The sequence below is a fragment of the Gallinula chloropus genome (genome assembly GCF_964237585.1).
Source record: "Gallinula chloropus genome assembly, chromosome: 12".
Taxonomy (NCBI): Eukaryota; Metazoa; Chordata; class Aves; order Gruiformes; family Rallidae; genus Gallinula; species Gallinula chloropus.
Window position 1 is genome coordinate 9,487,980 of NC_140097.1, and position 72,089 is coordinate 9,560,068.

Below are 72,089 nucleotides of genomic sequence, written 5' to 3' on the forward strand. Positions count from 1 at the left end.
AACCCCTGAAAGCATAGCAGGATCCTGTAATCCCCCCGCAGACCAGAGCCATCCTCCCCCGCTGCCTTTGATGCTCAGACCTGGGGCGCTGCGCTCTGCCGCCCAAGACCTTTTCGCAAACCTCTTTTTTCTGTGACCCCGTTGGGTGCAGCAGTGCTAAGGGCAAAGCACTGGGGACCCCGGGGCAGGAGACTGCGGGGTGGGAGTCAGGAGGGCTGCGTGCCATGGCACAGCACTGGGATCTGCCCAGGGCAGCCACCAGCCCGCAGAGCCCTGACAGCTCCTCACCTCCCACTTCTCCATATCCATTTCTTTCAGGTCCACATCCAACTTCCTCACTCCCTGCCTTCCTCCTGCTCTTTGAATATACCAAATCAGGCAAAACATCCTATTGCACAGGAAATTGCAGGGTCTTTTTGTTTCTTTAAAGTGTGCTTTTGTGTTAAGAGAGGAAAGGTTTTAAAGTTGATATTTTAACCTCTGAGCATTCTTCTCCAAGTGACACAGGCTTCATTTTTTTAAATCTATTTGGAGTCTTTTAACACTTGGAACTAGTTTTCATTAATAATAACAAGTCTCAGCTAATCTTCTAATGATCACTTTCTTCAAGGCAGTTTTAGCTCGGTTAAAAGTCAAGTTTGCCTGTGCTGCCTGATACCCAGCTCTGAGATCCACTTTTTGCATTTATAAATTAAATTCATTATTTCTTTTCCATGGTAGTAAAACAGCTGGGTGGCATTAGACAGACAGGCTTCATTGTGTTATTATTTCAGTGGAAATCTATTCATTTTTCTGAACATGAAATTTCCAAAGGACCAAAATGACTTGTAATGAGTTGTTTCTGTCACTCCCTTCCCTGGCCTCTAGTCCCCAAAAAGGAAACAAACTGTCAACGTCATTCATTTTTAAAAAGCCATTTTGAAATTAAATATTGAGCTAGGTTTTTAAAAGACAGGACAGTTTTAAAAATTAAAGAACTGAGAACCAATCTAAGTACTTTTTCAGAGTACAGAGTATTTCTTTTTGGCCACTAAACCACGACTGCTCATTCCACCTAGCCAATTTTTCACTTTTACTACTAATCCAAAATACCCAGGATTTACTCAGCTCCAGCTTCACCTAAGCAGCAAAGCAGAAGTTTTAATAATCTGAAGAGGAATCTATTTAACGTAAGGTCCTTAGGGAAGGACTTGCCATTAGTCACCTGTTTGTTCAGCGTAAAGTTCCAATCTTAGTTCACCGTGAGACCATATTGCAACCCGTGTAACGAGAGCGCCTTATGGCCGCCGCACTCATTAGGTGGCCCCACAGGTAGGCAGCAGAGCAGAAATGCTAATGTAGGTACCCTGGGCCAAATTTAGATACGGGGAATGACGCCAAGAAAGTTCATTTGCAGGCACAGGGACTCTCTCAAAGCTGCATTAGTGCTGTCATAAAGTCCTGCCAAGGAGCAGCTGACATCCTGCATCCAGCAGGATGGGGGAAAGCTGCAGCTGCCTACATGTGTCCTGAGGCAGGTCTCACTCACCCTCCACCTGCCCCAAGAAACAGCTCCAGCCTCTCCAGCTACAGGCTTTTCCTACCTCCTCATGAAAGTACTATAGCTGAGGAGCATCCTGTCCTTAGGTTGCACTACCCCCCACCGTCTCAAGGAGCACTTTGCTGTTCAGGCAGTCCCACTGAGACAGATAAAAGCCTCAGGAAGTATTAGATATGCAGGGGGGAGCAGCCTAGCCAGAAGTAAACACCACTGTCATACAGGGGTCTTTTGAACGTGGAAACTCTATTATTGGACCCGAGAGAGTAACTCCGTTAGCTGGCATCAGTCTGGCCTGTATCAGCCTGCTGCCAGCAAGGCAAATCTTTGCCAGGGCACACCGATGCCAGCACCAAACAGATGACGGAGCAGTGCCATCTTCACATAGTCTGGGGGAGCAAGGACATGCTCTCCATGGACCTGGTGCTACCCCCCCAAGGCTTTGGTAGACCACAGACTTGCTTGCTCAGCCAGCAAGACCCACACCATCAATAGCAGTGGGCTCTGGCAGTTAGTCCTCTGGCTGTTGTCTGTGCTACTCCAGCTAGAAACCTTTGTGACTCCCCTCCTCAATCAGTTTTAGGAGTCAGCAAAGGAGGGAGGACACATGGCTCTGGCCTCCCTGGACAGGTACAACCATCACACTGGTCCCTCAGTACACACACAGGGCACTGTCACGGTCCCCAGCTTGGGGCCAGGAGCAGCACACCTGCCTACCAGCCTCCTGCTATCCCCACGGACCGCTGATTTAGATGTCACCACCACTGCCCTCCCACTTCTGCTTTAATGTCTGTTCCCTGCCGTTCGCAGAAGTGAACAATGATGCATTACAATTTCCAGGTGCCTAAGGCTCAGAGAGCTTTCCTAGATATAATCAGCAGAAAAGAAGGATTTTGCATTGAAAGCCAGTGCCAACATCCCCGCAGTGATAACCATCCCTGTATAATTAAAACGAACATTTCATAAAATGTCATCTCCAAGCAGCATATTTTAGATAAAAAAAATAAAAAAAAAAAACATTTCCAAGATCAAAAGAAGAGAATTATAATTGGGAAAGGGTGGAGGTGGAGGAGGACAGTGTGACAGCCCCAAGAAGTATTACTATTATTATGAGGCAAAGTTTGCTAAAATGCCAACTGCTCGCCCACAGTGAAAGGAAGCACCAGTTTACTTGTTAATCGCCTTAATTAATTAACTGGCATTGTCCTAGATTTCCTGAAGCTGGGTTTACTGTGGGAATCAATTTTAAAGAGCTTCCAGAAAGAAAATTTAAATTTCTGCTTAAAGACTTTACAGATTAGTAAACAAGAGCCTGCTTCCAAACCATTTGGACAAAGCCACGGCTGTGATTTATGGAAACACAGTCCTTTTTCCCCCCATAGAGCCTGTCGTGATCAGCTATATTGACCTACTGCACAGCACAAACTTCCCTGAATTAATCCCTCTTTGAACTACAGCAGCTCTGTTAGAAAAACACCCCATCCTGATTATAGAATTGGCAGCGAAGCAGAAGCCGGCGTCACGGCGGAGTGCTGTACCAGGGGACGGCTCCCACTGAAGCTCTTGCTTCCTTCCATGACCGATTTGTTCAGTTCCACACTCCCCCCACTGCTGGCCTTCCCTTCTGCTAGGATGAAGGGCAATTTGGCAAGCCCTTGCTCCCTGTACAGGCACTTACAGATGGTGGCTGAGTTTTCATTATCAGGACTGTGATCTTCCAGACTTTCTCAATTAAATGGGTATGAAACAGGCCCTGAGCTTTCTCATGGTCTTTCTGAGGCTCTTTCAAGCTCAGCACATAGTGCCAGATATTAGAGCAGCAGCATCTTCCTAAGGGTCATGTTAATGCACAGTCACATGCTTTGTACCTTCCGACCACAACATCAGGTTAAACGTTCTCCCATCCCACAGAGCCACCTGACCTGTGCTCCAAGGCTTACTTTAATCACTGTTTCCAGGGTTAGTGATTCCCACTCTGTAAACTTGACTACTGATTTCTGTTTGGCTGTAGTGAAAGTGATCCTAAAGTTACCTGTTACATGATGTGGTAACTATGACAGCACATGCACAAAGGTTTTCATATCTTGGACTTAAGCATTCTCTTCCCACGTCCATCAGGGCTGTTTCTTCCCTGGAGGTCAGCAGAAGACTTCAGTATCGGATGGTACTCACAATACTGCAGACTTGACCCATCAAGGCCTGTTTTGCATAACATCCTTTGTGATCAGTGGGGAGAAACTGAACTTTAGGGTTCATTTCATCTCACTCATCTATATTTGGACTATGAGTAACACCTGCAAAGTACCAGTTTCCTTCCACTGACTGTGCGAGAAGCTGCACGTATCCATTTAAGATGAACACACCTACGTTAGGTTAGGTGAATCTCAGCCTTTGAGTCTAAATAACACACTGAAGATAAATATAGCATTACATGCATGACCTTACTAAAGTGCTCCAGAAGTAAAGCACCCATCACATAAATATGGAAGCATGTACCTGTTTAAATAATGGATTTTAAGTGCTAATTTTGATGTCAGATTCTGCTCTTACATGTGTGTAACAAGACAAGAGGGAGTAGGGGGTTCTCCCAGCTCAGCCCTTGTAAAGGATCGCTGGGAGTGGAGAATGCATCCCTTTCACCTGCATATTAACTTCTAAATTCCTTTCTGTCTAGGTGGGCAGGATAATGTCACAGCCAAGCAAGGTTTTCTCTCCCTCGTTTCACAAAATAGCTCATTTGGCAATAGCAAAGTTTTCCTCAAGAAAACTGTGTTCTGTGGAGGAAGGGCTCAACAAATCCTTGAAGAAGTCTGAGAGAAAGCTGAATGGAAAGCACACAGAGCCATTTTTCATCAACTTCTTCTAATATGCAAACTCAACAGCTCCCCACTCCTCCTGGCAGGAGCAGAAGAGCAACTAATGAAGCAATGCTGATCTCTCAAAACCAGAGTTTCTCAGAAAAAAATCAAATGGAAAAGCTGCTGCAGCCTGCCTGCCATGCTTCCAGCTCATGCCAGGTAACTGGTGTCTTACCCTGCCAGGCATGCTAGAGAGGCTGCAAGGACACTGGTAGGAGCTGCTGTGGGGAAGGGGAAGACTTTGCAGAAACCCTTGCACACAGCCCCTGAACAAGCACTTCCACATAGGATTGAATGTGAGAGAGTCCCCTGTGCACTGGTGCCAGGTTTGGTATGAAATGGGTTATCTGGTGCTGAAATGTGGGCATTCAGTAGGGATGCAAAATCCTGGACATCACAACAAGCTCCATCACCTGCAAAGAAATTTTACAAGACCTGAGGGGGCACAAACAGCAGTGTGGAGACAATAGGGAAGAGAGGGAGAGAAGGGAATTAAAACATGGACTCTAGAGGGATGACCTACATTTAATATTGGCTTGTCATCCTGCCGCTCCACTTGCCTTAGAAAGGACTCCTTCCTCAGCACAGCTTTTTTTCTACTCATCTGACTGAAAACCTCTCGAGAATCTCCCTAAATTGACTCAGGGTGGGGAGAACAAGGAGCACAGTGGTATGGATTCAGGGCCAGGGAGATGGATGCTGCCAGGGGTTGTCCGGGCACTGGCAATGGGACAAGTCTGGGGTCTTTGGCCCATCTGGAGCTGCCACAGTCCCAGCACAGCTGGGTGGGCTTCATCTGGGCAAACTGTGATATACCTGCCATGGCCACTTCTCAGACTGCCCAGGTGTTGGTCCAGAAGAACCTTGCATTAACTTCTGGCAAGAATCACATATTACAGAAGACAGTTGGTAATCTTAGTACTAGCAATTGAGTCCTTGTCACACAGACAGGTGACTGATGAAGGGCAGGAGAAGCCCTTAAGAGGCAAAAGGGAAAACCTAAAGGCTACGGGATAAAATGGACTGAGAGGTATTAGTTAAATGTTGGGGTCCCAGGTGGAGACATCAAAGAAGCCCTCACTCAGACTGTGCTTCAAAGGGACAAGTCCACATAGACTGAAACAGGAAAGTTTTGGTTTTTTTATGTAAGAAATCTAGTTGCAATGGTAAGTGCTGGGTAACCTGTCCCCACAGTCAAGGTGCAACCATACACCCTGAGCAGTTCCTGCCCTGAGACAGGTCCATCTTTCACAGGACAGGGACGGCATCTAAAGTCTTTCACCATTCAAAGCCCTTCTCTCATAAGTGAGCTATCAGGCCAGATGATACCTGAATAATCCTTCAGAGCAGAGGAAACTGCTACTGGACTGTTAGCAGAACTGTCCAGCATTACAGGACTTTGCCTAACTCCGTCTCTAGCAATATAAGTCTCACCTGACAGTCTAGTCTGTTCTCTGCAAAAATACTCAAGTACCAACACGGAGCCATGGATAAGTCATGCACTGGCCCACTGCCCAGCTCAGTGTTTGGTTTGGCTTCAGTAGTTCAGCTGACACACACATCTTTCTTCGATTTCCTTTCCTCAGTCTTTCATTTCCTTAGTGGCCCTTCTCCTCCTGCCCTACCACTTTCCATCACCAGTCAGCCCACTGCCCATGCCCTCGACTCACTGGCAGGTGATGCCCTATGCAGGTCACAGCCCCCTGGTCAGGCTGCGTTGAGCCTTACTGTGCAAGTTATCACACCAAAAAAACCAAACCAAAACAAAAATCAATAAGGTTATTGAGTAGGATACACTAGACCTGACTGGAAAGGGCAAAACAGCCCCGAGAAGAAAGTGGGAGATGATGTAGTCACGTCACATCCAGCTTTTTTACATCGCCTTGTTCTGCCTCCTGTAGCAATGACCCAGCCCATTAGACCCACTCAGCCTTTCTTTCACCTTTTTAGCCACCAGTCATTGATAATCTGTGCCATTAATCGTGCCTGTCACTAAAGCTACAGCATACCTACACGTTGCGGTGCTGTACAGCAGCTGAATATACTACATAAGAGCAAGAATCTTCTTAATGGACTTCTGCAGCGAGAGTGGTAAATGGGGGTGTTCCCAGCTACATATATCCTAGTGAGAGGTAATGAACAGCACTCCCATAGCATTTTGCTAATAACCTCAGACAGACTGAAGAGTTCAGCTGGGAGGGGTGATTTTTATTTCTTTTTTTTTTTTTTTTTGGTAAAAGTTTGATGAGCTTTCAGAATCCAATATTTCAGGAGTTGCTCGTTGCTAATTAAGGGTTAGTATACTAAATTAGCAGTAAATTAACATTCATTTCTCTGCTAGTACACTAGAGCTGCAGGAAATTACCCAAATTATTCAGGTAGTGACATTCATCACTGGGTGGAATGACTGTAGCTTAAACAAGATTTAGTGCTACTCTGTAGCTAATATTCACAGCTGCAGTAGCAGAGAGGCAGGCTCCCTCATTCACAGTAATTTTGACAGCATAGGTGCCAAGATCGGGTAAAATATTCATCTGAGCTGTTGATTATTGAGGCAACAGGACATGACAGGCCATGCATTGCTGAGAGCTCACTGCATGCTTGGGGTGCAAATGGAAAGCCACCTGGCTGGTGGCTGCGAGTGACCAAATGCTGCTGTAAAATGAAAATATCACCCCAAAAATATCTCTGTGCAGTTGCTGGGGATAATTGATGCTGGTGCAGCATTACTTCAAACCAGTCGTAAAGCTCCATCTGTAGCTGCAGCTCTATAGACATTTCATAATTATGTTTAATATTGCAATCCCCTATTTCTAGGGAGGATTTGAGGATCTCTGTACATTTGTCTAAGTGATGAGCATTTTATCTAGGGCTTAGGAGCTTACCTTTCTCCTCAGGGAAACAGAAGTTGCTGTCTGGCTTGAGGACCACCCCATCCCCCCACCCCCTCTTTTTAGGTCAAACTCATCTCAACCATAGCAGCATAAAGAACCTCCCACCAGACAAGCTTTTGATCATCTAGGAGAGAAGTAGTGGGCATCCTACTGCAGCCATGTTCACACACCCCAGTAGGGACCCTTCCCAGCCCACCCATCTTCAAGGAAAAGGGTACACTGAAGTGCCGAGACCTGGAGTTTGCCACATTCCTAGGCCAGGTACCCAGCTGACGTGGCACTGGGGAAGATCTGTACCACCATTATACACCCTGCCCTACTGCAAACAGCCTTCTGCTTCTTTCACCAGCTAACCACTTGTTAGTACATTCCTCAAACATTTGCTAGCATGTTCCTCCTTCATTGCAAGGACCCCAAGCCAGCACACAGCGTTTCTGAAGAACATAAAACTTGCACATTTGGGCTTTCCTAGACACAATGCTTTTGATTGGGCTGCAAGGAAAGTGTCCAGGGGTGGAAGTTCCCTGCAGGAAGAACAAGGACTATCTGTACCCTACTGCAAATCAACAACAAAGGAGCCAGCGGGAGGGAAGCAAAGAACCTGTGCAAGGAGGAAGGTGGCAAAGGAGGAGATGGAGACACTGGAGAATAAAGTGCTGCTGCTTTCTTATTTACTAGAACTATGTGTCATGGACCAAAAGCCCTTAATCCTTGAGAAACTTTTCAGGATACCATTTTACTCTTGACTACTAAGAAGAGAGCTGCTGTGTAAAACGCATGCTTGAACAGACACAGTTACATCAACAACAGGACATAGCCCATTTGATCACAAAGAAGTCCACGTGCTGTCTGAAGCCTTGTGCAGAATGGCAGCAGGGGTCTTTACACTCTATTTTTTAATTCTCCAGCACTCAGACTGGGGGAATGAGCTGTTCCCCCCTGCAAATAAAATCCCAGTCTAAAGCAGGCATGTTTTTAAGCTCACGGATGGGGATTTCAGATGCCACCACTATTAATTTTCACTTTTCTGGCTCTGTTCCTTGTCTGCTGCTGGCAATCACAGTGGGATCAAGAATGAGGAGGAAAAGACAGTTGTCTAGTTGTGCTTTTTACATTCTCTCACAAGCAGCCGAAAGCAGGGATGATAATGCATATCTTAATTAACTAAGGCCCTCCACAAACTGCCTGGGGCAGGTTTTTATAGATACTGGCTTCTGGCTGGACAACTGGCAAGCAGACTTTTACTGCCTGGAAACAAAGGCATTGCAAAAAACCAGTAAGTTAAATCAATGTTCTATTAATTCATTTTTAAAGTCTCACAGGAACATAGTACTCTTTGTCCAAAAATGTTCCAGAGCTTTAACAGCTGCACTGCTAGCACAGGAAGCAGAAGAACAGGCTTCTCAGATGTCAATGCGTGCAGGGACATCGTTCTCTCCGGTTTAAAATCCACTAAGCTTCAGACAAACCTGGTATCAGCCTACTGTTGTTGCCCAGCTTGCCCTCAAGATAATCACCAGATTCTTGTGTTGGGAAGAGCTATTAACACCAAAGCAGCAGATCTCTAGTTTCCAAGGTGGCGGGAACCCCCCCAAAAAACCCCACAGCTTGTGTGTCTCTCTTATCCCCCATGGCACAGCCCCCCCTCCTCCCCATACATGCCTTGACACTGAGCAGCAGCAGGAACAAATCCCTCGCCACCACTTTGCAGCCATTTCTGTGAGGGGAATAAGAGAAGAATCTATTTACTTGCTCCTTCACGACCTGCAACAAAGAATGAATTTCACACAGTGCTCTCAGGAGGAGCAGTTGCTGCCTCTCCTCCCAGAGGGATGAAGTTGCCCTCCCTCAGCCTTGCTCTGCCAGCCAACACGGAGAGGACAGCAAGGGAACAGAAGTCCCCAAGATCTTTTTTAGCGCTATTCATCCTTCAGGAGGTGGAAGGGGCAAGACTGCTTCTCTCATTAGCCATGGCCTCATCTGAGCCTCTCTGCCCTTCAGAGCTCTTCCTGCAGGACCCAGCTACCAAGAGCCTCAGTGGAAAATAGCACTTCCAAACATCAGTGACCGTTGAGGGCAACACAGACTAAAACAGTTGAGCAGAGAAACCCAGAGGTATTATTTGGTACTGAACCTGTGTTTGGGTGCCATGTGGGGCAGGGAATCTGGCAGCCTGCAGCACTGGGGCACTCTGCTGCACAGTGACTGCACCCCGAGCTGGCCCTGTGCCCAGCCACATCTCAAGAGCAGCAGTAACCACTTCACCCCCCTCAATACCGCCCTTACCCAGTACCTCATAGAGTCTGTACATGGGACCAGAGGTTCACAATCCCCATTTTGCAGAGGGCTGAGGTTGTTGCAGTGACTTCCCTAAGCTCACCCAGGAGGTCTGTGCACAGCCAAGAACAGACCGCAGGTTTCCTGCATGCCAAGTTACCAGCTCTACATTAGGCTAAACTGTCCTACAAGCATAAAGCGCCTCAGAGCACAATTTTTGGGCACTGAGTAGGAACTGCACAGAGCAGAGCATCTGTGCCGGCGCTGTACCCCAGGCTCAGCCTGCTCTGACTTTGCCTGTCCATCTGTATCCTGCCCTTTTCCCAAAGGGCTCTCCCCAAGCAAACACCACTGTACGTTTTGGAAAGGTCTCCATCTCACTGATATTATATACACACACTTTTAACTTTCCCCATTTTCAAAAGGAAAAAAAAAGACAATGCAATGAATGTCTTACAATGACAAATAACGTATGCTGTGACATTGGAAAACATGCAGCATCTTATTAACAAAAGCTGTAGAACTAGTCTGTTACAGGGACTAAGTCAAAGTGCCAATATTTTAATGCTGTTTACCAACTCAAACAGGCATTCTGCAGTCCACCTGTTCCTGGTGGCGTTGACTTCGCGATAGCCATTTTCTGAAGCCAGAGAAATAATTACTAGACTGGTTTATTGATGGCAGCTGGTTTGGAGTGAAAAAGTCCAAAATGTGCAATAATTAAAGACTGTAAAGGATGCAAGCTATTAAAAGGACAAAGAAAATAAAACAAGCCAATCCAGAACGGGAAAATGGATACCTTTCATGGGAAGCAAAAATCTCACTGCCTCCAAGCTGATGCGCTCACAGGGAAGTCAGTAAGGGTGGAGATGGGGGGAAAAAAGCCCAACCATCCAAACTTTTACGCTTATTTTTTTTGCATCCAAGAATGAGAGCCCAGCCCGTGTCACCAGCACAGGATTCAATATGCTGGAGTCAAGCAGCGGCCTAGAGACCAACCTGTGCCAGCTGCTTCAGAAGGCTCAACAAAATCCCATCATAGAGGATTACGCACCAGGATGCCTGAGGGAGAAGTTGTGTTTAGCGTGTGGCCGGAAGTACAAAGGATGAAGCTCCAGCCCGCCTAACTGTAGATGATACTGCTAATCATACAAACGATGCCAATCTGTCGGTCTCAATATCCTACCTTGTGGCAATGAGTCCCATAGGCTAATTAAAACTTAGGTTAAAAGTGCTTCCTATTAAAGCTGTTCAATGCATTGACTTCGAATTTAATTTGATGTCTCTTTTTCTTATCCAAGAGAGGAAAAAGTCATGGCATTGTTGTTTTATTTATATCCATCATAGCCTGTCTCTCAGTGGCACATCCCATGTATTGTTCTCCCTAAAATAAACAGACCTAACCTTTGCAGTCTCTGCTTGCATGCAAATCTTCCTGCTAAAGTATTTTCCATGCCTCTGATTAGGTTTGTTGCCCTTCACTGAACCTCTTCTATTTCCCGCTCTATCATTTTTTAATTAGGGTAACCAAACCAAACATGCCTCTCAAGGTGAGGCCACATCACCATCTCTGGAACAACACTGTCATATTTTCAGTGTTGTCCTCTATTCAGAAAATTAATGTCATGCCATTTCATATTTATGCTTTCCTGATCACCGCTCAGACCTGAGCAGATGTTTTCCATTGAGCTCTTCAAGATCTTTTTCTGTTTTGAAGCTTACCCCATTAGAAAATCGACTGTTCCATCCAATTAATACTAACTCCCTTTTACTCACATTGCATTTTCCTATCAGGATTTTGATTAGTATCTCTTTGGTAAATTTGAAGGAAACTCTTAATCATGTTTCGATTTGATTAAGTTTTGGAGGCTCAATTTCACCCATTTGTCAGTTACTGGTATTCTCAGACTATCACGAAACACTGGGTACAGACTCAAGGGGTGCCTACCACACAAGTGACTGTATATGTAATTACTGAAGCTCTCCACAGAGATAAGATTTTAAAGAATGTGTGCATCATAACATAAATAAAAGCCTAATTTATTTTAAAAGCATTTTCAAGTCTCAAACCTCGTCTTTCTATATCTGCACCACAAGCCTACAAAGAAGGAAGGAGGGAAGTGGCCTCTGTCACTTCCCAGGGTATGTTCACACCCACAGCACCACACCAAAACAAATCCACCTCCTCTACCTGCTGAAACACAATTTTCAAGAAAGGTGAACACTACAGCCTTCAAAGGGATTTTAACAAAACAATGGCAGGAAAGGCTTTATCACCCCATGTACCACACACTTCTCTAGCCTGAGAAATACCCCTCTCAGTGAAATTCAGACCACATGTGGTTTCTGAATGCAGAATGTCTTTTTATAATGATATATTCATGCACACTGTCATCCTTCAGAGACTTCCTATAGAGGGGTTGCTTATTCCTCAAAAAAAAAGTGTTGAACTACTTTAGTGGGAATCAAGTTTCTGAACATTCACAGGACAAAGAAGAGAGATGAAGGGAATCTTCAGCAGTTTCACATCTAGATAGAAGCCCCTTTCGAAGTATTTAGATATATAAGTTCCTATTAGAGAAATATTACCAAGTTCTTGGCAGCAGCCTACTGCAGCCACAGACAGGAGGCATTTTGCTCTTCGGATAGCTGAAGGGCTCACCTCAATTCACCACTTAGCTGTGTGGTTGATGGCAGTAGCTTCTGGGATGTTATTAATTACAGGAGTTGATTTAAAAAGAATAGTACGTCGCATGGTAGGGAATTAAGTTGTCATAAGTTACTTCTTTCTAATAAGAACTTCTGCATATTAGATAAAAGTCCAAAAGCATAGTTGGGTGTCATTTGGGGGAAAAAAAAGAAAAAAGCACGCTGTGTTTTATGCTGAGAAGGAAAACTCATCACATTTTCCCATAGATCAGTTTTTTAGAAAAGAAAAATGGCTACTTTCCTTTTAGGACAAAAACAATAGTTTCTACCTCAGCTAAAGAATCCCATCTGCTGCGGGCTCTGAGTCATTGGCTTATTAGCAAAATTGTCTGGGAGAAGCATAAATCTGATTTGCTCAAAAACCAAATCTGCAGTTAGACAAAAATCACAGTCTGCCACTTCCCCCTAAATCACGCTCCTTCCTTGTCTTCAGTTTATTGCCACCGACACTCGGCAGCACCTGCCGGCCCGCTGCCTGACAGCCGCTCCCCCCAGATCTCCTGGAGCGTTTTCCCTCTCAATACAAGGCTTTTGGCCAGCACCAGCCCCAAGGGCTGGTGTTTCTCTGCCCAACAGGCAGTCTGTCCACATGCTGTAATTTCTGGCTGGTGGCGTTTATGCTACGATTCCCTTTTGGCCATATGTACTGAGCAACTCCATTTGTTTTGCTTTTTCCTCTCTCTGCCTCTCTTTATCTTCTAAATATAATATGCTGTCAGAACCACGCGTTGGTTTGTATCTTTTAACAGCTGTCACCACTCAGCAGCTCACTCCATGCTTCTCTTTTAATGGCACATTTCTCCCCTGCTTTACACCAAGCCATTACTACTTGGATGACCAACACTACACACTTCTGGGGTCAGGTGTGAGATTGTAAGTTTGCTGGGGTTAATTTCCGAGTTGGTTTTTTGCTGGTACTTAGACACACTCTCTTAGTAAATCATCAGAGCTAATGGGGGAGGGAGCCCAAGGAGGATGACGGAGGCATACTTTACAGGCTATGTTTATAGCTCCTTTTTCTTTTCTCCATCCAAGCCTGTCATCTGGGGAGGCGGCACATCCTGATCTCTACTGATGCAAGATCAAAGCCTTCCAGAGCTGTCGGAACTATAAGCCTGTTGCTATCCCTATTTACACATGTTTATTTTTAGTATTATTATTAATATTAACTCATCTTGGCAGCCCCTGGGTAAGCAGCCACGTGGGTAAGGACCCTATTCCACCAAATGCTGTACAAACACAAAACTACATCTCTCCAAAGAGCTTACAGCCTCAGGAGAAGCTTGTAACAGAGAAGATGTTTAAAATCTGTCAGCCAGGGCATCACAGGAGTTTAGGGCCCCACTTCTGTCACAGTGAGACAAAAATCAGGCACCCAGATGCCTTTGAGGCATAGGTTCTCAGTTCCCATGCACCCCATTTTCAGTGACAGTCAACAAAGACTTCCCAGAGCAGCAGCGCTGCACAGCGGTGCCTCATTTCGGGGCACAAGGAAGGACTGTGGGACACTCCTGACAACCTGCACCAAGATCACGACAGCCCAGTCCATCAGTCACAGAGGTACCCAACTGCCCCCAAAGAGCAAAGTATTCAAATAGCCAAAGGATTTGGGAACTTGTTAAATTTTGGCAGAGTAATTCCCAAGGTGTGAGATGCCACGAGCACACAGCCATCCTTTCAGAGGTGCAGAGGTTCGCTTGCAACCACTTCGATGATAAATGGCACCAAAGGAGACGTGTGCCAAATGCAGTTGGAGTTTTGCAGTTGTTCCTTTAGCACCTCTTCGGATTTTGTTTAGTTCACTTCTGCAACAACAGCTGGGAGCAGTATTTCCTTCAAATTAGGGAAAGATTTAGTGTTATCTTAATGTGATACAAGTGTAGCCTGAATTATATTTAGGAGGAAGCACAATATGTGCTAATGAATAATAAAGGCTGCGTACAAGGGTATTAGCCTGTCTGACTGCCGCTGCTTGAGCCAGTTCTCACCTTCTTAATAGCGTTAGTAATTCACAATGGCTTTGCCACTCAACAGCCTCCTCCCAAGGGAGCATATTGGAAACATCCTCCATTTTGCACAGTTTCAGATGGAAAGAGATATCTACTTCCTGACAGAGCTCAGCTGGAAGCCAGCTAGACTTTCCCTCTGCTAAAGATGCCTTGCAGGACTGCAAGGCCAGTATTTATAAAACCAGGAGTGCCCACATCCACCAAGTGAAAGCTGAGTTAACCTAAGAGTTTGGGCAGAGGCTTGGCCCCAGCTTTACTCCAAAAACTAGCAGCAAGTCCAAAACATGATCCTTATTTTGCCCTTCTCTGTCCATCTGCCCCAGAAAGGGACATTTTGCAGAACATTAATGTCTGTATCACTGCTACGCACGTGTGGCTGGTGGAAAACAGAAGTTTAGCGTAGTCAACGGTAAACTGTCAGCTGCAATCAAGAACAGCACCACTATGGTTCACTGATTATCTGAATTACTTCAGGGTATCTTAGCAAATCCCTGCAATGTATCACAGCCACCAAAGGAACAGAGGATTTTTATGCAAAGAAGAACATTTTAAAAAGATGCTGCAAAAACCCCACTGATACAAATAGCCGAGAAAGTGCAGGGCTAATGGATGCTCCTTTCTTTCTGCATTATTTATCTTTCATAAAATACCACATAAACACACTTTCTCCAACAGAAAGAGTCAAAAATAATGTATTTGACTTATCTGTTTAGGAAACAGTGACATGTGTCAACCAAATCGTTTCAACACGGGATTCTTCAGTTTCAGTAACTGTCAGAGGGCTCCTCTATTGAAAATAATCAATGCCTTTGACAGATAAAGAGAGGTAATATAGTGACTTATTTTGATACAACTTGACAGCTTTTTTTCTGACAGTAGTTTTCACTGTCAGTCTATTGGATTTGAATTTTAACTGGGGCCCATGAGAAATATGCTTTGGTCTTTAGCATTGAATCTCTGCAAATCAAAAGGGCAGTGGGAGTGCAGTACTTACCTGCTTTTTATTCGCCATTATCTATCAGTCTTCAATTTTAATTACTCATTTTTAATACCTTTCCCAATTTTTATACTCTTGAGATGTCATAATAAGGCACATTTAAACTATACTTTGCTGCTCCCTTGGCAAGAAGGGACATTTCACGCAGCTAGACTTGGAAACGGAGCTATTTTCTAATGTCACTGTGCTCGGATTGACAGTTCAGTTCCATCAAGAGCTCATCTGTTCTTCTCTTACGAGACTGCAGGAACTTAAAAGAAGTTATTAATATTGATTATGAAATATTCAAACACTTGTCCATGCAGGAGCTTGTGGGGCTAAGAATCTCTTCATTAAAATTCATTATACAAAATACATCTTTCCATTTAAAAAAAAAAGTCAACAAAGGCTCCAGATCCTTCACTGCTGCAAGTCAGCCCAGCCCCATCAAACTCATAAGGAGCTCTGGGCTTGCTGTCAGCAGACGCTGCCCTCAGACAAAGAGGCAAGGGCAGAGTGAAGAGGAGAGAGGGAAATTCCTCATTATGCTGTATTTTGATAATAACCTCTTTTAATAATTACCTTTTTGAACAACCTCTCCCCCCTGAGAGGTCAGGCAGAATCCAATTTTTTTTGTTCCTGGCTGCAATTTCCATTAATGTTGACATCATATCGTTTATTTTATCTTTGATATAAATACGTGACCTTATAGGGTTCAGTATCTAAATATTTATTTGTTTCCAAGCCTAAATTCATAACATGATGTGTGAAAATTCCCTTTGGTATATCAATGCTCAAAGAGACAAAGCTGCAAGATGACTGAAGGTACAAAGGTGCAGGAAATAAAAGGACTTGTATTCCCAACTCATCATTCCATATACTGCTCTAGACAAGAATCGCATCCTGGCTTTTGATGTATTGTTGTTGTATATGTTGAGAGCTCGGTTATGTTTAAATGTAGTACTTCAGCTCCTTTGCTTAACAACACCTGGTAACTTGCTTGACATCTCAAAGAGTTTCTTAAAATATTCTTAAACCTTTGGCATCCCTTCCTGCCCTGGGCTTCATGAATAAAACATTTATCCAGTCAGCAGCTTTAGCAAAGAGGAACAGCCAAGTTCCATCCATCAACGTCAGCAGCTGAATTACTGAGTGATTTCAGATCCTTTAATAACTCTGTTTCTTTATGACTATGTTGGTAAACAATCAAATAGTGCTGGCACCTGGCTTTCAGTGAACATTAATTTCTTTGCATTATCAAATACTACTAATACAGCTTGTTGCTGTTATTGTTATTTCAATAAAAAATGCCCGCAATGCTGTCCACCTTTGTGAGAACGCACTGAGGTTTATTCTTGATTTGTTATGAAGGTCATCGAAAGCTACTCACATTAAACCTGCTGGGACTTTAAAAAAAAGGGTAAGGATAAATAGAGCCTTTACTTCACATATAATGTGCTTCATTTATCATTGGGATCACCAAGTAGTAATACACTGCCCTTTTTGTAAGGTTGTTAATAGAAACTAAGCATTTTGGGGTGAAAAGCCAATGGTATAAAGCTTCTGTTGTTGTAGAAGTCCAATGACTCTTGGAGATCCAAGTACTAGAAGGAAATTGCCTACAGAGATTCAAAAGGGGGTTCCTGGTTCAAGCCTTTGCTAGGGAGGGGGAGGAACAGGGAGAAGAAAAATCAGAGCTTTCTGAATTGAAATAGCCAGCACAAATGTCCAACTGCTTTTGGTTTGAATTAAATAGATATTCAAGATAAAAATCTTTTCATAGCACTGTACACTGGCAGAGCAGGAGGAAGAGCTTTTCCACACACTTGGATACAAGCGCCGGTTTAGCCTCTAACCAGGGCACGCAAATGGAAAGCCCTGATATTCAATCCTCTCATGCGGGAAAACTATTCTTAGGCATGCAAGAATAACACACTGGAGTCAAAAGGGTCATCTAAATAACGATGACTGGCCCGGGTACAGCCCCTGGTCTGTCTCTATTCACCAGGGATTTGTGTCTGGAATATAAACAGCAAATACCCACAGACACGCCGACACAAACATAACTTTGAATATCTGATCCTGCATAAATGAACCTGTCCAGCTCTGGGAGAGAAACAATTACCAACATCCAATTTCCCAAGGATGTGAACCAAGCGAGGTCCCAAGAAACAACAGAAGAACACAAGCCTCCCTAAGCCCAGCTCTGCTCCTAAACCCTTTGGGCACAGCTGAAGGGTGCCGCTGTGACATCACCTCAGAGATGGCTTTAGGGCATCACAGTATTTCCTCTTCCCTCCAGGAAGTCTCTCTGCTCCCAGCACAGCATCCACGATAGCTGCATGTCACCCTGCTCTGCTGAGTGCTGCCGTGTGGATGTCAGCAGCACAACACGTGCAGAAACACGAGGGGATTGTTCTCACCCCCTATACACATTCCCAGCCACAGAGCAGCAAGAAACCACAGGCAGATTGCACCAGAGAACACACATGCTTTCCAGGTTTAGATGAGTTCTGTGCTACTCATGTCAGGGAGCACAGGTAGGGACCAGTAACATTTTCATTTAGAGACATCTTAGAGCCTCTCCATAGGAAAATAAACAGACTCTTCAGTAAAATTACACCCAATTAAGCCACAGGTAAATAATTAAGCCGCAGGCTTCAGTATTTAAGCACTTCCCAGTTGCTTGGATAAGTGAAGTGTCACAGTTATGGATTAGGCTTCTACACTCCAAGTTTTCTCTGTTGCATGTTAAAAATAAAAACCAACACTTAGTTATATCTAAATGCCAGTTCTGGCTCCTTTGTTGAAACAAAGGCAGGTACTGGTTTTGGGAGCACAAAGTAGCCTGTTCTTTGAATCCCAGGAAGGGTGATGGCACAGACTGTTAACCATGAACATACTGTCTTGGTGAGACAAAAAACCCCTGGGGTAAGAGACCAGCTCCAGACCCTTGTTTCACAGTCAGTTTAAACAATCATACAGGCTAATCCATGTATGTGTTGACCATGGCACATCACACTGACCCAATCCAGCATCACTTTTCCCTGTCATCACTTGACATCCAGTTTTCATCCCTTCTCACATCCTGCACATACTGCATCTTCCCTGGAGGCAATGCCATGCTGCCCAGAGCCCTCGACACACACACATCCCCCTGGGCTGGCTTGGGATCCTGTACCATCCACTTTGGGGGCCACTGCCACTGGCAAGGGACAAGCAGGAGGAGTTCCCATCCAGATCTTATCCCAGGTGAAAAGTAGCCCAACAAGCGCAGAAGACCCAAGTGCCAGGTGGGCTTTCAAGCAAGATGCTGCATGTCCTGCTCTCACTGGCAGACACTTGTAAAAAATTTGCCCCCCCAGGCTGAGACAAAGGCATGGGGTCCCCCTCAGCCTGCTCCAGTATGCGTAGGGCTGGGGCGAGTTGTGGCTTTAAGTGTTGTTTTTCTTCTAAGATTCTTTTAAAATTTGCAATTCTTCTTTTGACTTGTTGAAGAAAATCCAAAGGACTAACGGGAGATCTTTGCACTAACTTTGGAGCAAGCCCTGTGAATTTCTAGTTTCAGCTTTAAGAAAAACACAACCAAAAAGCAAACCAAACAAAAAACCCACCAAAAAGCCTCATTCTATTTCTTCTCTTGCTCCCCAGGCTCTGAAGCTGTAAATACAAACTGCACCTCACTTATTTGAAATCTGCAACTTCTCCATCATATTGCTCATATTACATTAATTGCTCATTTTTATGGGGGGAATTTTTTTTTTTATTTCTTACAATATTGTGGATTACATAACCAGATACTTGGATATTCTTTTAAAGAAAAAAAAAAAAACCCACCAAGTAATCAGAATACCAGTCCTGTCTCCCCTATATTGACAGCAGCCAGAGCTGGAATGCCGAAGGCCAAAAATCCTTTGTCTTGAATTTTTTTTAAAAGTCTGTTTTTTTCCCTCCATAGCCCCACTGAAACATGTTTCACACTTAGCTACTGGAAACATCGCCTGCAGACATTTACATCACAAGCTTTGTTATTATAAGTTATAGAAAAAGACAAAAGGAACAAGGTTTTGTAACCAGAGGGCAAACATTGCAACTTCTAATTTGTTAGGGGGTGACATTTCTGATAATGCCGCTTTAGTCGAGCTCCCATTCCATATTGTAATTTCATTATAGCATCCTATCACAGCACTTAATAGGAGAGATACACATCAACAGATCTATTACCTAAAACAAACAAAGATATTAGGAAACTTCTTGGGACTGAGCTGTATATTGACTTCTGGTCAGCATTTCCAGAGAATTTCATTAAATTTATGTCATCAAAAAACATAACATATGGACCTTCTGAACAGGAACTCATACCAGCAGGAGTAACACAATTGTTTTTCTCCATTTTGTGATTTATCATCCATTCCATTACATGCTACACGGACTGTCATTTTTCTTTAAATGTGTTTGATAAAAGAGTTCTTGTTCTACTAGGTCAGGTATTATTATTCACCAACATTATGTACCAACCAGCACGAACGCCAGCAGCAGCTGCAGAGCTGTCACTGAATATCAGAGTTAGCACTGAGCTTTTCCCCACCACACTCTGGTCCCATAAAATGGGGGAGTAGCTCCCTGTTACTTCCCTGTGTCAAGCAAGACATCTGCACCCATTCTTACAACCGATACGTGATAGGAGGCGGCGGTTGCAGAGCGTGGAAACCAGCTGTGCCTTTCCACTGAGCAGCCCATCTAAGAGATGTGGAGCTACATTTGCTCCCCGTTGCACCGTAGCAGGTTGCCACTCACACAGGTTTGTGGCTGTAATTGCCAGTGGCTCTGTGTCAATCCCCTGCTTGCACCCACAGCTGAGACCTGCCCTAAGCAACTTCCCATAGACTTTGGGGGATTTGCAGTGCCAGGTGTCAGGGCACTGCCACAAGCATGGCACAAGGAAGGAGATGCTCCCTCGTCACCCATCAGCCTTTATCCAGCTGAGCCACCAGCACACACAACAGTGGAGCTGGGGACCTCCCCTTCACATCCTCCTTCTAGCAAGCCCTCCCAGCCCTGTTCCTGAGAGGTTAGTGTAGGCTCAGCAGAGGCAAGAGGCCCTCTTTGTGCTTCTTGCCAATTCTTAGATGCTTATCTGCTCTTAATTATCCAGGCTATTTTTACACCATTTCTCCCCCCATCTCCTAATTGCCCGAACTTATTTTCCTGATGGTTTTCTGCTGAAGATGAATTTCAGGAGCTCAGTATCTCAGGCAATTTCAAGACGTAATTAACACCACCACTCCCCTCATTAGCGCATGGCCTACTTTCTCTCCAGCACTACCATTCCCCTAGATGTTTGGAAAAAGTCCTCATTATCCCCCTGTAGCTCTTTGACTAGCATTAACTCCTTGTGCTTCACAGAGCTCTCCTCTCCCTGGGCGCAGGTGGGAAACACCTGCCCAAATCCTCTTCGCTTGCTGGTTTCCTTCTCAAGTTTCTGCACTGGGTGGGTCTATCTCCCAGTTTGAATAAAGAGCTGTGTCCCAGCATAGAATTAAGTCCCTTTTTTCCATCCATCAGCAATCAGGGTACACAGCTGGTGCTGCTCAGACACATAAGAGTGTCCCCATCCCAGGTGGTTTCCAGTCAATTCAGAGAAGACAAGGAAGGATGATCAGTCCCTTGGAAATTTTGGGTACACATGTAGCCTACAGCAAGCCCATCTTTACAGCTCAGTTGCAAACCTTTTTTTCTTTTAAGTGCCTAAGCATGCCTCTTCCTCTCCACCTGAGCTGAACTTCTTTTGGCTTCAGCCGGAGCTTTCCTCAAGAGGGGTTGATTTGGCATAGGAGACTGGATTCTTCCAGTTTCCCCTCCCACAGTCCATTATCCTGGTACCAGTATTGTCCTAGAAACCCATCATTTAGTAAAACCAAAGACTTATCTCCAAAGCTAACCCATTGAGAGCTTGCATAGGAGGCTAAACTTAATTGTCTGCGGCTGTAACAATATCAGGTAACCCCTGCAGAGATAAACAAACAGACTTGGGAGATTAATATTTTCTTTGATATAAACTTTGTAGGATGCTCTGTTGTCAAAAAGTCCACAGAGATTACTTGTGTTGTAGTAGGTGGCACTTCATTTTCCAGAATCTATGACCCAGCAGAAATTACTGTCAGCTCCCTGACCAGCCGAGGGGTATTGATTTCCCTGTTACTACAGCAACCCATTAGTTATTAGATCGTGTCTCGTATGCAGTGACTAATCTGCCTCGTCGAGGTCTCGGATTTTGACACTTTTTCATTCTAATCCTTAATTAGTTTATTTGATGCGGCCTGCACATTTTATTTTTATACTAAGTAGTTATTGAAAATACAGTCAAACTGAGCAGAGATCAAAGGAGCAAAACCAGTATGCTGTCAACTAGACTAGTTATGCAAAATAATGAGGGGGATAAAAAAAGTACCACGCCACATCAAATATGTAAGACAGCTTCACACAACAGTCCTATGAAGCTGCACAAAAATCAACCCAGGACATTCTTCCATCCCCAGATTTCACTTGAAACATGAGTGCCCCGATATGTCACCTCCTTTACATTACCTCCATTCAAAGACTACAGCTGTATTTTGGTATACATCAACTTTATCAGCTTCCTTTTATACTTGTCTTGTCAACAAGAAACAGACCTGGACAGGTATTTTCCTGTCACACCAAAATAACCTGAGACCACGTACCCTTTTATGGCTAACACTGCCTCTGATGTGAAGTGGTGAGTGAGGGTCCTATCAAAAACCAAAGCACACACCCAGCGTCCAAAGGGTTGCTATTTGCATGGCGACCCAAACCTGGGCAGAGGAGCAGTGTCCTTGGCTAAGGCCCACACTCATTCTCAGAAACCACTTGACACCAAACTGCAGGTTTTCACCACAAACTTAAGCAACTTTATATCACACCCATGAATAAACCCCTGCGTCACCTGACAAAAAAATCCCAGTATCGAAAATGAAAACCTTGCATTAGTTCAGAAAGTTACTCAGATTCCCCAAAAACACTGGAAATTAAGAAGTTTCCTTATGTCAACAGTCTGCATTCCAATAAAATCTCCCTTGGGATCTTTCATGGAAATTGTACACCCCTTGTGCATTTGTATAAAATAGATGAAAACAAAGCAATGTACCAGTTTGCTGTTCTAAGGAGCACCAGAATAACATTAGCCATAACATGTTCAATTACTGAGGAGATGCTGATGAGGACTGCCAGATGAATTGACCTCAGAGCCACCGCCTTCACGTGGAAAGAGCAAGCTCCATCTAATGCCTTCTGGGTAACACTCCCCTTTCTTTTCATCTACAAGGGTTTAGACACAAAACACCCGCCAGAGTCTTGTGCAGTTAAATAAGTGAATCTTGTACAGATTTAAGAGAGGAATGAAAATTTTGCCAAACTATGCAACAAGGAGAGGTTTTTCTTTAGCTTAATTTAATAGAAGACTATGGTTTCATGCTGTGGCTTTTTCCAGAACTGTGATTCATCAAGTGAAGGAAAAGGATCCCAAAGTAGAAAGGTTCAGCATAAATATTGAGTCATCTGACTGCACCCATTTCCACTGTTTGGTGTTACAACTAGACCGGAGGGCAGCAGAGGTTGTAAATTCAACCTAGGGATTCTGTTTCACCTCTGTTCATTGTCCTGCAATTTAAATGTCACAAAATCAAAGAGATGGAAAGGAGCATTTAGACCACTCATCTCCCAGCCCCAGGTGACTCCCTATAGCACAATCTCCAGGGCTTCATTTCAAAAGTCTCAAATAAATATGAAATGTCAGTAAACTGTAATAAAAGAGAGTTTGGATTGCCTTGATCTACCTGATGCACTGTGGGTGTGTATGTAGATGTGTGCCAGCAGTTTGCTAAAACACACACACTTTGATTCATTAGAAGATTGACCCAGGACGCTTAAGAAAATGTCTTGAATTAGCCCAAGTAACCCATTTGTGTTGTCATCCATCTTGACCAATTCACTGGATGTAATTCATGGAACTGTGGACCAGCTATTAAATCAGAACGCTGCTCTCCAGAGAAATCTAACCCAGACTCTGAGCCTGTAACAGTGAGAGCAGCCAAGTGCTCCACTTATAAGCAGCCAAGTCGGGCATACCCTGTTACCTAAATGGAAACCCATAGGTACAGTGGATTTGGCAGCAAACTGCACAGTACTTGGTTATATTAAGATCTATTGCATTGGATGTGGACAGGAGCGCTAACAAAGTGCAAAATGAAGTTTCTTATCACTGCTGGTAAAGATGTAAATAAAATCTTAAGGTAAAGCAAGATGCAGTTGCATCAATAAAATATCGCTTCAAGAAATCAAAGATATTGGCAGTTGGATACAGGCACTTAACACAATTAGACAGAGTTAGGGAATGTGACTGGTAGAAGCATCCAAAGAGCAAAGTCATTGTTCCTCATGCTCTTAAGAAGATGGGGAGTCAGAAGACAAGGAAATACTTTCTTGTGATACTCATGTCACCATAGATAAATGGCATTTTCAGCTCAGCCTTTATTTTAATATGCCTGATATTCTAGTTACAAGTAACCCAGCCTCACATGTAAAAAACCTGAGATTTGAGGCCTTGATTGGAGGCCTAGAGCAAGACCTTAAATCTGCCTCCCAAACTCCCAATCAGACATCTAACTCCTGTGCTTCTGGCTGGTTTGCGGAGTAAGATCCAGTGCTCCTGTCTGCTGAGATTTCCCTCCAGAGAGCCTCCATTTCATCCCAGTGCAGGCCAGGAGAAGCCTTTCTCCCTTTCCTATAACTAAATGCCCTTCTCAATTTCTTCTGAAATCAATGGTAGCGCATTACATCAACAAGCACCCTAGGAGATCATAGCTCAAAGCCCAAGGGCCCAGCCTTGTTAGCAATGTGCAGCTGAACCCAAGGCCTGTCAACCATCCCCTTGAAGTCTATTCTATTTAATTACCATTGTCAACTGTTTGAGAGGCTGTTGGGTAAGAAAGAATTTTAGGAAGGTGAGACGAAGAGAAGTAGTGCTAAGAGAGGAGGCTTACAGACAAAAAGTCTTTCATACACTTGTGTTTGGGGTTGAATGAGAAAGCAGAAGAGACACTGCAGCTAAATACCAACTCCTGGCTCTTTATACGCCATTACATACCCAGTTACCCACAAATAAAACACATTCAACACTCCATCATATTTCACCCAAGAATATGAATAATCTGATACGCCTGTAAGCAAAGCCCAGACTCAAGAATATTAAGAAATTGCACAGATACAGTAATAATGAAACAAAATTCCCAAGCCAGAGAAAAACCAGCTGTGTGTAATTCATTATATCACAAGACTGTCATGTTTCTCAACAGAAAAACATGCCTTCTGCCTGGTTTAGATCAGACCCATTTACTGCTGGGAGTCAGATAAACCTATGGCAAAACATGAATTGTGCTTTAGGATATTACACATTTGTCTTGCAAATGTAACCTAACTTAAGACACTTTTGAAAGTAAAGCAACATGTAATTCAAATGTACTCATTGTAAATGGATGAAACTGAAAAAATCCTACAGTTGGACACTACAAAGAAGTGTGCTGGAGCACAGAATCTCTCTCAAGCACAAGATCCAGCACCATCACCAGTAGACATGTCTATGGGCTACATTCTAACACCAATACTGGTTGATTTCCTTTAGTGCTGGGCAGCTATACCTAAAACCACCAAATGAACACATGGCTTAACAGCACCTGCACCCTAAGTGAAGACAAGAACCAGCGAGAAGAAAAGGAACAAGTCTGTGGCAAACAGTTTATCACACTTGAACCGAGGACTTATTACTCTTACATACTGCCCTTTGCAGCTGCTGTGCCTCAGAGGCATTCTCTTTGCTCATAAAAAGCTGTGCATAGTAACTCGTGCACCTCCTCCGAACGGTGGCTGGCTGTGATCCCATCACTGCCGTATGTAGCATTAAGGTCAATATGCCTGTAACCATAAATACCGAAATACATTCTGCTAATGATCAACTATCGTCACTGAGCAAAGACTAATGTGTTCCCCGCAAACTCCGAGAGCGCCACAGCGGTGCTTTTAGAAGAAGAAAATGCACTGAAGAACCTGGACTTCTTGTCCCTGGAAATAAGCCATGTCTTCATGGCCTAGTCACCTCTATAAATACAATGAAGTATGGTAAATACATCTGGGATTACATTAGACACTGAGCAATTTGGGAAGATTGGTCGACTGTGGAAATCCAAAATGATCTCACTATAGCAGCTTAAGTGGTACTAGCTAAGCAGGTTTGGAGCCCACATTTCAATGCAGAACACCATTTTATATGGGAACTCACTCTGCAAAACTGTCTAAGCTCAATGTCCATTACTAGACTACCTGATGATTTATTATGTCATAAGTTGGAACTTCTCCTAGTGCCCTTTGTGTTGATGATGTCATTTGAAGATCACTTCTCTTTATGGTTGGTACATGCAGTAAAAAGATTTAGTGTTCATATGCCTCCACCAATGGCTCTTATGCACAACTTCTAAGGTCCAAACACAGAGAGTGGGACTCACCTCACCTAACCAACCCCCCAGTCAGGCAGTCAGCCTGCTTTGTTATACGGGTTCTTTTTCTATAGAAAACAGAAAAGGAAAAGGCAGCTCCAGATCATGAGTCTTCACCCCTAGCTTGAAGAATCCAAGCCAAAATGAACTTACATACTTATCTGATGAGTTTATATATGTTCAGTATCACAGGACAGACTTATCCATGCTATAGAGCAGTAAGACCTCTGCCCTGTAAGCAACAGAACTTAGAAGAAGGGGTAGGAGTAGGAAGGAGGAGTACATTAAGATGTTTATAACTGGTATAATATATTGAGATTTTCTTCTCCAAATTTCACTCATTCTGGAAACACAGTGAAATAAAAATAAGTGATCTGAACCCAAGGCATTTGTGAGGCTGAATCACACTACAGCTTTCAGGTTTCTGCAGGTGCAAGCTTTGTAACAAGTTGAGAGAAGCAGCAGAGGTGGATCAATCCCAAACCTCCACATATGCACCACTCCTGCCCTGCTGACCTTTGGGACAGAAGTACTCCAGAAAGGGGTTACCCATCTTCACACAGCAACACAGAATTCATCATAGGCTTGATGAAATCTAAACCACTGTGCCCCCCAACAGCCACAGGGCTCAGCATCATCCAGCAGTGAAGCATCTCTGCCTTCACACCCCTGTGCCTTTGCAGCCCTGCTCAGCATGGAAGCATTCCCTCCGCACAGCAGCACCTGGCCAAAGAGCTCTAAGGAGCCAAGAGGGGAGCTCTAAGGCCACCACTGCCTTACATGATACAAAACGTTGCCCTGGACATACTACTGGTGGGAAGGGGAAGGATACACAGCAACATCTATAGTTTTGCAATTACTCCCTTGAAGTATTCAATCTTTGCATTGCCTGGAATCGAGTGAGGCAGAAACCCATGCCATGGCAACAAAGGCATCCCCAAAACATGCTCAAAAAGCCATATTAAAGATACCAGAAGAAAAGAACTGCTGTGTCAGTGCAGAACACCTGTGAGTTCCCTGCTCTGGCTCAGGCTGATACTGCTCTCACTGCCGGCACCAGGGCTTTATCCTCTGCTGGTGCTGGCTGCTCAGTACAGCCTCCTCAGGTTATCTGTCAGCCTTTCAGTAACATTCACATCTGCCATCTCATGGGAGGAACATGCAATGTGGACAACACAGCAAGTGGAGATAGCCACTTTTCTGGCCACTGGGCCATCCCTCTTCCCCAGTATCTTGTGGGACATAAGCACAAACACCAGCCCACATCTTAGCCCTGGCAAGTATAAATCCAGCCTCTGCATCCATGGCAAAGACAAACAACTGCACAACCATGCCCACCTCTTTAAGATCTTGTTGCCAAATTAGCAAAACATGCAGCTACTGTATGTCATTTTTATTGTATATAAAAAGAGCCCATTAGGTTTATTTGGTACTTTTTGTTGCTGTCATGAATGCCTAAATAATCCTTCTGTGTTTAGAAATAAGCCACCAGGGACCAATGAGATACATTTATTGTAATTACATGATTCTTCTAATTAATGTGTGTCAGGAAATTTCAAAGTAAAAATCTCCAACTAAAAATGCCCCCCTTCCCTTCAGCCAATAGACACATATCTGAGCCTTAAAAAGCTTGTTCCCTTTACGCCTAGCTGAAATAAAGTGGAATTGTTAGTGAGAGTAGGCAGAAAGGAGAGAACATTGTCATTAGAGCACATTGTTTAAATCAACCCCTAACAAGCATTTCATTTTGTTTGGGTCATTAACTACATTTGAGTGAAAAAATGTAGCTTGCCTGGCAAATTGGTTGGTGGCCAAATGCCTCTAACAGGACACTCTTCTGGGTTAAACCCACAGACTGCGACAGATACACAAATTTTACAGGTGGGAAACAACTATAAAAGAAACCCAACCACATTTCAAACAAGCATCCAAAGTGGATACTTATCAAAGACACACACAAAATTTGATATTTACTGATTTATTATGTTGTACAGCCTGGGGCTGTATTCTACCAAATTATTCTATTCTCCCCTGTAACACAGATCACTGAACATCAACAAGTAATTCAGATAAGATAGTTTGTAATTAAGAGCTAATGGTATCAGCTCTGCTGGACTGGATGCACAGCCACCTCTGACATGACGCCCAAGTGATTTTACTAAAAGACTGTAGCTCCTCCCTGGACAAACCTCAAACCAAATCCCCCTCCAATACAACACCTCAGGTTATCAGTTGTCAAGGGGAGGCTGGTTTGGTTTTTTGGCAAGAGCCTGCTGTGGTTCACCCATTTGATTTCTGATCCCAAATAAGTCTTCATATCCTCTTCTGCCATGCTTTATCCAACGCTGTCAGCTTGTGTCTCTGCTACTGAAAACTCAAAGCTAGGTGTAGTGTGTGCATATACATACTTATTTAATTTATTTTTTTACTGAACTTTTCTGATGTCTCAGTTATTACACAGTGACACCAAATTCTAATGCTGATCTCCAAGGTGATGCCTCCTTTGTCAGGTTGATGTCACCTCCAGGCCCTGCATGTACACTTAACTCCACTACCCAAGTCACAAGTGCAATATCAAAGAGTCCCTAGACCCCTAATAAGCACTGTGAGGTACCTCACCTAAAGCCCTCCCCAATTTGTCAGCAAACTACTTCTCACTGCACATAATTTGCCATTCACAACCTGTCTTAGGGACTCAATTTCCTTCAATTGCTTTGGAGATTGACACAAGATGGCATGAAAAGCTTCACCACAGTCAGGCTGTCTGACACCCCTCCTTCCACCCTGTTGTGCTGTCATAGAGGGGAACTAGATGGCATTGATGTGATGCATCCCTGACAGTTGTGCTGGTTGTTCTTTATCACCTGTGATGCTCCAAGTGCATATGGACAGACAGCTGGATCATTTGCCTCAGCAGTGAATTCAAACAGACCAGTCTAGACTTGCCCAGCTCTTTTTTTCCCCCCTCTATTTCAGAGGCAGGTGCTACCTCAGAACAGCTCCAGACCTCCTCACACTCTTGAAGCTAGTTGGTAATTGGCCCTGAAAATTGCTCCAGCCTCTTCTCAAAATGCTCCAAGAGCTGGAGACATCAGCATCCTAATAGCATTTCCAGAGAGCAACAGTAGATGTTTTCTCCCCATGGTTCTGGCAAGTTCAGAGGCTCAGCACTACTGGTCTCTCCTGCTGTCCCATAGACCTTGTTTGTCAACCACAAAGCTCATTGCCTTCAGTTGGAATCATGAGTTTTCCTTTCACAACCATCACCAAAATTGCTTTTCACCTTTTCACGTTCCACTATCATGTCCCTGTTTCTTCACATCTGTTCCTGCCCAGCCAGCTTTGAAGCTGCTGGGTATCATGTCCTGCTGTTTCTGTTTCCCAGCCCCACCTTAAGCTACTGCTGCTCTGACCTACTAGATGCTCAGCAGCAGCTTCATTCCTCCCATCTCTTTGGTGGTCTGTATCTGCCTGTCTCTAACATACTGCTGGTTCCAGACAGTCTGCATCAGGAGCCTCGCAGCACACATACCAAGACCTCAGTCTGACCATCAGTCTCTCCCATGGCCAAGTCCTTTCTGAACGAGTTGTATGCTCTTCTTTCAGGACTCCAGCCTTGGCCATTTTCTAACAAGCCTCTGCTGTGGCATTTACATTATGACACTGATTATCCCTGAAGTTCCTCCTTTTTATTCCTTCTGCTGACATATCTAAAACGCTTGACTGATGGACCCATTAACTTTCTTCTTGTGACAGTTATCCCTCAACCTCTCCCAGTTCTTGCTCCTGCCAGCAGTTTGATGCACCACCATCCTCTGCTCACCCTATTTTAAAACCTTCCTCAGTAGCAGCAAATCTCTCCTCCTTGTCCCTTTCCTGCACACGTGGCTCCACTGGGACAACACATGACACAGGGACAGCATCTAGCATTGTCTTTGGTCCCTGCTACTCTTGACTCTGGTCCCCTGCTGCCTATCATCTTAAGTGCAGTAATGCTTACTTGAAACAAGAGCCCCGAGCTATTCCCTCTGATCATCCTGTTTATGGAAAAGCACTGATTAACCAGAAGTAATTTTTTTTAAACCTAAAAGTAATTTATATTATATACGAAAAAAAGGTCAGGTAGATACTCCATTTATCACTATTACAAAGGGCTGTAACGCAGTGATGAAAAGAAAGAGAAATTAATTACAAGTCAGAGGCTGCAATAACTCTCTCTGTAATTGTGACGAAAAATTTAAATTAACGTTTCTGTCACCAAGAGAAGTTTGATTAATTTTACAATAGTGGAGATGCTATCACCTTAATATTGGTGGGTAAGGAAATTTTACTATTTGCAATTTAGATGTAGATCATTTCTTTAAGACTCAAAAAGTGCCTGCGAGGCACCTTCACACTTTATTAACAGCTCAATCAGTGCCACACTAGAAATAATTAGCCAAGAAACCGTGTAGTAAATATATCTAGACTAGCAAACCTGCAGAATGAGAACTATGTAATAAAATCCAGACCCCTCCAAGAGAAATGGGTTCTCTCCAGCGCTCCAAAGTGACGGCTGCTGCCCAGCTGCCTGCTATGCCACTCTGCCTTCAGGGAAACAACACAAATACCAGATTTTCTGACAGCTTTGTTTTGTTTTCTGTTTTTAAGCCTTTGCTCAGCTGCAAAGCCAGAGGGCAGAAGGGTTAGATCCAAGCAGTGGCCACATACGTTGCACCCCAAAGTGGCAGCAGCCCCACACACTGGGTGCTGTGTGAGGTGCTGGCTTACTTCTGGGGCTCCTGGGTGCAAGAGATGGGATGGCAAAGGGCTGTGAGGCAATCTTGTTGCTGACAAAAAACGAATGGAAAGCAATAGGAAAGCAACTGAGGCAGGCAGGATTGCCATGCTGTAGGACCAGGGATTCATCCATCTGCAGGAGGAAAACCTGAGCACGGTGTTCAGCAGCCAGGCCAGCCTTCTGTTCCCAGCCCACAGACATAGGAGTCACCCTGTTTGGGGTTTGGTTTGCTTTCCTCAGCTTGTAATCCTCACAGTAGTCACTTTGACCAGAGTTGGGGTCTTGGACAGGGCACAGACATACAAAGCCACTAGTACCTTGATGCATCAGCAGGCTTTGATACTAAACACCCCATGTGCAGACCTGACCAGCCTCATTTCTCTCTCTGGATCTTTAAAGTCTCCTACCCCCTCGGAACAAACCTGAGCCCTATGAGATAGGCCAGGACACATCAGCCTCTGCCCTACATCCAGGATCACCCCTTGAACTCAAACCTCTCAGCTCCTTGCTGTGTAGAGTGAAGCATCAGAGCAGGAAAGGACAGCACTGCCTTGTGATCCCCTCTGAGGCTGCTTGTGCTAACAGCACACATATCCCTCTGCCTTCCGGGACACTTATCTTTAGTGTCTGCACCATTTCTCTAAGGAGAGGGGGCAAGTCATGTATTTTTGTTCCCTGGAGATCTTTGCCACCTCCAGCAGAGACAAGAGCAGATGGGGTGACATGGTGAGGGACCGCAGGAGCCCAGCACCCAGGGTCTGAAAGTGAAATGAGTACCCAGCCTTTGCTACCAGAACAACCCCTGCAAAAGTCTGAGGATATAATGCAGGAAAGTAAGGATCAGACCAAAGCCCTGGGAAGCTTTCCCAGTTCCTCTCTGCACTATTTAGCAAGGGCCATTAATTTCTTCCTTTCATAAACACTGTGAACGATGAAAATCTGGAAAATAAAATGAGCCTAATGAAAATGTATTGGTTCTAAGGCAATCAATGCCATTCGGCTTACAGAGAAAAGGAAACACAGTTCCCCATCTGTACTCTGCTCCCTGTAGTCAACAGGGCTGACTGTTTCCAGCATAGATCAATGAACCATTCGTTAGGGGAAGTGAACCTGTACGGATAGCATTCATCTCACTCCTCCAAGATCAAACAGATCTGCATGGGAAGTTTCAAGACTGTTCCTGAAACTTCAATTCTAGGAAAAGTTGGAGCACTTGAAGGCAGTTTGCACATCACAGTGCCTAGCAAATCCTCATAGTTGCTGCACCTGCAGACTGAGCGGGAAGAAGCTGAAACTGTGCACATGGAGGTTGGATCATCTCCTCTGCAGAGTGGAGGTAACACTGCACCATGGGAGCATGGAGCTCTCATGCAACCAGCTTGTAAGGAATATTACACAGCTGATGCAGTTTTCTCTTTCAATTTCTTTAGATATAGTGATGCTGAAAAGGAAGTGGTGGTGTAGTATAACCAAAATAGTCTACTCACCATTCAAAGAAATTATAAGATGGGATTGCCCTAGAAAGCTGAAGATCCTCACAAGGAATGCTATGAAGAAAAGTTTACTCCAGCAGTGAAGATATGCCCCAAAGGAGGCAGGATTGGGCTCTGCTGCAGACAGCTCCATAGCTCCAAAGCATTTGTGCTGGGGGAAGAGATGGAAGTAACCGTTGTGTCAAGTGCAAGGCCCTTTCCTCAGATGCATCACTGTAACATCTGACAAAGTACCTCCAGGATAGCTGTCAGAGGCTGTCATTGAGGGCGCACAAGTAGCCCGTGTAATTCAACGTGGCGTTAACTGACACGGGGCAGCACGAGGTCCACAAACCACGCTCGTTTAAATAACTAGAAAGCCAAAGAAAGCACAGGCTGGCCAAGGAGGTGAACTGCAGCAGGCACATAAAAAGTCAAATGTTTATAGCACATGGCTAAGGAAAGGCCATGTTCCTTCCTCCCATTGAACTGACACAAAAATTAATGGGAGATCTTTATAAGGACAGGCTAAAGAAAGAGGCACTAAAGGCTTTTCCCAGCGACTTTAAGGCATTTGCAAGTAGGCAACAATAAAGAAAGGAAGCCATAAAATACAGGTGCTGAGCCAGCTGCAAATCTTAAAGGTGGATTTTTCTGATGTTCTGAATATTGTTGAAAGCCCATGACAAAACACTTACCTGCTTTCTGAAAAACAGCTGAAAAAGCAACATATGGCAAGTAAAGTGAGTCTGAGAGATCATCATCATAGCAGCGTGCACTGCAGCCCAAGCTACAGCTGACAAAACAGGACCATCCCAGAGAGACCAGCACTGGGCAAAGCACAGCATGGTCTCAACTGATGCCAGCCAGCAAAAGCATCTACACAGACAATGGGGCCAGTATCAGAGGACAACCACAAGCACAACTTTCCTCACATTCCTCCAGTTGCTTTATGGCTGAGCAGCCTCTTGGGACCAGGCACTGCCAATAGCCTCCACGGAGAAACTGCTCCTGACTAGACAGGGATTCTCCTGCTGCTAAGACATTTTGGTAGGGCTCTTCATTTCCATGAACACCTGCAAATACTCCACTTTAGTGCTGTGCTTTGGTAACGTGCAGCAGACAGAAGGGGACAGTCCCCTGGGGACACCAGCCCCTCCCCACCCCTCTGGTGCTGCCACACAAGGGTAACACTGAGCTCAGGCTTTCCTTGGAGTTCAGCTGTACCTCCTTTCAGCCCAGCTGCTTCAGCTGGCCCTCGCCTGCTCCCCTTCCAGAGGATGCTCTCACATCCTGGTTTTCCTTTCAACACTTCCCTCTTGTCCATTTCCATAACCAGCATGTACAGATCTGCCTCAGCTCCAGTCGATGCCTTTTCCCAAGCAGCTGGGGACTGCCAGAGTATAACATACACATGAAGTAGTAGTTCTCCAGTAAGTATTTGACAGATTAAACATTGCCTTGAGCTTTAGTTCTTCAGCAGAGTTATTGAAAATAACTTCCACTGGAATTTGCATTTTGTGATAGCTCACAGAGTGCCTGCATGCCTGTGGAGGCTCCACTTTGGAGAGCGTCTGCGCTTGGCAGGTGACCCTTCTCCATCCATCAGCTCCATCTCCTGCTCCCACAGACCTGCAAACCAGGAGCTGAGACCTGGTGCTGCAGCTTCCCTGCAGGGATGACCACCCCTGAGAAGAGGGCAGGCTCCAGAGGGATGCCAAGGACAGTCAGTCATGGTGATACAGGGGCTGGTTTTGATATTCTGGAATTAGATATTACAGCACAATCAGATTTTGTCCTAGAGGCCTGATGGAGTCATCCCCAAGGACAGAGAAAACCACAGGATGCTATCCATCCACCCACATACTAAATGAGAGAAAAATATAGGAGAAATAGTATGATTCTTGTTTTAAGAGCTAAAGATACATTTAAGAACTTTATGAATCACCCAAAGCAGCTACACATTTGTGTGACCTGGCAAGATATGAGGCTTACCAAGCCACTTACAGATGTCACAAAGCACACAGCATTCTCTATTACATGTTTTCTCCTTCTTCATCCCCAAGAAAAAAAATAGATGTTCAACTCAGGCAGCACACAGAGAATCAATTGAACCTGTTTATTGAGAATATACTTTCAAAGAAACAACTGATTCCTTATCAGGAAGGATGCACTCAGGAACTATGAACCATCTATGAGTTAGATCCAAAAGCTCTGTAAAAAGCTACCATTCAAAGACATGAAATTTTAAGAGGGAAAGAACAAAGAGAGTCATGAAATGTATCTCTCTCAGAATCCATTTTACAAACTAATGTCACTTTGCTTTGCTTTCAATCAGAGATTAAGGTTAATCTCCAGAACTACTGGCACATATGCAGACACTGTGGAAAGATGCAAATAACTCCACAGAGGAGGCACAGAGAAGAAAGCTCTTAACCAGAAATCTATTATTCTACATTAAAATGCATCAGCTGATTTACAATCCCTGTTGGATATTAAAGTACAGCTGGGAACGGGCAGAAGCCCTGAGCCCAGAATACAGCACCATGAAAGCATATTGGAAATGACTACTGCCTATCTGTGTCCATCTGGTGTGGGGTATGGGTGCATACTTTAACTGCTTGTCAAATACTGACCTAAGCACACCTCATTTCCTACCCATTGTAAGTGCCCTGACATGAGCCTGAATAAATACAGAAGGGTCCATTTGTGCAGATGCAACCTTCACAGTGTCCTGCAGCACAAACTCTCAATCAGCACTTCCCAAGCCCTCAATACTCCCTGGGGATGAACAAGAACCCCCAGTCCAAAGTACCACCTTCTGAGATTGCTATATGGTAGACACAGCTTCCCCACACAGAGGGTAAAGGGTTATCTGATCCCTTGTGAGCAGGCATAGCTATCTTATGGAAGATCACCAGTGTGAAAATCCAGAACTGCATCAGTATGTTTCTCCTGAAAAAGACTGGCAGCTTTATCCCAGGATTGGGCTTCACAGCAGCATCCCTGACAAAGGCTACCCACAAGATGCTGTTAATGTTCTAGGCACCTGCTAGCAGTTTTCTAGCCAGGTACTGCAGGATGCTGAACAAGGCAGCATCCTGCAAAGGGCAAGGTGTAACACTCAAGGGGGGCATGGGGGTGTAAACTCAAATTTTAATTATTCCAATGAAAAAGCTGTTCTGAAGTCCTGTGACCCAGAGACTGAGCTACAGTCCTTTCAAAAAAGAGAGGTGAAGATCCTAAAAATGGATTTGAAAAGGATATGCCATATGTCAGATGTACACTGTAAAGGAAACACTAAAGGGCAAGTCACCTCCATGCCATGGAATATGGCCCAACAACACAAAGTTTTGCTGTCCTGCCCTGCAGAAGGGCTTTTAGAAACCATTCTCAAACATCCCCCAACCGGCCTGGTTGCAGCTGTGCCCTAAGCTATCCCATCACTGGACTCTGATGCTGCCTCCACTCTTCTGAGGCTTCGCCCTCGCTTCTCCCTTCCCCCTTCGTTTCTCTTCCTCCTCAGTTTTCTTTGCTTGGTTTTGTCTGTGCTAAACCAGAGTATGGCTTTGCACACCACAACTGACCAGCATTTCACTGATAAGATGGTCTATTTGCAATTGTATCGTTGCTTTTACTCCCCTTTACCCCCAAAATCGCCCCTCGCAGACTCGTTAGCACTTGCTGGGAAACTGGCAAATAATTGTTTGATTCCATAGAGTAATTCCCTATCCCCTATGTTTAAATTGAGCTGTAGGTCTGCAGCACATCTACCTGGGTAGAAGCACACACAGCGCAACGAAAACCCTCTGGGACCGTGTGAAAAAGACAATCTGGAAACATGTCAGCAAGGAAAGCCCGAGGACACTATTTTATAAAATGTGTCTGAAAGCTGTGGAAGGTCTGTCTTGTAGTCAAGACCTCATCATTAAAATTCAATCAAAAAAGGCAGTAGAACCTTCTAAGTTAAAGCACTAAATAAAAGGAGATCAAGATAAATAGCAGATATCATCTGAGTCGGTCATAAGAACAAATGTGCATCAATCTCCAAAAAAGTCACTCAAGATTGATAACAGCAAAAGACAACGTCTTGATAATCAGTTTTAGAGTGATGGATTGAGGGAAAGCTTTATGAGTCAATTACAGGATTGGAATTCCATTAGCAACTTTACCAGAGCTAGAAGAACCTGTAAAAACATAAGACAAAATCTGCCTTGTAAAATGCAGGAGTGCATACATTTCTGTCCACATGGTGAGTTATCACATACATTTGCATCAGGAGGAGTTTGACTGGGATCCACTGCAAAGAAACACCCCCCAGCTCCCAGAGCTGTGTTACCACTTCGTAATTCAGCAGTTGTGAGAGTTGATCTAACATAACGTAATTGTATTTTAATGTCTTCTGTGAGACTAAGACTCATTAGTCATCTTCTAAAGAGAAACACAAGCTGAAGTCACATGTTGTTATGCCAAGTTGTCAGGCATATGGTGCTCACCACGATCTTCACACCAACCTTTATGTCAGACTACGCCTGGAAATGAAATCTGATGGGAGCATCCTCAGGATACAAAGCTCAGCTTTGGATTCAAGCTAAAATAAAACCTATTTCACCTTCCACATTAGCAGGGCTGTTGAAAAACTATGGCCATGTTTCTTGGGTCAAGTCCTCATTTTACTTAAAGGAGCAATGTTAGTCTGGATTCAGTTGGTCTCTATCAGATTTCATAGCCAAGAGCCAGATCTTGACACTAAAATTGCACGATGAGCAGAGAATTATCCATGTTTGTTAAAGCATACTTTCTCCCTTTACACTGCCTGCACTCCTTTTGAGGTTTTGCTCCTCCATTTGTTAATCCACTTGGCCATTTGCCCTACTCTACAGTGTAGCATAACTCAAAATATAACATGACACACAGCTTCAGGAGCTAGAATGCCATTATGGGGATCAAAAATTGACTCTCAACCCAAAGAATGCTCCAACATAACATGAGGGTCCCAACTTGGTTATTTTTAAGTAAAATTTTAACTTTTATTTTGAGAAAAGGTAGTTTTTCTTTGTTGTTGCTCCAAATGCCGTAAGCAACATGAATGCTAATATCACAGATACACAGTGATTATCAGACTCTCTAGGTGTTACATTAAGTATGTTGCCAACAGCATGTTTTTCTCTGGAAGGCAAGCTCATTTTGCATGATACTTTTTTTCCTTTATGGCTGAAAGATTTTTCTTAATTACATTACATTACAAGTCTACAATAATGGTCCAGTAAGATGAGAATCAGGAGCAAGAGCATAATCCTTTACACAAGCTATCTGTGCAAATTAATGACATCTGCAGAAACACGAGGAGAAAAGTTCAACTATCAAAATAGTTATATAGCCCCTGAGACTACCTAGAAGTGATAAAATAGCTTATTATCCCTTTTGTATGAGATCTATTTGTGAAAATTTTAGATTTTTCACAGCCTAAAAATGAATTAGTAACAACAAGTGCACCCTTGCCAGTGGAGCCCTGACTATGTAATCCACGTGGAGAAGCAACTCAATGAGACGCTTCAGTCCAGTGTGATCCCTGACGGCATCAGGGCAGCGCTTGTGTCTGAAACAACACATGTGCTTCATGTGCTTTATTGAAACAGACATCCCAGTCCTCCCAGTTTCTAATCCTACCCCAGTGAGTGCTTGGCAGAAGTCAGCAACTCCCCACCTCATCAGACAGCAGTAAGCAGGGAGAGAGTGACCAGGCAGGTAACATGACCAGGGTAACCCTGGCAGAGAGCCAGAGGCAATCCTCAGTCCTGGGACAGAGATGGCAGAAAACTCAACCCCTTCTTCTAGGGATATTGGTCCAACCATGATGCCCAGTTTGCAAAGGGAGGGGTAACTCCACCCCGACAAACCAAACCAAGTCAGAACTAAGTGCAAGCAAGCCTGGGCCATTTGCCCTTCTTGCAGCTTCCATAAAGAAACACAATATTCTGGCAGGAGGAGAGACCTCTGTGCCCCATTGCAGGGGTCCCACGGCCACCAACCTGCCCAGAAGATGAGTCCTAGCAAAAGCATACAGAGCATCAGTGTGCAACCCTCCAGCGAGGAGAGGGCAGGGCAACTTTTTTTTTTAAGCTGTGATAAAATGAACATATTTAACAGATGCTGAAGCCAGCACCTCTCCGGAAACCTAACTGGCAGGCATTTGGGTCTTCCTAAGTGGATAATTGATCACAAGGCTATGCCAGTGATGTTACTGTAATGAAACAAAGAGGGAACTGGGATTTAAGGATTTCAAATAAGCCTGTCAAAAACATGTAATAATACTGTCAGATCAATTTCCTGTCAAATACAGGTGTGATGTGATAAAACTTCAGAGTTTTTAGTAGATTATATTATTGAAGCAGTAATTTAAGAACACCTTCCAGGTAATAAATTACAATAAATCAAACATTAAAACTTGAAAGCATGCACCAGCAGACATACGGTGTACGATATGAGAAAGACAAGTAAATTTAAACCATGTTCCCAAGCTACAATAAAGCAAATCCAATTGCTTTAGAAAGATAATGATCAAAGCCTAGTTTTGTATGAAATCAATAAATCTTGCAAAGTTATAAGGGAAAACCTGCTAAACGCTTCTGTCCCTCACCCTCCTGTCTTTCTAGTGCCAGCATAACCAAAGATGAGAACGGAGTGCCAGATGATGCCCTCACAACACTGAGTGGTCAGTCGTAAGCACTGCACAAATGCAACTGGGTGGCATTTTTGAGAGAAACATTTTTCCACAAGGGAACATCCATTTCTGTGAACAGCATCATTTCATCAAAAAAGGAAAATATCTTAGGAAGTGTCAAAATGTTATCTGCTCTCCTAAAGGAAAACACCTGATTTTCATTTCAAAGCTGTGGGGTTTTTAATAAAATAATAATTAAAAAAGAGCTTTCAAATTTACCCAAAAGTGAGTATGTCGATAGCTCACAGTCCACAAATCACCTGTTTCTGTTCTCTAGCACAACAAAAGGGATGGGAAGAGGAATCTGAAGTCACAGTTTGGACCAGATGGGAAAAATGCCATCAGCCAAGTCTATGGACGAGCACAAAACAATTAGGACAAGTACAACACATGGTATTTAAACTACTTAAATAGGATGCAACCAACCAGCAGGACAATATCATGCCTGATATTGCCTTAGTGACAAAGAAAGGAAAACAATGATTGATTATTGGAATGGAAGCCAGCAGAGACCAGGGAAGCAAATAAATGAAATCTCATCTAGATCAGTGGAAGGAAGTTTTAGCAGCCTTTGGCAAAGGCCTTTCGGCAAGAGATGTTTCCTAAAACCAGATTATACCTCGTGCTCATACATTACAAGGTTATTGCTCATGTGTTTTCCTAGTCAATCCATTTTGCAATTGGAGTTAATTTAAAATTCCAAAAGAAAAAAAATAAAAGAACACATCTGTACCCTCTCCCACGTCTCAGTACATTCATTATCACACAGCATCTTTGCAACAGCCATTGTAGTTAAGTGGAGAAAAATATCATGAAGGCGAGTATTTAATGTATTTTTGATACTTGATAATGCAGTTCAGCACCTGGAGTCCAGGATCCAGCTGGATAGAGCCAGCCAGCACTCTTCTCTGAAAAGGGATCATTTACTGCTTTACTCGGGGGAATATTCTTCCAGCACAACAGGAGCATGGGAGCTGGAGGCTGGCAGCTAATGCTCTGCTGCCCAGGGATCAGAATCAGCAAAATGTTTCCTCTATTATATTTTACATAGCTTTTCTTACAGAGAAAGAGACAGAGAATATTGTATTTCTCTGCCTTTGATGAACCTCTTTTCCCAGCAATCATTTGCCTCAGGATTTCCCTTTAGAATTTGGGTCATAAGCAGCTTTGCTGACTTAACTTTCTGGTGCAGTATATTTTCCTCTCAAAAGCAGAGCCCAAGAGCCAGGTCAGTATTACAGCAATGCTCCTCTTTCTGCTCCAAGCTGGAACTGTTCCACAAAGATGTGTAGATACCCAATTTCTGTCAGGGCTTGCACTTAAAATGCACTGTCAGTTCTCATTTCTCACATTACCATCTCAAATGGGCAGAAAAGGACAACTAAACCAGCAATCAGCTTCTGAAAAGAGAAGGTCAAAATAGACTCTCTCACATGAAGAGCTGTTGTCTGTCATGAGAAGGCCATAATAGCTGCAGCCAGCAGAGCAGCACATTTAATGTGCTCTCTGGAGGAGCTCACACCTAGGCAATCCCACCCCGGGGGTCTGAGCATGACAAACATGCCAATGAAGATGTCCCCCAACAGATCCAGCCCCAGATTGGTTCTGTATTGCTGACTTAAGTGATGCACAGAATCTCACACAATTACAACACCCATGTGAAGGATTTCTGTTGTTGTTCTTAAAACCACACCAAGCTGTAGAACAACTATGCACAAATACCTGTTGAGCAGACATTGAGGCCACCTTCTCTCAAGCATGGCTAGAGAACTGGGCCCAACAGTGCTAAACAGCACCGAACAGCAGGCACAAACCACACCATAGTATGAGGATTCTCAATACAGGTAACGGCTCCACCTCACCTAAACAAAAACCACAGCTATGACTTTCCTCCCTTGGCATGAGGCACCCCTTCCAATAGAAAAGACACAACATGTATCAGAGGCTGAGCTTCAATTCAGCTCCTAAGTAAGAAATGCTGGTATTCAGCAATTTGACAAGAGAAAGGATTAAATGGAAAATAGCCCCTTCCTTGTTCCTGGCTGGAAAGCACGATATCAAAACAGATCGCTGCTTGGCCTGTTTACTGAACGCAGGATTAGCCAGTGCCCCATGTTGTACCAAACAGCACTTGGTCTCAATTTTAGTAAGCTTAGTGTTGTCACAAACTCCATCACGCATTAAAAGCCGATATCTGTATCCCTCTCCCCACCCAGAAGGTGAATTGATATTGAACTGATGCCTTCTGCTGCTGCAACAAAATAAACCCCTAAAAAACAGGAGTAAATGGAAAACATAGTGCTTTTTATTGATTGTGATGTTTTCAGTTAACTAGGTTTTGCCTGTGGCCGTCCCCCCGCAGCACATGCGTACAGGGGGAAGTGCTGCACTACTCCTACCAATAACTTTTAGGAAATGGAAAGCTGCGTCTGTTTAATAGATGTTTCCAATTTCTTACATCACCATCAGTATCTGTTTTAGTCACTTGGCAGGTTTTCTATAGCTTCTCAGGCCCAAGCTGATTTCAAACCCATTTGGTAATGTCAATGTGACTTCAAGGTTTAATGATTCATTATTTTTTAGACCCAAGAGCAAGAGAACGTGTTAATTTTTTTCCCTCTCCATGGGCTTAGTGGTTTCTTTCTGGTTTATTCACTCTATGTATCATTAAAAAGAAGGACTGATAAAGGAAAAAAAAATCTCAGTAAAAAATACATTAAAAAGACTTCTTTAGTTTAAAAAAAAATTCTAAGTGCTCTACTTTTCATAACCTGCAGAACTATTACAAGGATAATGGTTCTCCATGCAAAATACCCTCTCCAGGAATATTAGGCTAGCAAAAACTCACCACTCAATCCTCAGATACAATTCACATGCAGACATACATGTTTGATGTATGCTAGAAAGTTTTAAGCCTTGTTCCTTCTCCTACTTATTATTAAACAGCAAGAAAAAAATCCCCAAAGCCAACATCCCATCAGCAGCACAGCACCTTCTGAGATAATTAGTCTCCATTGCTCTTGATGAGTTCTTTAACAGTTTGGCTAAGGAACACTGTTAGACACAACCTGGGCAACAGTGTCCTGTATATCTGGAAAGCTCTTCCACAGCTTCTTCTAGATCTGCATGTCTCACTGGAGGTTGTTTTACACCCAAAGGCTTTTTCTGTGGCATCAAAGTCACCAGTGGGCCATCAGGGACCTTCTTGCATTTCTTCTCTTGTACTCCATAGGAGTAGCAGACACAGAGCCACCTCGCTTATCAGGCGTGCCAGGTTTGATGAGCACAAGGACATGATGGATATGTCATGCAGAGGACAAAGCACTCAGAAGCAGGATATCTGTTGTAGACAGTGAGGGCTGCCCTGCAGCCAGCCAGGCTCCCAGGGCCTCCTGCCTCCGGGTGTGCAAGCACAGAGCAGCGACAGCCCTGGGAGCACACTTCACACCAACTAGTCTTTTCAAGCATAAGCAGGAAAGAGCTGCTTTCTGAATACCCTCTGACAAATATTGTTTCCAGACCCCCTGCCATAAATCATCCTCACAAATAAAAGGGAAATAAAAAAGGAAAAAAAAGAATTCTTCCTTCTTACAGTTTTCAATTATGATTGTTGCTAGCACAGAGTCCAAACACAGGACCAGGCACCTGCACAAGGATTTCACTATATATACACACAGGAATTGAGTATTTGCTGCTTATCCACAGCTGCCAGAGCCTGGAGAGGTAAAGAAGATTGGAAGAATTAATCCAGAGTTTCCTTTCTTCCCCCACCTTTGCTGTTACACATGGGAAAAGGGGGAAGGTATTCACATAAAGAAGAAATGGAGGACTGCAGCAGGGCTGGAAAGATGATGAATTTGTTTCTGAGTGGGCACTAGTCAATAAGCTCCTGTAAACAGCTCAGGCCTCTCACATTTCTCCAGGGCCAAGAACATCCCAGAAATTGCAGGGGGGGAGTTGACAGGGCTGTGCGTGGGCAACCTGTCCCTACAGGAACATGGGTTAGCACTGGGCCACAGCCAGTACCCCCCAGTGCCATTCCACAGCAACCTGCCACCTTCTACATCTGGAGAGAGCAGGCATGGTGCTGGCTGGCACATGCACACAGGGTGCAGGTCAAGCCAGAGACATGTTCTTCTTTTAAAAGGATTATTTTCCAAAGAACCGTTAACATCTGCTCCTTCGTGAGCAATGCCTTTGGTGTCTTGGCAGCACAAGCACACCCACCATTAAGATGTATGCTGTTTCCCTTCAATATTTCAGCTTCTGCATGACTCAGGAGCTGGGCAAGGTTTTTTTCCTGACATGGCAATCAAGATTGGGAGCTGAATCCACCATAAGCAAGGCAAGATAAACACTGGCCTGGGGCATGTAGAAAGAGAATAAGGAAAGCATTTCCACCTAATCTTTCCTAACTGGAAAGAAACATGCCTGGAGGTAGGGAAGGACTTGGAGTCAAGGCTGGGCTGATATTTCATCAAGATGCAGCCATCCATTGCATGTAGGAGCTGAAAAGATTGCAAATGCCCAGCCCCAAAGGTTCCCACCTGGTCCTGCCATCACTACCAGGGTTGTTCATCCACCCCATGGCTCCGGTAGGAACAAGCCCTCTCATCAAGACATTAACATGCAGAATACACCACAGCTAAATGGCTTCGTTCAGCCCAGAATGAAGAAGCAGTTTCATGGAATTTAATGACTGATTAATATTCATTTAATAATTCTCACCTAAAACTGCAGCAAATTATTTTAAATTATACCATTTGGGAGACAGCAGTCTCAATTCGACAGGATCACTGGGCTCAATCTGTCTGAGTCGCTCTCAGGATTATTCGGCTCTTCCTTCCCTTTGCAGGTGACTGGCAGGTGTCTACCTCACCTTTCTTTCCCTACTTATTTCTGCCCATTTATCTTATTTTAATTTTTTTCCCCCACTTGTTTTAAAATGCATGCAGCTCTAACAGGATACAGAGAGGAACTGCTACCAGACTGAGGTGGGTCCTTACTGTTCTGCTAAACCTTTGGAGACAGCAGGCTGCTGCAAACCAAGAAGGACAAGCTATGCTTGATCTGCTGCCAGCAGACTCCAAAAGGAACAATAAGGAGAGCATGCAGGGTAGAAAACAGATCTGAGATAGCAAGCAGTGCAGCTTGGGGCTGTTCATGCTCTGTAGGAAGACGGGGATTTTAATGGCATTTAAAAAACAAACAAACAAAAAAAAAAAACCAACCAAAAAATACCAAAAAAAAATTTGAAGTGGCATGTTGGGTCCTTGAGCACCCACCAGTCCTAGCACCAAACCTGCACTCACCGGTCCACAAGAAAACCAGGAGAACAATCAGGTAAGAAAAACAAAGAAAAAACATTCCACATTACATTGCTTCAAACCTGCCCCTGGGGAGATGGGTCAGTGCATCGTGCAAGGCAGGAAAGTTGGGCTCTTTGACAAAAACCTCATAGATCAGCGACCCCCAGCACAACCTATTTCATGTAGCACGCCAGTGCCCTGCACGCGTTTCAGCGCAGGCACAGCAAAGGGGCGTCCAACACTCTCTGGAGCCCAGACATCCCCTGTACTACAAACAGAGCCCAGGCAGGGCAGCAGGAATTTCCATAGCTACAGATGCCCCAAAACCAACACCTCAATCCCCACACAAGCAAAGCCCAAGCACCCAGCAGTCTGCTCTGCTCCCACCCCACCTCCAAATGGAAGAAACAGTGCAGCAGCCCCTCAAATCCCAGAGAACATTATTACCCGTCCTGTTCCCCCCACAACCTCCACCAGCATGGGTAGCATCACCTTTTCCTTGCTGTACTATGCCCCACCAGCATGGTCCCCCTTACCTAGGGCCAACATCCCCTTCCCATACCCAGAACCTGGCGCTCATCCAGCTGGCACCTTCACCTGAAACTCCTTCCACATACCTGCATCTGGACAACTACAATTCTTCCCTTTTCAATTTCAATTTTTATTGATTTTTGAGGCCCTCATTTCTGAGATGTATGGTATCATTGGATTATACCGTTTAGCAATTTATTTGTGTCTCTCTTTATGCACTGGATTGATTCTTTTTTCCACCAGGTCTCAAAAAAAGAAGAAAAAAAAAAAAGATGCTGCCACTGTTGTTATTTGGCTATCACAACAGCTCACGTAGCCCTGAACTATTAGGCAGTGCTGCTCCAAGAAATTTTGTGCTGAGGTAATTTGGAGACTAAATCAAGTTTTATCACTGAATGAGGTTAGTGGATATTAATGGGAAGGCAGGAGTTTGCACTGAATCATTAATGTGGATAAATGGAGAGCGCCTGTTTAATACTTTATACAGCCAGCACTAATAATGCCTGAAAATGGTGGGGAAATATTGCAAGTTGTATTTAAACACAGCAGAGGAGGCGGCCTAATTTGGCCTGTTCTGGTACGTTAGCTGCAACCGTACAGTGGGACCCCCGTTAGCCTGAGCCCTCTCTCCATGTTGCCCCACCACAAGTTCTCACTTCCACTTCTGCTTACAAGTTTCTGTAAGTGAACAAGAGACAGACAACTGCAGCTGGGACAACACATGTTTGAAGGAAGCTGCTGCAAACAACCACTTCCAGGAGCTTGAAATTTAGAATCTTTTTTTAAACAATGGAAATTAACGTTGCAAGAGAAATAACAATTAGAACCAAGCGTGACGGCCAGAACCTGCCCATCAGTTAAACACAGTATGTTTTCCATGCACATATCGATGCTGTTCAGAGAGGCTCAGACCTACTGTGACCTTTGTATGCTCAGCAAGAAGCAGCTCCCTGGGATGCACGGCCTGAACTGTCAGTCCAACATCCAATGCTTTCAGAAGCCTCTCTGAGCGAATACAAGGAACGAGCCAACCTAGAGAGAGCTGGGACAAAGCCAGGATTTTCTTCTGCAGCTTTTAACTGGCCAGAGCAATGCAATGCACAGAGCAGGCATACATTTTCCTTACAGGAAGAAACTCTGTAATAGTTGAATGGTTTGTCTGCGCTGGGCTGCACACAGCAGCTCTGATGCTGCCTGAGTTTACCAAAAAAAAGAGTCCTGCAGCAACAGGCTTTTTCACTGCCGAGCAACTGCCAGCCCAATTATTCCAAGGTAATTCACACTAAGCAAGCCAAGCAAAGGTACATTATCAGCAGCAGACACACAGGTCCGAGGTCACCTACTACAGTAAGGAACATGCAGTCTCTGTACACAGAAGAGAGCTGCAAGGAGATGATGGGATTACAGAGGAAAACTGAAGAGTGCTTACTGCTAGCAACACGGTATTCTCTGCTTCCCAAGCGAAAGCAACTGCTCAAAGCTTGCATTAACCCCCTCTAATAGTAAGAGTGAAACTCAGCAGTACTCACCAGCTGAAGAGACAGAGACCACGTCAGTTTTAAAACAGCATCTGCTAGGCAGCTCTCCAACACATAGAAAGCAAGCCCTGGAAAAGCAAACTAGGAAAAAAGGCTCCAAGAAAAAGGAGTGCTGCAGTGGGAGAGTTAAAAAAGGACCAGCAAGTCAAAGAGGTGCTGTTTGAATAGGGATGACCCATGCTGTTAGAAGAGCTTAGGTCCCCTTTTAGGCAGCTAAATGAAAAGGCTAGTAACCCAAAAAGAGCCTCTGACCCAGCTGGAGCTGAGCAGAGCTCTGTCTCAATAAAACATCAGCCACAGGTGAGCTGGGTGTGATCCGCCCTTCCCCAACACAGCTGGAAGTAAACAGGGCTAACTGCCTGATGAGATGGCTCTTCTAGCAGACACCAGTTGCTTCCTTAGTGCCACAGAGGTCACAAAGCTACTGGATATTGTGGAGCCCTTTGGGGGACCCCTGAGTGTTCCACTATCTCTGCATCCTTATGACTGTGGCTTTGCAGTACAGGTTTCCTGGGGAGTGCAATGTCACTAGTTCCCATGATATGCTTTAAGTTTCCAAAGTTCCCCTCCTTCTGGCTTCTATGCCTTGGTAGGATGCAGGAGGCTCTGATACCTCCTGACCTCACCTGGGTGCAGCTGGTGCTTGTCCCTATCATCCAGGCAGGTGAGTACTGCACCCCCTTCAAGAGTGGTTTTTAGGCCAATCTTCTGAGTGCGACAGGAATACTCTGCAATATTTAGTATTCATTAGCCTAAGTGAGCATCAGTAAAGCAATTAGCGTGAAGCTGATACAGCAGTGGTTTGGGGGCTGCTCTTGAGGACAGGGAGTTGGTCACAGTTGCAACTGGAATTTCTGGAGAGTTTTCTGAGCTGGCAAATCTACCAAAATAAGACACATGGTGAGCAGGCTTCCAGAGATGCACAGACTAGATGCTGCTGTTTGATTTTTCCTCTAGGAATTCAACTACATCTGGAGTAGCCCCCACATTTCTCCTCTTCAGGCTTCTCAACTGCCTTTCAAGGAGGTTTGATTCTGCATTACAGTTCTGCCTGGCCTGTGCAAACTCAGCACGTTGCTGGGGGTCCTCAACAAGAGTTTTGAGCAGAGGACTAAAACTGCCGGGCACTGCAGTAGCATCCTCCTCCGAACAAAGAAGGAGGGAAGGACAGAGCTGGGAGAAAGTCTGTTGGGGACAGCAACACCCTCTTGCCCTGCTCCAAGCTCCCCAAGTGGTGTGGAAACCAATGAGACTGTTCCTGGGAAACAACAAGGGATAGGATATGCCTGGCTCCATGCTGGCTACTCAATGTATGTTGTGGCTGTAAAGTGAGCAATGACTGGACAGCTGCTAACCATCAGCAGGATGTGGTGAGAGCCTGCAATTGCAGGTAGGAAAATAGGGATCCCAGGCATGCTGAGAACTGCATCACAGTGAGGACCCCTCTCCAGCTACTGAGGGCTTGCTAGGAAGGCTGCTTCCCACTGCAAACTCTCCTGTGATTGGAATTTATTCTGAGGAATAAAGGGTTTAGCCCCACCACAACTAGCAGAGCAAGTCGTGCAGCTGAAAATCTACCACCTCGTTCGTTTTTCCAAGTAATAAGCTTCAGATATCGTCATGTTTTGCTGAATGCATTTCACAGAGTGAATTCCAAAATACAAAGCCCAAGCCCTGCTGCTAGTGTGCTGTCAGCAGCCTGTCTACGCGGGGCCAAGTAATTCCCTCCCCAACTCTGATGAAGCAGAGTGCTGCAGTCAGCTGAAAGGGGCTATGTCAGGGCAAAGTTAAACCAAGCTGGACTCTTCAGGTGAGCTCAGTTGTTCTCTCCAGTTCTCAGGGCAATTTCAATTCATTCAGTATTTAACAATGAATCTCTCTTGCAATTTGAGAAACTGCAAACTGTTCTTTTTTCTCTACTTAACTGAAAAGTACTGGCAGGCACAGAATGTGAAGAGTTAAAACAATACTAACAGCTAAATCAAAGAAAAACACATGAGTAGTGGAACATCACATAGCAACGAGAGAATTATGATGAAGAAATGATTACAGTGTAGAAAGGGCACAAAAGAACAATATAAAAGACTGAGTTATAAAAAGAATTTCATGTATGGGGGAAATATACATAAATACCCAAGATGCAGAGAGCTCTTGAAACTCAAAAATCTTTGGGTTTAATACAGAACTATAATATCGTACAATATTTTATTTTCCAAAAAGTTTTTTGAGTCCTGCAAACATCTGCAGATCAAGGAAGCAGATGTTTATAGACCTTATGAGGATTAAGGACTAAAGATACTTCATGGTTGTTTGGGGGTTTTTTATTTGGTCTCTAACAGGCCAACAACTGGAATTGCACTTTCTGAGTTTTTAGGAGACATCCCCCATTGATTTAAACACCCTACTGATGGCAAAGCTGCCTCTTCTTCCTTTAAGCTGTTTCAATTATTAATTATGCCCATAGTTAAAAAGTTTATCTTTATTTCCAGTACAAACTTTGCTGACTTTTTCTATTCTCTGCTGTCAAATCAGACTCAGACTACTAACAGAGTAAGTGAATTTCTTAAGTCACAAATTATTTTTTAAAATGGCTCTCTGAATGAAGTGTTTCCAAATTGCATTAAAAAGGCCACACTGCAGCTTGGTTATCTGATGAGACACCTTCTAGGAATCTATTTTCAGCTTTCCTATCTCCCTTTTTAAACTCTTTCTATCTTACTGCCAAAAGAGAAGAATTTATGCTCAGAAAAGCAGGGAGCAGGAGACAGTTGTGGCGTTGCTGTTGGCAGACTCCCTGTACTCAGACCCACAGCACACCAGGGATACTGTGACTGCTGGAAAGAGGGGAAGGGCTGAAAGCTGTCTGGAGACAGGGACCAACCTCGTGCTAGGATGTTCACCTCAAACCCAAGCTTCAAAGGTTAGGTCCCAAAAGCTAAAGGCTTCCCTACAAAGGTGGGTAGTAGATGCGTGGCAGTGGCGCAATCAGCCGTAGCAGCTTGTGTAGACATAAATGAAACAGTGCACAAGGCGCAGCGCTCCATCTCCGTGGAGAAGAGAAATTCCCCCCAGAATGAGGGATTGAAAAGTCAAAATAATCTCTTTAGCCCTAACTGCAAATGAACCAATTTCCAAGGCAATATTCTTAGACCTGAAAAGTCTCTCTCTCTTTTTCACAGAAAATAAATTCAAGCAGGAATGCTACAGGGAAGGAAAAAAATCCATCTCAAAGAAAATAATTATTTAGATGGCTTAAAATCTGGGAGGGAAATTTATTTTGAAAATACATGTTTCTTCCACAACAAACTCTACCCCTCCAGCATCTCCTCCCACATCCTCCCCTGAAAGCTTTCTGGGAGGCTGCAAACAGTGGGGTCAAAGGGTGGCAGAACGAGAAGTCATAGAGGGTGTATTGAACAATATAGCCCTGAGTTTAAAAACTTGTGTTTGCTTATTGTATCTCATTGAAGATGTAAGCTCTTTTTTCAAACCACAACATCAGTCCACAAACAGATGGAAGTCCAAGGCCTATCCCCTAAATACAGCACCATGCTGATCCTACAGCCACACAACCCATGCAAACCAGTGTCCATAACACATCCTCCTGTTACAGGGTGGGACGTTAAGGCTACAAAAGAGCTGCTATCAAATTCAAGCCTTTTTTAAGCATCCTGCAGGCAGTTTCACCACCACCATCTCAAACAGAGGCAAGTCCAGCTCTTTGGGATCAGCTGAGGGCTGCAGCAAGACCTGTGCTGCTTCTCAGGAATTGAGGGTATGGTCTTGATGGAAAACAGCTCCATGAATAGCCTTCCCATGGAAAATCCAGGTCCTGCTCTACTGTTCCCTGTTCTCTGTGTTACCACAGTCAGACCACTATAAATCATCCTCAGAGGGATGGTTCTGCTGCAGGGGGCATGGAGTAAGGAGGCATCTGAGAAAAGGGCTGCAAGAGGGGAGACCTGCACTCACCAAGCAGGGACAAGGCTCGGACAGGCACAGAAACCAGGCTGAGCCACCACTTGCTTCACATTTTACTTCCAGCATAGGTCCCCCCCACCTTAGGCAGCTACCTACTTAACCTTGTGCCTGAATGCCCTGGTGATAGGGCCCATCTTGTGATCTGCGTCCCTAGAAAAATCCTACAGGGTGACTGTTTCCCTTGAGGAATCGTTTGCAGAGCATTTCCAGGAGCTGGAGACTGTGCTGAAATCAATCAAGTTAAATGGTGGTATATGAGAATAGGAATGAATAAACCTCGAGGGATATCATTTGTCATTTACCATACTTGTTAAAAGTTACAAAACAGCAGTTCAGCAGAGGTTAGAGAAAGGACAATGCAAGAACATAAACTTTCAACCCATTTCTGAAACTGCTTACAGCTCCAGTGTTTTCCAGGAGGATGAAAAAAATCACAATGAGGAAAATAATAAGGATTAAAAATTAAACTTATTCTATTTCTTTTCATGTCAAAGTAATAAGCTATTCAGACCTCTCAATTGCCAGCGACCATTGCTTATAAGGTGAGAGATCCTGATCCAGTCGTCAAGAATTTTTGGACAATAAAATGGCCATGAACAAACACATGAAAATGATAATAAAGAAAACTGCACAGCCAGAGGTCAGACATACTTTACACTAGGAGCTGAACTCTGATAATTCACAGTAGATTAAATTCAACAGCAGTAGAGGCTTAGCAAGAAATTTGGATGTTAGGAAGATTTAAGCTGAGAATAGGCCTTATTCTTATTTTACCAAAGGCCAGACATAGACTCATACATGTTTATGAGGAAAAAGCAAAAGTGACTGGATTTCAAAGAATGGGCTGCGTAGAAAATAGTTTGGGCATGGCAGGGTCTATGGAAAGGGCTGTCAAAAGTTAGAGGGCAATAACTGAAATTTTCATCAGCAACTTTCAACATTACTTCCAAATGTCAAAAGCCAAAAACCATGGCTAAGAATACTAAGTACAGAATGTTTTTTTGAGCATGTACTTTTCATCTTCCAGTGTGAAACTGGAGAATTTTGAAAGAAAGCAAATGTTTACGAGCAGAATTTTTATTACTCAACATCAAGCTTTTGACTTAAAAGATATTTTGAGGGATATTTTTCTGTTAATGATGCTTTAAAGCCCAATTCCATTTCCTTTGGAAATAACACAACTTCTTCAAGTACAGAGGGTGTCAGAAACCTTCACAGCAAAGCAGGAGACTCAGTAGCTTCTTTCAGCAATTTAAAACTTCATACAGAAAAGACCATCTTGGCATTTACTTTGAAATAAGGTGATTCTTTGTGGGCCAAGGAGCCCCCTCTGCGTGGCAGAACCCCACAGCCATCCCCATGCCATTCCGTGGGTGCTTGAGGGATTCAGGGGAATGGGGTGGGGTGGGGGCGTGGAGAGCTTTGCAGGGGAACATCAGCTGAAATTTTCCAGTGGCAGGAGGGAAGGGAATTTTCAGGGCAGTGGGGCAGAGCTGCCTGTCATTATTATTAGCAGGTGACTACTACTGTAGTTGTGTGCTGTCAGAGTTAAATTGCAGCCTGCTGAGATCTTTAGCTATTCCTGTCCATAGTCTGTTCTTGAGAGGCAGTTGGTGTTGAAGAGACAATATAATTTTGATACCTGCTTAATTTGTGTACCTATATCCTGCCTGACAGAATGATTTCTCTGGCTTTACAAATGGATCTGTGTTCCTCTCAATTGGCATTCACTCCTCTTGCTGCAAGAGCATCCATCTGCCCGAAATCTTTAGAGAAACAGTTCATAGGGAGCAGTTAATTGTGATCTCTCTCAAAAAAATTAGTCCTTATTTTTCCTCTGACAAATGAAGACATTGTTCCAACAATATTTTCCTTCTCCACTGACAGTGCTAAATATTTATACCCTGTGCCTCCTAGAAATGCTAGTCTCCTCATGAATAAACACCAGGCTAACAACGAGCAGCTTCCAAGAAGGACGCAGGGTGCAGGTGACCTCTTCACACTCCTTCCCTATTTTAAATACCAGGTTCCCCATGACAGTCATTTAAAATCAACACTGATCCTGATATCTGACCTGAGTTTTTTGCATTTGCCAGAAGACATACTTAAATAGGCCCATCTTGGCAGTACGTAACAAACAAGCTCAAGCCTTGCATTGTAAATTATTACAACCCAAGCTGCATATTAAAGATACAGAAATAAAATGAACGCATTGTCAGTAAGTCTTGGTAAACATCCCTCTTCTGCCACCTCCCATTTCATTCTGCAAGCGAGTAGTGGTGAGGCATTCCTCTTTAGTCTCCTGGTCTTTGCGGGTTGATGTCCAGCAATGAGGCTCAAATTTACATGGGAAGGTTCTCCCATTAACCAGCAGACAGCCCATTGCTGTCAATGGAAAGGCCCCATGCTTGGTGAATGTGTGTTCAAAACCCCTGCATCCTCAGTTTTCCAGGTGTTTTTTTCTCCAAAGCTGTGCTGGGAGCTGCTCAGCTTCCCGTGCCAGGCAAAGATGCTGAGCACCTACAGCAGCACTCACTGGCAGTGAGCCTTCCTCCACACAACAAGGCTTTTCCTCTCTTCCACACCTCTATTTCAAGTTTAAAAGAAGGGGGAAATTAAGAAAATAAAATTATGATGGATGCTGATGTTATTTTCACCATTTACCATTTTTATTCTTCTGCAGCTCAGGATTACCTCACACACCAGGAAACATGTATCAGCTCTGCTTATGTCCAAGCCCTCTGTCTCTGCAGGGCTCCACCTACAGCAAGGCCATTTACGAAGATGTCAAAATAATCATACAATTACATTTATAAGGCTCCTTTGTTGTAAAGAGTATTAGAAAGACAGGCAATTTACAGCAGGAGAAGGGCTTTGTATTCTAATTACTGCAAAGCAGGACTCAAGCAATAATCAAACTAAATAGGTTTTCTCTTCTGGGAGGTGAGTATATGAGCTGATGTGGAGATTTTTTGTTTCATTAGGGGACTGGTTAGACAATTGGCTAAAAGTACAACCCCGTTCCCAAACAGGGCAGTCCCACATTCTTTACTTGTATGGCTATTCAATATTTTTCCATATTTTAGGATTATTTTCCTTTGTGCTTATGCAGCTGTAGTTGTTGTCATGTTTATATCATCCCCTCTTTCTCCTTTCCTCCAATTACTGCATGCCCATCATAAGCCTCCATGAAGTTCCCAGCATCTGTGTCTTTCGTTAATACAACACTGCCCTGTCTTCCTTCACGGGGCTTTTCAATCCTCAAAACCCAGTTCCCACTGAAAGAACTGAGCAGCCTGCAGCAATCTTTCCTTCAGCTTTAGCCCTCTTATTATCACAAGCAACTCCCATTTGAAATTAGCCCATCAATATTTAACTTCCATCATTACATCTGGTATGGAAAATGCACACTCCCACCCCTTGTTTGCTTGCTCCCACTGTGCGCTGCTGGAAGTGATTCCTATGATGTCGGGTAACGAGCACAAGCCCAAGTAAGGTAAACAAAGTCCTACATAGCTTCTCTGAGGAAGTAATGCAAAAATCTCCCATCTTTTCTGCACAAGCAATTACAATTCCTCTGCGTGACTCCAGAGAAGCGTGTTTCTGCTGCTTAAGAAATTTCTACACTATGTCTTTTATAGATGAACTAGCCTATGTGTGAGCCAAACCCTGCAAACCTCTCACATTGGCACAAGTTAAGTAACCCACTCACTGAACAGCATGAGTGGTCTGAAGTCCACAGAAGCCCACTCACACCAAGCCCACAGCAAAGCTCAATTCTGTTATTTAAAAACACTGAAAGTGTTCATCTACTGAGTTTTCAGTACTTCCAGTACTATTTTCCAGATGGAAGGGAAACCAAACACTTCATGTTTAAACAATCACTTTATGTTGATCCCAAGAACATTTACTGAAGAAATAAAAAAAAAACCCAGCACCATAACTCTTTTCTCAGAATATTTTATCAGAAATTACCTACTTTGCCAAGATCCCATCTGCACAACATTATTTGATTCTGTGTAGAGATGAATCCAGAAGCATCCTTCCCAACAGTGTTTAGATCTCAGATAAATATGTTTGCTTATTTATTTATTTTCTTAAAGATTAGCTTTTAAATCCTCACGGCTGCCCAACTCTCCCCAACAGCCTAGTGAATCTTTTGTTTTATTTAAAGGTCTATCACCACCTGTCAGTGCAGCATCAAGAAAACACTGGAATGTGCCATTAGTTCTGAGCTCAGATAGGACAGATGAGCTTTTTTAGTAGCTGTACTGTATTAATGTCTTGTTAGGGTTCCTGATATGTCTCCTGCTTATAGGAATAACCTCTGGAGCAATAGCAATTTATCCATACATCTAGCTCACACTGCTTGTCACAGTTAGCAACAGCTGATAACCCTCTTGGGCTGCTTTTCATCTTCCGTAGAAGTGCTCTCATACTAGAATACATTATTTTAACCTGTCAGAGTATAAACAGGACAATTACTTAGACCAATGTAGGCTGAAAGAGTTGATAACTAAAGTTAAATCCAGCATTGTCACTCCAATGGGTTCGTGTTAAACCAAGCACAATGAGGCAGCTTGCCTTCTCAAATGAAAACATTTGTCAAACTCGCTAATTCAAAATCGACCTAGTGCAGATCTCTTGATTTGCACTGCTTGCCAACGAGCCTGGGAAAGCAGCAATGGAAACACTGAACTGATTATTAGGGCAAAGAGAGAAAGTTATCAAGCAGGAAGAATCAAGCTGGCTTGTGCCTGTGAAGGGAGAACTCACCAGACCCCAGGAACAATGACAGCAACCTGCCCCTGTACTCGAGTTTTGTAAGACTTGCACAAAATCCAGATCTGCTGCTGCACTCCTGAACACTCAGAAGCACTATCTGGTCACTGGGTAGTTCTGAGTCCAGAAATCCTGCTATAGCTCCCTCTGCATCCTTCTCTAACCTATGTCCAACCAGCACATGCAGCTGTGTTAACAGCAACATCGCTTTGCTCAACAGAATGCTGGCCGTGTAGCTCCAGTCCATGCACTGCATGCAGCTCATCTGCCCTTGCTGACCAATTTCTCCAAAGAGAAAGGGAAAAATATGTCAACAGCATTTCCTTCCCCATATCCCACATTTCCTACAGCGCCTCCATCTCACTTATCCCACGGGCACAGCATTTCCTGCTAAGCAGAGTCAATGGCAGTGCTGCTCTCTAACCTTTCTGTTTTCTTCTCCAGGGACTGCATCAGTACTCACTCTCAGATTTGACCTTATCTTTCTCCTCTGGTTCCTTTGTCTCCTTATGCAAACCTAGTACAAACTCCTCTGAAACTGCCCTCCTGAAGTCTCTTCTGATCAGACCTGGGGATTTGTCCTCCACCCTCAGCTTCCTTAAGCATTCTGCTGCTCTGATGCCGTTGCACATGGTTGCCTTCTACATAAATATTCCACCTCACCTATTTAGACATTAGCTGCCCCTGATCCAGCTCTGTTCAGAATGCATCGAGACCGCGTCAATTCAGCCTTCCTGACAGTTTGCATAAAGTCCTTCAAGAGATGTAGACCCAAACACCCTGTATCTGCCACATCCCACCTGCTAAAAACAGTCCCCAGGGCTGTGTGGTGTTCCCTTGGACACCAGCACTCCAGGGAGAACCAAAGCAACATACTGTTGCTGAGCCTAAAAAATATACAAATATTGTTTGAGCAAAAGCATGATGGTATGTATGTCCTTGTATCAAACTCTCACAAGGTGTCCCACATTGGCTAAAAGTTTTATGCAAAAATTCACAGGAAACAAAGGGATAATTTTCTTTCTCTCCCCAGGATGGACCACAGCAAAACAACAGGCCTGGCCACAATCTGGACCTGGGACCAAGCTGAATTTTGCATTACCTTGTTACACTATGCCTAATCTGACAGCAAAATATCCTGATGTTTGGAAATGCAAACATCCCAGCCAGAAATAAATGAGCATCATTGACTAGATTCCTCTTTTATGTAATTGCCATAAGCACTTTTTTCCTGTAATACTTAGCCCAGTTTTCATTTCTCTGCAAATGTGAGCAAAGCAAAGGTTTTTTTAGAGTGATCTAATATTAATTGAAGACCTGGAACCGAAAAGTGTCTGTAAATTTATTCCTGATTGTATTCCTTAAAGTTTTAAAATGCCCTCAAGTTATGACAAAAAAAAATATGAAATGACATCCCTTCTATTGTTTCCTTACATTTATAGCATTGGTAATTTATTTCCCCCCAATTGTTTTCTTTTAAATTGGCAACTGGGTTTTCCATTACACTAACCATACCCTTCAATCTAACATTGAGATGGTAACATATCCTTTCATAATACTTTGGGCAAGTAATTATAACAATGAACATATGTGCAGCTAATTGCTTGCACCTCTGAATAAAGCCTTTAACCCACGCTTTTCAGTAACACTGTTTAATTGGAGAAACAAGAGTGGAAATTAATGACAAGTGCCATATGAAAACAACTGGAGACAGGAGATCACAAATAAGCACCCATCAATGCAAAATGACTGAGGTTCAGATACTTCCAAGCCCAAAAGGGAATGAAACGCTGTTTTGATCCCATTCCATGTTAATGTTACCAGTTACCCTCCACTGATGAGACTGACAGAAAAGATACGATTTAATAAGCCACAGTCCATTTAAAGTCTTAGGTTTATTAGATGTAGAGGCTAGAAACATAAATGTTTAAAATGCAATCAGAAAAGTTATAGATGGCTTCATTGGATATTTCTCCTGCATAAGCCTGTGCCACAGAAAATGAGGAAAAATGTAGGATTTCACATATAGCGCAGCCCCTTACTGCACAGTAAGCCAAACACTGAAGCACAGGTTAAGTTAATATATCCTTCTAGCTTCCCTTTGCACAGTTTTTCTCTTCTTAAGCTTATCTTTATATTGTTCCTCTTCCTTTTGTAATTTGTAAACACAGTTCCAAAGTCTTGATTTGCCTCAAAGCCTTCATTCAACTCTGGTATAACTAGTTCTCTAAAAGGCCAAAGTCCTTATTCATTGCTCCATTGCTCTTAGTATGTACAAGCTTGTGCTTTCCTACTATTTGCTTCTTTATTCTACTAAGGACTAAACCCAAAAGTATCAGTGTGACAAGGGAAAGAATGTATTTTCCACTGTTTCATTCTTCCCAGTCCTTTGAGTATCTCTAAGGGTCCCTAAGATCCTCCTGAAATTACAGACAGCCATTTAGAAAACCAGGTGACTAATCCCCACCCAACCTTTGCAACCCTGGTATCTACCTGAATGGCAGGCTGTGGGCCCACTGAGAGAAATAAATAGCCTATGTACCTGTCAAAAGCCTCACCAACATACCACCACTATCACCACTATACAGGATAACTACAGCTAGAACATTCTTCCGTGAACTAAAAGAGCCCAGATATTTCCATTTAGTTCATAGTTTAAGACATTTTAACACTGAATAATTTTAAAATGTTATTTTCTTCTACATTTTCGCTTTTTATTTTTAATGATAAAAACAAATGTATTTGTTTAATAAAAAATATTGCTCTCTAAGATCCAACCAAGGCCTAAGCAGAATGCTGTACTGAACTTAGCACTGAAGGCCAGAAGTCTTACAATCTTACTTGGGTGTATCTCTTGCAGTGTAATGAAGAACACATGGCTGATAATTGCAATAAAACCTTGAACAAGCTATCGCATTGTGGCATGGTGGGGGCGTGAAATTAGTTATAAAAGGGGGGAAACACCAATAAATATCAAATATAAAAGAGAGAAAGTTGGCAGCGATACACCAGAAGCCAGGAATGACACAAAATTAATAAGGGAAGCAAAAGGACAACTGAAGAAATCAATGGTCGATAAAGCTAAGGACAATAAAATGAAGTTTATAAAGTGTGTTGTAGAAAAGTATCTAGCCAACAGCTACTGGTCCATTACCACTATGGAAATGATAACATTGTCAATAATGCTGCAAGAAAGACAACTATGTTCAATAAACACTTTTGTTCTCTGTGTTAGCTAATGCCAGTGATGTAGCCTTGCGACAGATCAATGGTGATTAAATACTTCATTTTCCAGTAATAATTAATTGATAAGGGTGTTAAACACCATCTCTTACAATCAGAATCTTTAACCAGCAATTGAAACAATTTATATCCAGGAGTTGAAAGGCTCTGGCTGAAGACTTCGCATGTTCTTTTCCAGTCTTGAACATTCACAAAATTCCAGGCTCCAGTAAAGTTACTCTTGTCACCACTTTAAAAGGATTTGAACAAAATTAATTAATTTATTATGGGCTTCAAAGCAAGAAACCAAATTAAAAAAAACCCTGGGAAAAGCTACCAAAAAATATATGATCTGGGATTTAACTGATAAAGAATTAACAGAAAGCATTTCAAGAAAGCTGTAAGCAACAGCAATGAACACTAATTCAAGGAAAATAGATATTTTTGCTTTGTGTCGTATAAAATTACAAAATTACTTAATAATGGCAACAGCCATAACTAGAGAATTCTCCTCCACCATTTGACAAAGAAAACAACAATCCCAGTCTTCTGAACTAGACATTAAACACGTGTTAGAGATGCAATCACTGACTGGAGAAACTCAACCTGGCCAAGACAAATAGTGCCCTACCTGGACAGGCCACAGCCTTCCATCTTCCTCTACTGTCTGTTGCCATCTTTGTACCCAGCTATGCTCTGTACAGACAGCAAAAGCTGTGGATCACATTGAAGGAAATCATTTGAAATTCGGTGCAATGCAGTTAAAATACAGCAGGGCCCAGACAGCATTCTCTGAGCGACACTGAATTTATGGACAGGGCAGTGGTGAAGTAAGAACAGAGGCTTTGCTGTAGGACCTTGTGGATCAATGTACAAATTGTTATTCTCATTGTTCAGTAGAACAATTACTAAAATCCATTTGCCGGTAAATGTGCCTTGTCTTGTAAATCATTGGGTCATTAACCTTAACAATGTCAGTGTGTTGTCACTATCCAATTCAATTAAATTACTGACCAAGGTAATACCTAAAAGTACATTTCAGACAAAGGGATCTACTATTATGTTATTATCTATGACGACACTTAGCAATATCATAATTTCGTACCTGGAAATAGGAGTATATCCTAAAACTCAGGTAATAGATTCTAAAATCCAGGTGAAAAGATACACAAGCAGGCTGAACAGAAGAAATGGGAATGGAAAGGTTAGAAAAAGAGGAGGAGAGGAAAGAGAAAGAATGGAAAATAGTAACGAGCAATCACCTCCAAGGGGTAATGTGTGCATCGTTATATGTGCATTGTTATATGCCAGATCTCAGTGCTCCTTGAGGTCAGAAGACAGGGATGCAGGATTTTATCTTGCTCACCCGTTATTAAATCTGGCAACCTCCCATAGCACATGTCCAGTGATGCTGTTTCTAAAAAGGGGCATTGTGTCCACCACGCCAGAGTGAGTAATACAGCAGCGTATGGAAAGGGTGAAGAAAGTCCCCGATGACCTTCCCAGGCCAGCAGTGAAACACAAGCCAAGCAATCTGTCTAACTTGGAGGGGAAAGAGCAGATGCTGATTTCCAGTTTCATTTGGGAAAAAAAGAACCACTATATGTACAACACATGAAGGCTGGTTAACTGCTCTCATCACAGTTAGGTGTCTTTCTGCTGCTTGCTTCCAGGCACATATTCTCACATTCCAGGGAGATTCTCAGCCCACACTTGAGGGCAGGAAAATCTTCCTGGGTTTTTTTGCTCCCTTTGTTTTCCTCCAGTTTCCTCCTTTACCCCTAAAAGCCCACAAGCTTTATGACACAAAGGCACAAACAAGCAGACTCAGTGAGGTAACACATCCCTATCATTTTTATGACTTGCTTTTCCATGACCCAGGACTTCACCGTGCTGTGTGCTGCAGAAAGCACAAGAAGAAAGGATTGCCCCACCATCAGAGAGATGTCAGGTGTGGACAGATGGCTGGAGAATATGCAGAAACCATGGGACCATGTTTGTCAGTACCTCATGCAATAAGCAGCCTAGCCACTAACAAACTTTCTGTAAACCAGACAGCAAATGAACATCTGGGTTCTGGTTCAGCCATTCTATTGCAATGGAGAGCTCAGTCCCACTTATTAAATCTCAGCAATCCTATAGTGTGTCCTTGCCAGACACTTGCTGGGGTAGATCTGCCATGTTGGAATGCTTTATCTGCAATGTGTACTTTCTAGATATCCCAAATTGTGGAGAGCTTCCTCAGGGATGTCCTTGAAAAGCCACAACAAAGCACCATGCAAAACTCAACAAGCTCGGTCAGAAACAGCGGCCACTGTCTTTAGAACCATTGATAGTGAGCCACCTATGAAAACCATGCTCCTGCCTTGGCAAGTTTTGAGCTAAGCTGTTGTGGTTGTCCTTCTTGTTGGAAGGATATGCAATTTCAGGCTGAATCAAGAGGTTTATAAACTCCTTGCACAGGGAGCCATTGGTGCGCATAATGACACCTGTGTTCCTCGTGTTTTCCAGAAAAGAGTATTTCAGCCCTCAGAGGTGGAGGGAGAAAAACAGAGGGAAAGAAAGGGGGCGGTGGGGCGGGGAGGAATCAACTTCCCATTTTATATAACTGAAAATTTTGACCAAAGAAATGGATTCTATGCGTTTTATCTAGAATGGAAAAATGAAATTATTCTATCAAGTATTTTTCTAAAAAGTTATTTGGGCCAAACCCAAAGAAAATAGAATCAAACTGGAAATGAACTAAACTAAATCACCTACAAAATTTTATTTCTATGGGAGACACAACGATAGGAATGGGCTTTAAGCAGAACAACACAGACAAAAGGTAGAGTGCTGCTTTGTTAATGAAATTGCACTATGGATCATGAGCCGAATGGATGCAATTTTATGTGAACTGCACGCAAAAAATTTCCTCAATAAACATATGGAACACAAGGCTTCTTTTCTCCTTACTTTAACTAGGCTGCAGGGAAACATTACAACCAAAGAGTGGATATCAGCATTAGAAGACTTACAGCATTGCTTAAATGGGAGTTCAGAATAAAATAGGCAGACAAAATAATTGTTTGAGCAACATAAGTCATTATTGTTTTCCTTATATGTTTTGTCTTCTTTCAGAAAGCACTAACCTGGGCACACTACATGTTTTTAAAATTATATTTTCCTTTTAACTGCAGAAGTGTCTTCTGGATGTATCAAAAGAACAATATATCCTATATTCTACTACGGGAGCTAGAGGTCTTCAAGGAGGAAAATATATTTATACAAAGGAGCATAGTACCTGAATAGAGAAACACAAAGCAAGGCTTAAACAATACTCTATGCTCTTCAGTGATTTTTTTCAGGTAACACACAATTAACTAGAAACCACTGACATTAGCAATATTGGACTTGTATTACTGTCCTTGCTTTGGAAGCTGGATTTGGCAGAACACTTAAGAGCTTTTCAGAAAGCTCCTGTTGATAAACTATTAGAGTGAAATCCACATCCCATTTGCAGTTAACTGTCCTCATCAGATCATCTTTTAGTAGTCCCAGCTTGCAACCCTGCTGGCAGAGACTATTTGTTTTTAAGAGAGCATCTCTTTTTAAAATTTACCTGACTCTAAGATGCTCATTATGTTGGAAATTATGGGAAACAAGGACAGTAGTTCTGGACCTGAAAAACACCAGCTGTCATTGCTCCCCTGGTCCCCAGCGCCAGGTCTCATAGGGATGATTGCAGTGCAGTCCTAAAAAAGGTTGTCATCATCCCTTGAGCCTTGCAAGGAAGGATTTCAACAACACCCTAAAGCTTGCTAAGAGACAATAACTCATTCAAAGACAAGTGCAGCAGCTTCCAGAGAAAGATTTTCTGCACAAAACTTACACGGATCCTCCAAATGCTTTATTGCTGTTTGAAAAAAACAACCCCTCTCTCTTAGCTGCTGCAGTTTCCACACACTCCTTTTAGAATTCTCTGGAGAATCAGTATTTTACTGCAAAAATCTTTGCCCTTTCCTAGCTCTGAGCCACAGTTTCAAACTAGAGTACCTCAAAAGTCTGCCTGGAATGGTTTTGTGTCTGTTGTTTCTAATCTGATTGCAAATTTGTTAAAATCTGCAAGACAGCAGGGACTGTGGAGGGTGGTACAGGTATGTAAAATATATTGTGTCCACAGCTGTGACACTCTAGATGGGCAATTTAATGTAACAACCACATGGACTTGAAGAACAAATCTTGTAGTCCTATGAAGCTTGTTTTCAAACCATTTTACTATTTAGATGAAGGCTTTTCTGGGTCACTAAATGTTAACTATTAGGGCCAAACAATTGGAAGTTATTGATTATTGCTGAATTCTCCACTCTGTCAGTAGCACTGACATGCATGTACCACGTAGCATGGCTGTAAATACCAACACCCATAACCTGCCTGGCTTATTCATGCTGCATTAATTGCAACAGACCACACAGACCTCACATACTTCATCATCCTGATAAGTTCTTATCGCATGAATCATTGTATGGATTAGCTTTCAGTGCTTGTTCTGATCTTTGATTGGTACGGCGGCACAGCCATGCTCTGCCACTCGCTCACCAGCAGATTCCACATCCCACTCCCCACTTTTCCTGTGTGCTTGCAGTTTCCAATAGCACAGAGTTTGCAGAGCAATCAATGACTGCAATGATGCTAGAAATGACTTCATTTACACCTCCTCACTTTGCCTCCAATGCCAGGGACAGTGTCCAAACCCTCAGCAAAATGGAATTCTCCAAAAAGTCCAAAATTAGCAAGTTCTGTACTCCTGCTTCAGGAGCACAGAGCAATTAGAAGGAATTTTTGGTATACTTTAGCTTCTAAAAAGCTTCAGGAAAAGCTCATACTTCACTAACCTGCAGCTAGGCAAGCCTGCTAATATTTATCCAGAAGAACACTCTGAAAACAATACAGGACACCCTAACACAACCTTCAACCATCAATACCTGGATGAGTTTCCTTGTTACAGGGAAGGGAGTCGTGAGCTTACTGAAAAGGCATTATCTTAGCTGACCCATCCTTTCACTGCTTTTCTGCAGGGCTCCCTTCCCAGCCAGACTGCTTTTGCTCAGCAATGATTTTTGTTACTACAGAGAGGTGAGTGGCAAATACACCAAAATTCCATATAAGCTCTAAGTACAGTGTGATCTCTGTGTCCAATGGCTGCAAAAATTAATCATTTTCACATCATTTTAATGAAAACTTATTCAAAATGAATAAAGATGTTGCAGAAAAGCTGTAATGCAAGCATACACAAGTGATTAGGAATGTTCCTCCTTTTCATAAACATATTGTAATTAAACAAATGTCAGCAATTCAGTCTTATGCAGAGATGATCTGGCAGGACTTGAGAATCTCAATTGCACAGTTCAAGGCAATTTTGGGACCTTGTTATTGTTTTCAGTGTATTTTTTTTTTCCTTATGCATTTTACTCTAACAACCTCTTGGCAAAATTGTACTCATCTTTAATAAGCAGCAGCTCTAACTAGGCATGGATATATAATTATAAAGGCTCGCTCTCTGTTGCAAGAGAACAAGGTAAGGTAATCCTATTGACCAGACTCATCAACTCAGAAAAAAAACCATATTTCTGTAGAAATTGAAATCAAGGTTAAAACCTCTATAGTCAACTGGCTCTCAGGGCAGCTCTGTCCCAGGGGGACAGCAGTCTTGTTAAACTGCTTTAAATTCTTCAGCGCCATGTAGCTGGCAGATCACAGGAACTGGAAGGCAAAGCCATGTTCCAGTGCTACCAGACATCAGGTGGGAAATGACCATGATACCTTTTGACAATATGACTCTCAGGTATGTGCAGGAGGGCAAGGCTCTGTATGTCTGTGAATGCAAGACTTGACACAGGCCCACCAGCAGAACAAGCAAAGACAACAGCCATTCTCAGTCATGCCACCAACCAGCAAGACGTGCATGTATACCACTGCCTAGGAAAGCCAGACTCTGGAGAGTAGGAGGGAAGAACATGGGGAGTGCAGAAAGCTCCACTCACATGCTGAGCTCTGCAAGCAGGACCTTCTCCTCATCCTCTCTCCTGTCCATGTTCAGACCCAAAAATACCCCCAGTCATGACTGGCGACAGAAAGATCGCAGAATCACAGAACATTAGGAGTTGGAAGGGACCTTGAAAGATCATCTAGTCCAACCCCCTGCCAGAGCAGGATCACCCAGACTGTCACACAGGAACACATCCAGATGGGTATGAATGCCTCCAGAGAAGGAGGCTCCACAATCTCTCTGGGCAGCCTGTCCCAGTACTCTGTCACCCTCACAGTGAAAAAGTTCCTCCTTATATTGTACCATAAAGTTCCTCCTCAGCTCCACTCCTTGCTCATGGGTTGCTAATAACAATGCAATGCAAGCAGTATCTAGACGCAGCAGACAGAAAAGCCCATGCCCAAAGCCCTGTGTTCCCTTTATATCACAATATTGTGAAACCTTTAACAATAACAAGACATCCAGCAGAGAAAGGAGTTAGTATATAACAGCAACCATTTTTGTCCCAGGAACAAGAGAGTTAAATCATCCCAAGCACCCAGCAGCATTTTTTCCCAGCCATGGCTCAATGTAACGTTACAGAGGCTGGATATACAGGTAGTAGCATACCTCTGAGTGCTGCTGCATGGTGCCCATCATATTTGTCTCCTCCTGTGCTCAACTTTCTTGTGCTGACAAAAGAGCAGTTAGTAGCTCTTTGTTATATAAATGTCAGCAGAGGCAAACTGAGTGGAAATTTGGTGGTCAGGTGTAGGTGGCCAAACACTGCAATAAAAGATTAGGTAGCTGAGAGGGAATGGTATTTACCAGCTGCATAAGGTGTCAGGTGTTGCAGAGATGTATTGTTCTCACAAAAATGGCTTGAAATAGGTTCCTTTTGTTTCCCCCAGGCTTTTCAGCTCGGCTGGAAAGGAACCCACTGATCTCCACAAGACAACAAAGATCCTTGAAATACTTTAAAGCTTGGCTGAACCTTCAGAACCTCTTCCATAGTGTTGCTGCACAGTGCCTTTGTGCTGAGACTGAAACCGTGGAAATACAGCTTTCTTACAAGAAGTGGAATCAGCCATCACTGACTCAAGCATCCTACCAAACTCCTCAGAGTCTCTGAAGGAGATTTATCAAGTGTTTGTAATTATAAGTTGCCTGTGCTACAAATCGCTCCGGAGGACAGTGGAGCTCAAACGCCTGCTCTTAATGTCACAAGTCCCCAATGAATTGCCAGAAACCTCAAGCACCTTCTGTGCAGGCCTTCAAGCAGGATGAATTACAGCTGCCATCTCTGGTCAGTGGAGCTATGCTGATTTACATCATGGGAAGATCTGCTCCCTTGCGCGCAACAAGTTTCAAGGGGGAAAGAGATCACGTCTTGCCTGCTCCTTACCTCCGTCTCAACTCTGCAGCTGAATATATTCCTTGATTATGTCTAGATGACTTCTGAGTTTGGTTGCCATTCTTTGGTCATGCCGTGTCCCCTGTGGTTTTGTGGTTTTGCTAAGGGCTTGTTTTTCAGTATAGCAAGAAATGCTCTCACCTGCCTGGGGTTCAGGCCCCCAGCCCAACTCTTTGGAAGTACTCAAGCAGTAAGTATGCCCACCCAGGAAACGTTTTGCAACACCACGATGATGACCACTTCAAGGACTGCAGTAACTATGCCTGCAGCTTATGTTTGTGTGTGTTGTCTCAGCTGCTGTAATTCTGAACACAAACACTTGAAAAGGCAAACATTGGGTCTTTTTGGAACAGGACGTTCTGAGGACCTCCAGAGCATGAGCTGTTGTAGCTTCAACTTAAAAACCAGGCTCTGTAGCTGAGGCAATAGCCAATTCACAGCCAGGACAGACTGGTGGGGCAGCGCATCTTGATCAATGGGTCTCATTTCTTCTTTACATGACATTTAATTCCTTACTACGGCTTGTGACTGCCTGAAATCCAATATAAAAGGAACGCGTTCACATAAACGTGAACAATCAAGTACCTCAATAACATCGGGCACCAACTCCTCACCATGAGGATAGCTGGTAAGTAATTAAAAGCCTGAATGAGCAGACGAGCCAGAAACCATCCTCATGCTTTGTTGAACAGGCTGAGGCTGCAAGCTGTGCAAGGGAAGCTTGTGATCCTAAGTGCTCCAGTACTAGACAGAGACAGTCCATCTCCAGAGAAGACAAGCACACAACACTCAAACTCCATCCCTCATCTTGCCCACAAGCTCGTGACTTCTCTGGTGACACCCTGTGGATACAGAAAGGCTGGGTGGGATTTTTCCCAGCCTGCAAATGGGAAATCTGGGGATGTGTTGTTAACCGGAGCTGAGCTGTGCTCCAAAGGAATTCTTCAGCTGGAAGTGGCAGCAGGACGAAGACAAAGCACCTTTTTAGTTTTAAAAAGTCACAACCTGGAGAAAAACAAAGTTCGTATTTGGTGGCAGCATGATGTGAAAACTCTGCCCAAGCTGCCACTGACAAGGCCTGGCCCTACAACTAGCCCCAACTCCATGATCAACACATTTTTACTACTTTTTGTCCCTGGTTTTAGTTCAGTGTTTTTAAAGATCATTGAAGTGTGACTCTGTGCATTCAAATGACTGGTTTGGCAGGCAGAGGACATGGCACAGATTTTGGTGCACGCCATATGAGCTTGTGCTTAGACACTCACGGCAGAAACCTGACCTGGTGCAGCTTCATCACTTATTATAATTAGCAATCTGTGGCCTGTCTACACATGCCAAGAATCACACTTCACGGCACAATGCAAACCTAACCTATCTTAGAGTCCACACAGGGAGTTTGTACCAATTTTAATTAAATCAGTCTCCAGAACAATTCAACTACATTTCTTGTGTAGGCATGCCCCAGAAGCAAATGGATTATAAAATTGCTCACTCTCATTTATTATCGATTTCATGTTAACAATCATTCTTTCTTAAGCCTTAACTTCTGGAATCATGTTATTGCTTGGGAAATTCAACTTACATATTCCTTTTAATCCAGGGTTTCAAATAATGGCATGAAAAGACATCCTTGCATCCCATAACTACCCAAAAATTTGCATGCAAATTATCCAGCATGCATTGTTTTTCCTTTTAAGTATCAATTATTTATATACCAGCCCCATGACATGCAGGAGCTGTACCCAGGATCTTTGAACCTGCGAGGAAACAGCATGAAACCAGAAGGAAAAGAAAGGGACTTTGGAGGCATTTAACCGAGACAGCTGCATTACTGAGCTGTTACCTCCAGGATCCTTAAAATCCCTGCAAAGATTCAGGAACCCTGAGAAGTGGCCCTGCTCCTGGCTGTACTGGAGGGCTCCTTGGTGGTGCCTCTCTCTCCTGGTCTGCCTGAAAAGCCCTCTGTTAAAGGCTCGCTGCTAAGCCAGACACATTCAGCCTCCCAACGTGCACAGGGGGTGACCCTGCACTGCTCCACTCTACCAAAGCAGAGAGTAATACCAAGGCAGGGACTGCAACGCCTGCAGATCCAGCATCCCTCGTGTGAGGCTGTAGTCCCTCCGTATTAAATATGATGAACAAAAACCATTCTGGGAACATCTGTGTTGCAATCACAGCAGTTTCTCCATGACACGGGGGACAGCAGGACTAAGCCTGTTGAAAGTGCTCCTGTATCCTGGCAGGGCTGCTGCCTGAACACCAGCCCAGATCTTAACCCCACAACACAAACCTTGTCCTGCCAGACAGCTGGAAATGATCTGCCATCCCACTCTGAAACTGCCAGCACAAAGGAGTTAACCAAATCTGTTTGAGCTCAGAGTGTTTATGCTTCAGCAGTTCCATTAATAGGTATTAAATAATGCTCCTTTAAGCTACAATGCTGCTGCAAAGGGTTTCAGCCTCATCTTTATGGATGCCTTGTCATACTTTCTAGAATTATAGAACTTCCTGCCATGGACCTACATATATCTGCAAAGTTACAAAATAGTCAAAGATTATTTTTTCTGCCCAGAACTAGCAGAAATGACTTTTCATTAATCAGGATCAGATGAGATGAAATTAAATCAATTCTCCTCCCTAAAGTCTGAGATGCACAAAGGAGAAACCATCTCCTCTCAACCCTCAGTTCAGGACCTGTAAAGTACATTGTCTCTGGAAGGAATTGCCACAACACATAGGTACCAGCTACTTACTACTTCTCTGGTACCTGTCCCTCTCCAGGCACATGAAAATGCTCTTTTTCACAAATTAAGCTTCCAAAAATTGCACTGCCTGGACACTTACCAGCAAGACAATCAAAAAGACCTTGGCAAATCCAAAGCTACAAGATATTCTAATCAAGATTCTCTAGTCTGGCATATTGGGTTTAACTGGAAAAGTTTTGGTAGTGGGGGGTGGATTCAGTGAGAAGACACCAGGAGCTGCCCCCACTTCGGGGAGAGTCAGCTCCCACCAGCTGTAGGATGGACCCACTGCTGCCCAAAACTGAGACTCAGTGATTTCAGCAGTGCCTCTGTGGTAACATACTGAAGAAAGGCAAAAAATGCTGCAGCTGAGACAAGTGAGAATATGCGAGACAAACAGCCCTGCAGATACGAAGGCCAGAAGGAAGGGAGAAGGTGCTCCAGGTGCCAGAGCAGAGATTTCCCCTGCAGCCCCTGGAGAAAGCCATGGTGAGCCAGACTGTCTTCCTCCTCCAACCCATAAAGAGCCACAGTGGAGCAGATATCCACCTGCAGCCCACAGAGAGCCCACACTAAAGCAGAGTCATGGCAGGAGCTGCGGCCCACGAGACAAGCCCACACATGAACAGGTTTTCTGGCAGGACCTTTGATCCATGAGGGACTACACTATTACGTGGGGATGTTTAGGTTAAAACCTCTCTGTGAGTCCCTGAGCACAGTGAGATGCTGTTTGCACTCCCGGAGACAGCGTGCTCCAGGACACAGCAAGCTTTGCCAAGCACCTGCCCTCACACCCATTTATCTTAGGATGACACTGAAGGGAGGTTTTTAATACTATTTAAGCCTCTTCTGCGCAGCCCAAAAGCATCCAGTACAGTTCTCAGAGCCTTCCATGTGATAAACAAGAAACTTCAAAAAACATGGGGGAGGCACATCGGAGCCCAATAAAATGAGATGACATCCTCTGCTCTGCAGAGGCCAAGACAGATTCCTGACTGAACTGTAGCAGCAAACCAGCATGATAAAAGAGCTAAAGCAAGAGGTTATGATATGCTTGAATCACTCCAGAGAAAGCAAGTGCTGTGTGTAACTAGGGAGATAAATAATCAGGCAGACAGAGTAGCACTGCCCCCTCGCTCGCTTAAATCAAAGCAGCTTCTTTTGCCACCGCTCCACCCACTTGGAACAGGCACCAGGGAAGTTTAAAAGTTGTCCTTGGGAGGAACACAGAGAGAAGCACAATTCTGAAGCTGAGCTACAAGCTCACAGGTAGCAGCGATGCCCCTGCAGCTGTGCTAACAGGCAGACCCACGGGCTCACTCCCCCGGGCACAAGCAGCGCAGCCGAAGCCGGGAAGCTCCTTGCAACAGGATTCTCACGTGGCCACCCATGGATTGAAAACACTGCCTGCCCCAACAAGGCAGGGTGTGTACCCTCAGGGTAGGTATTCCCATGACCAGTGCCTATAAACCAAAATACAGCAGCAAACTCCACTCAGGCATGCTTGGCACAAGTCCTTATTTTAAAGGACTATCCCCACGGCAGGTTGTCTGATTAGTCAGCAGCATCTGGCCCCTGACTGACTGATGCTGCTATTCAACAGCTTGGATTTGACCCTCAACAGTATTTACATTCTGCCTGAAGAGCCATGCATTGAAATCAGAGGGCCAGGTGAGTATGTCCAAGGTCAGGTTTTCCTGTAAGCAGTACCCTCCATCTCAAAAGCAAGTGCATGTTCCTGACAATTATTTGAGAAGGTAATTGAACTCAGTTGTTTCAAATGTGATTTCCATACAATGTGTGCTGTACTTTGGTCCCGAGTTGAGAAAAGGAATAAATAATCCTGGTTTAACCTTGACTTTACATGGCACTTATTACACAAACAGTCTGCTTGCAGATTGCACAGCCTGGGGAGGAAAGAATGTGACATTCCAGCATGGGGGATGAGCTCCTGTTTGATATTGCTGCCCTTTAGTTCCTGGTGTCAAAAAGCCACCTAAAAGTTCACAAAACAGGTAAAAACTTGACAAGAAAAATGTGCTTTGGCCTCCCACAGTGTTCTTGAAAGGGAAAACTGAAAACTGCACTTCTTATGAGGAGCAGGCATTTAATGGTAGAAGGAGGATCTTTGGTTCTCTTTCATTATCCTGTTGGTGGGTGAAGCCAGTGTATTTGCAGCACCTCAGATTAAGAGTTTTTTCCTCGCTGTAGATAAAAAGCAAGTTTCCCAAGTGCATCCTTCACACTACAAACACAGCCAAGGAGGACCAGCTAGAGAATTGCGTTCTCCACAGGCTGCATCAAGATCACAGTAAGAATGTCAAAGAATGGGAAAGAGGTTTCCATGCAGACAGGACTCCAGTGAGCAACCTACCTGAGACCTGCATACTCACATGGGTCTCCCTAAAGCAGGGTCACAAGCTTCAGTAAGTTTATTCTTACAGCAACCTAGAGTCAGAGAAGTGACCTTATTCTCCAGCTGGGTGCAAAGGCAGACAAAGTCCCATGAAGCTTGTGGTAGATCAGAGAACTGAGCCCAGCTGTAAGCTAGCTTAGCTGTCTGAGCAGCCTACAGCGAGTATGGTAAGAGTAGAGAGAAGAGAGTACACCAAGAAAGAAACGCACACACACCTATCGACCCACTTGGACCAAGGGCTCATTTCGCATGTAAATGATGGTGCAAAAGTACATCCCCCTCTGCATGCAAAAAGCAAGGCTATGCCTTAGAAGATCTAACTTTTGGGGTGCTGGGCATAACGCTGAGCTTCCCTTCTATGAAACACACAGACAATCCAGGCAGCACAAGGTTTGGGAAGAAACAGAAACAGGAAAAGGAATATAACTAAAAGGATGACAAAAAGGCAACATTACAATTCCAAAAGTGCCTTGAGAGGACCAGCAACAAATTGAGGGCAGAGATTCCCTAGCAATATCAGAGAAAAACATGCATGCCATGAAAGGGAAAGCACCAGTCATGTTCTGGAGCGTGGAAGGCACTGACAGGAGGCACAGAGGCAGTGATGGGGCAGTAACTCACAGATATTTGCATGAAGTTGTATTTAAACATCCAGTGAGCTTTGATCTGTTCCTCTCGCAAAGAAGCTGTTCTCAGGAGCCTCTCTGATCTAATCCCTGTAGGCTGCTCTGTTTACCCTGCTGACATCTCTGTACAAAAACTCATCAAATACAGGCGTGCACATTGGGGTGCAAGCCTGTCCATGCACACACAAGCATATGCACAGGGTACATGAAAGAATAAAAATGTACGTGTTTTTTATCTTTGCAACCAGACCATTAATAAGCAGGACAGAAACCATATGTCCTTTTCATCTTCCACTGTGCCTGCATCTGACTTCAGCAGAACCATCCCAGAATTAAATACTGCTCATGGTGAGTGAGAAAGGCAAACTCCAGCTCCAAGTGTGTAACAATCCACTCAGAATACACCATGGGATTCACTGAGTCTCTACATATGCTACCTCTCAGCATGCAGGTGTAGGATTTAAAAATCCATATTTTTCTCCAATAAACTTAAAAACAGCTATAATATCAAGTACCAAAAGCACCATCTGCGCTTCACATATAGTGATGATGTTTTTTTCAGAGCCGACGCTGTTTCTTGGTATAGCTTGATCCTATTTTGTCAACTGCATCATGAAAAGTGCAAAGAACCCCTGTGGACCCAAATGTCTCTGAAACAAGATGCTTTTAACAAGTGCATACAACATCTTTCTGTTTCTTTAAGGCACTATATTGTTTA